At 39.3% G+C, this 72,089-nt stretch overlaps 1 protein-coding gene across 1 annotated transcript; it reads right to left on the reverse strand.

Annotated features, from left to right (window-relative positions):
* Positions 1 to 43,838: 43,838 nt before the first annotated feature.
* Positions 43,839 to 48,638, reverse strand: LOC107761993 (glucosamine inositolphosphorylceramide transferase 1). Its single transcript, XM_016580293.2, has 4 exons — positions 47,846 to 48,638; positions 47,479 to 47,601; positions 45,873 to 46,040; positions 43,839 to 45,733 (listed from the first exon to the last, which is right to left on the reverse strand). The coding sequence occupies exons 1-4, from the start codon at positions 48,200 to 48,202 to the stop codon at positions 44,051 to 44,053; spliced, it is 2,331 nt and encodes a 776-aa protein (XP_016435779.1). The 5' UTR covers positions 48,203 to 48,638; the 3' UTR covers positions 43,839 to 44,050.
* Positions 48,639 to 72,089: the final 23,451 nt, after the last annotated feature.

Raw genomic sequence — 72,089 nt, forward strand, 5'->3', positions numbered from 1 at the left:
CATCCCTAAGTGTAGCCATATGCCCCGGAGAGAAGAATTTGGCAATGAATTTTTTCGCCAACTCATCCCATGTATGGATGGAATAATTGGCCAATCTCTCTAACTAGTCCAATGCCTTTCCCCATAGAAAAAGGGGAAATAGCCTCAACCGCAGCGCATCCTCGAAAATATTGATTTGTTTACTCCCCCAACAAGTATCCACGAACCCTTTGAGATGCTTGTAAGCACCCCGTTGCTCAAGCAGTGTAAGCATCATATTGGTGGTTTGGAAGTTGCCCGCCCTAATGCGGGGTGGAACTATGGCACTTGCATAACCCTTGTTCGACATCACCCGATGTGCAGCCGCTCTTAGTGGAGGTAGGGGAGGGTTGGGAATGTTGTCATGAGGCGGTCGACCTTGCCCATTTGCTTGAGGTTCGGGATGAAGCTCATCAACTTGATCATCGTCCACTTCCTCTCCCAATGGCAAATTCCCAAGAGGCTCATTGTTGAGAGCCATTCTTGTAAGGAAAAGAAGACAAATCGTACACAAACCTAGATATATAGCTAAATCCGTTTTTCTCCCCGACAATGGTGGCAAAAATTGATGTCGCCCAAACTGACACCACTAATTTAGGTTGTGAGGCGGTCGATGCAGTAATAAAAACCCAACACGAGTCGGGGTCGATTCCACAGGAGCTTGATGTGGGATTAGGTATATACCTAGTGTGAATGTATGACGTGCTTAAGATTACACATCCACATTTTTAATTGTTGTTTTTACTTCTACTTTTTCGCTAATGCTTGTAATTGTAAAGCTAAGAGACAATGTTTTGGATTTTGGTTGTTTTTCAAGTTATAAAAGATCTAGGGTTGCGACTTCCACCTGGTTGGTTACCTAACGGATTTAGAGCTTTAGGGCATATTTGGTTGATCGGGATACAATATAGCAATCACACTTAATTACTCACTCTATACCTCTCGATAGTTTGAGTGATTTTGCCCAATTTGGGTATCTCACGAAATAAGTGATAAATGCTCTAGTCGGGTCTTACTATCTCTAGATTCGACCCTTTAATTAGGGCTATCAATTTCTTGAGTTCACCCCAAATTCTCGTTAGTCAAGTTTTCCTAGACTTAGTCTCACTTTATCAAGTAAAAACTAAGTATATTAGGCATGAATCAACGTTTGCAACCATCAATTCTCAAATTCAAGCAAGAACTAGTCTAAATATCATATACCTAATCATAAATAAGCCCTAAATCAATCATCCATTAAGTACTCATACTAGGATTGAGTCACAACCCTAGCTAAGGGTTTATCTACTCATGAAAAATGAAGAAATTAAAGAAGAAACTAAGATAAAATGCATAAAAATATATTTAGGAAGAAAGAAAATCTAATATTTAAATGCTAAACTAGCACAAAGTTACCCAATACAGTAAATAAAAATAGCTCTAAGTGTTTAGGTGCACCCAACTTAACCTAAAAATGACAAAAATATCTATTTATACCTAGTTAAAAATATCTGACAAAATTGCCCCTGCGAAGGTTGTTCGGCCGCACAATTATGTGTGCAGTCCGCACTTTGAGATTGACTGGCCAGGTTGACTTTCTGCGGTCGCATAAAAGTGAGATGCGGCCGCACTTCCTCTAATTGTGCGGACCGCACATTCTTGAGTGCGGCCACACTCTTGTTCTTGGACTGGATCTGGGCTTCATTATGCGGACCGCATATTTATGAGTGCGGCCGCACAGTAATAGTGTGGTCCGCACATCTTTAAGCTCCCAAGCCAAAGTCTCTGAATCTAGTCTTCTGCGGCCGCACAATAGTTGTGCGGTCCGCACTCTGTGAAGAAATTCTATCAGTGCATCTTCGAATTTTGCGGCTGCACACAGTATTGTGCGGTCCGCACTGTAGCCGCTTTACCTTGTTTTGGTTCTTGTCCAATTTTACTCCTTTTTGAGTTGATCTTCACTTCTTTAGCTCGTTTCCCAATATTCTTGCAAGAAAGCACATTTTATTAGTTCTCGGGAATACCTTTAAGCATTTTTGAGCTAAAACGTAAGTAAAAGAGAGCAATCTCTCGATTGACCCAATTTCTTGTTAGCCAAGTTTTCCTAGACTAAGTCTCTCTTTCTCAAGTAGAGACTAAGTCAAATAGGCATGAACTAATATTTGCAACCATTAATTCCACAAATTAAATCATGAACAAGGCTAAATAATAAACACCCAACCACAAACAAGCATTAAGTTAAACACACAAAAGGTTTACACACTAGGGTTGGGTTACAACCCTAATAAAAATCTAGCTACTCATGCTTGAAATTGAAGAAATAGAAGAAGAAATTCTAATTAAACTCATATTATAAAATTAAAATGATAAAATCTATGTTACATTATCCCAAAATATGAAAAACTACTAAAAGAAGCAAAAAGAAACAGCTAATGTAGCTGCTGATGTCAAAAGTTAACCTAATTTCGTGAAAGTCTTCTATTTATACAAAGCTGACAATTTTGGATATAAATGCCCCTCGGGAGGTTCTGCGGCCGCACAATTGCATGTGCGGTCCACATATTTTGTTCAACTTGATAGGACTTGGAGGTCTGCGGCCGCGAGGCATTCTTTCTGCGGTCCGCAGATTTGTAACTGCGGTCGCACTTTGGTTCTGTGGTCCGCACTTTTACTTTTGCGGCTGCAAGGCACTTCTTCTGTGGTCACACAATTCTTGTGCGGTCCACACTATTAAGGGACTTGGAACATGGGAATTTGCACATTCTCTAAACTTTGTTCCTAGCCCAGCTTTTGCGGCTGCACAATTCATGTGCGGTCCGCACTTTGCACAAAAGTCTGCTAGACTTTCCTTCATCATTTGCGGTCGCAGATGAAATTTTATGGTCCGCACTTTGTGAGCTTCTGTGCCTTTTATTGCCTTGAGTGTAGATTACTCCTTTTTGAGTTAGATTTCATCTCGGGAGTCCATCTTCCAATATTCCTGCAGTTTAGCACATTTCATCAGTTTCGGGAACATAATTCAATGCTTTTAGACTAAAATAAAATCCAAAAGGTGCTAATAAGTAGTCAAAATCCCCACATATCAAGGCCCCAAGCTGATCATTTTCGACCCTGATTTTTGATTGATACCGGTTATGTACATCGGCCCAAGTGACAACCGGATATTCCACCAAGTTTTGTTTCAACTGTTGTGAAGCCAACGAGCTTCGAACGTTGAGTCCTTGGGTGAAAGCTTGAACGACCCAATCATCAATGATCGGTGGCAGGTCCATCCGTTCCATTTAAAATCGGGACACGGACTCTCTGAGCATCTCATCATCCTTCTATTTTCCTTTGAAAAGGTTTGACTTCCTGGTCTGGACCTTGATAGCCCCGGCGTGTGCTTTCATGAAAGAATCTGCAAGCATAGCAAATGAGTCAATAGAATTAGGAGGTAATGTGCTCGTTTGGGTCGGTCGTTCCATTGTACTTAGGGATCTCGGGCATGCGAAACTTCTTAGGGATCGGCTTTGGAGCAGCGCTCGGAGGAAAAGGTTTTTGCATGAACTTCTTGGAATCTAGGCCTTTCAATATCGGTGGTGCGCCTGGGATTTGGTCTACCCTAGAATTATAGGTTTCTACCTTTTTGTCATTAGCTTCAATTTTCTTCTCCCCTGATTCAACCCGTTTTTTCAGTTCCTCGAGCATCTTTATGATCTCGGGGTTAGTCCCTGATTCATTTTCATTCGACCTCTCTGCGATCGGTTCATTCCTGCGGGCGACTTCCCGGGACGGATCGGGTTCAACTCTGCTAGGTGCGCGACTTCAGTTCTGTAACTGAGCTATCGCCGCCTGTTGAGCCTGTAACATTTCGAAGATCATCCGTAAATTGATCCCGTCTCCTCCAATGTTTTGTGTATTTTGAGCTACTGATCGGGCTCCACCACAGACGCTATTCTCGGGGTCGGTAGGCAGATTTGTGTTGATAGACGCATGCGAGTTAGCGTCAATCGGGTCCGCGACCGGAATTTCGATAGGATCAACGGGCGGTACCTCGTCACTAGGCACTATGTTGTTATTTTCGCCGTGATGGTCGGACTCATTGTCAACGTGTAGTGGTGCTGACTAAGAGTTTGAAATTTTGAGCTTTAACCTGAAATTAGAGACAGTTCAAAGAACAAGTGTAAAGTAGTGTATGTTATGGAGATTTGTATCAAATAACCACTATTATCCTTAGCCCCACGGTGGGTTCCAAGCTGTTTACCCTCAAGATTGGATAACAATTGAATTTGTAAGTGGTTTTAAGGATACGTGGATTAACTTGACACAAAATGATAAATTAGAGTGCAATTTAAATAAATAACGATAAAGTAAATGCAAACCACATGAATTGGACAATTTCAGCCTTGGAAGGTTAGCCACCCTCGAGCCGAATGCACTTCGATCGGTATCAAGACTCAGAAGAATAAGAGCTTAAAGAGAATAATAATAATGTATTGCTTTGGAATGCGTGTTACAATGTGTTAAATGAATTATCAGATCTCCCTTTATATAGTAGAGGAGTCCTACTTTAGGTACAATTCTATAAAAGGTAAAAAATCTCTTGATTTACCGATTGCCAGTTCCTCATTGATACGTGTCGAGAATCCCGCCGTAATATCCGACCGATCACGGATATTTCGGTCTTCTGTTATGCTAACAATGTATCTTCGAACTCGTTCGGGGCTGGGATCGATTTCGGGATCACGACCCCGATACTCTCGAAGGCAAGCGCTCCAACCCCGGGTTCTAGCCCGGTGGGACTTGGGGTCGATCTTTAGTCCTAATTTGCCATGTTCCAAACTTGACCTACTATGTCGTAGGCGAGCTCGATTTCGACCGTATACAATGACAAACAATTAGGATCTATATAATTATGGAGTTCCCCTTTAGCCTTCTTCTTGCATAGTTAAAGATATGATGTAATGCAAAAACGCCTCCATAAATGAATTTTCAAATGTGACATTATCAACTATAATTTTTGTTCAATAAAGATATTTTCAAAATAAGTAAAGTTTAATAATCAATTTAGTATAATAATTTTAATATACAGTGAAAAATACATAAATAAATTAATACTCATAGCAACAATTCTTTCATCAAATATATATGTTAGAGAATTGACTAATTCATTGTATTTTTTCCCTTCAAATTGAACTGCTAAAGCATCAATGGTGAATGCAGTTCATCATATTTCTTGAATTTTGTATGCAATATTTTTTTTTATTGCAAAAATTTTAACAACGGCCTTAATATAACCTCAATATAATAGAAAAAAATCTTAAATCTTACAGGCAAGAAAGACGAGATTCAAGTATTGATTTAGATGAAAAATATTATACTTCACCTTTGAAATGATAGATAGAGAAAAAAAATCTTTATTTTAAAAAAAAAAACTCTCACCAAAAAAAATATTACATAAGGTGGTTTACTTTCCCATTCAAAATGTGAGGGGTATTAATTCTCAACCCTTAAAGATTAAGGGAGTAAAGTGAATTACTGTTTAAACTTTGGTGCAAATTCCCTTCCTGGGAAATCAAAAAGGGTAAAATTTTAGTGCGTCACCATGTAACTGGTACTTCACTGATATGGATATATTGACCCATTTCAACAAAATTAAACCTTTAACCATTGCATAAGAATAATTGGGGGAGGGGGGGGGGGTATCAGTGTTTGGGTTGAACATATTGATTAGGGAATACGGTTTGTACTTCTCTTTTCTTTCATCTTGTATACGAATTTAACTTTTATATTCACAGGTAAAAAGAAATTCACTTTATCAAATCAGGTAAGATGGCTATATTTAACGGTCCATAGTAATTTGGCACACTAACAAATCTTAATATGCTAATTACAAGTGTACATTAATTATGAACAACACCCTGTATCAAATTATCAAGAAACAAAAAGCAACAAACACCATTGTTTACCCTTAAAATTGGATAATAATTAAATTTGTAAGTAGTTTTAAGGATATATGATTTCACTTGGCACAAACTGAGAAATATGAAAATTGAAGTTAGAAATTAACTGTAAAATAAAGCAAACCGATATATCATACTACTTTGGCACTTGAGCTAGGTTGCCCTCACACCAACTAAGTGTATTATTGAAGAGTAAGAACTGAATTACTGAATAAGAGAGTTTAAGAGAGAAAACATAATATATTGCTTTGTTATGCGTGAATTTATCCTTACAAAATGATTGGAAACCCCTTTATATAGTAGAGGAGTTCTACATATGGTACAATTATAATATAGAAGAAAATCTCCTGATTCGCTAATCAACCGGTCTTGACTTGATACATGACGAGATATCCGCCACAATCCTCGCCCAGTCACGGATTCCTCGGCTTTTTGTTATTCGACTTAGCAGGCTTCCTTTGATCTCGCTAGATCTCCATCCTTCTCGGTCTCGACCTTAGCTAGTCTCGATCGATCCCTGAATCATGAGCTAGGCAATATTTATTCATGTAACGATCCAATATAATTTGGGATTGAACCTCGGTCTGCCACCCCGGTCTCGATTAACCATACAAAATCCGGCAAGCCCGATTTTGACCGTATACAAATAGTCCCCTTGTTTTTTGGAGAGTAATGACAAGAAACAATTTGAGCCTTCGATCATGACGTAATCGTCGTGACATAAAGAGCAGAAGTGATCGAAACATCTCGTCGGTACAGTTTCCCGGGTATTTAATGCGCGTCAATCGATGGTCGGCCACTACCAGTTTTGAACCGTCATTGTAAAACCGATAAATAGCCCCCTTCTTCATTATTTCAAACTTACTTTCAAATATTTTCATTCCATTCTCCATAGTTCTTTGCCTTCTTCAAAGCTTCCTATCTTCAGATCTTTGAGTTTCTTTTCTTGTTCTTCCTAAAACACCAAATACTTCAGTCTCCATTCTTCTTTGCCCACAAAAACTAAATGGCCAAAACATCTAAAACTGTTCCACAGAAAGAGGTTGTTTCCTCATCTCGGCCGGCCGGCGAGAAACCAGTGGTGGAGCCACGCCCTGAAGAACTTATTCCCGGGGGTTGTGTCATAGATTTTGACTTTAAGGTCGAGAAACCCTCATCGGTTCCTGGTCGATGCGAGCCGATATCGAGATATATATGCTCGATACCCAAAAGCCTCCTTGACCAGGTGAAGAAAGATTGCAACTGGGGAAACAAAGAGGTTGTGATACCGGCACCAGAAAAAGCGATCACCACCCACGTGGAAGGGTTCCTGAGTGTTTACACTTATCCTTTCATGTTGGGTCCCCTCGATCCGGTCATCGTAGACTTCTGCAAGAAATACCAGGTGACCCTCGACCAAATTCATCCTTCTTTTTGGAGGATCATGATACTGCTCCGTTTCTTTGTGATCAAAATTGACGGGCTTCCCTTCACCCTTGACCACCTCATAAGATTATATAGCCCTCGACTCTATCGAGGTGGGCTGATAAAGCTTCAACGCCGGGCCACCAAGGCGCTCATCTCGAGTATAGATAAAGACAAAGATCGGGGCTGGATAGGCCAGTTCGTTCAGGTGAAGACCACGAACCTAATCCCGGCTGAGAGCATGCCATTTTCTAAGAAATAGAATATGAAACGTAAGTATGATTCCGTTTTTAATTTCTATTCGTTATTTTTACTTCATCATCCTTTCTTATTAGTGTTTTTCTCGATGCAGCCGTTTCTTGGATGTCGGGTACGGTTCCCCACCTCGAGAACTGGGTTAGGAGCCTGGTTTCGATGTCAACACATGCCGAGCACGCATGGCGCAATTTGTCAAAGGGTCGGTGGGAGGCTCGTACTCATGGTAAGCCTTTTTCCCGACTTACCAATTTGTCTATCATTCAAACATCTTTTCAAACATGAATTTACTTACTTTCTCCTTTTGTAGGTCTCGGAAAGGACGCGACTATGAGACCCCCATCCGATGATGAAGAAGTTTCATCACCTATCTCGAAACCGGCGAAGGGGAATAAGAGGAAAAGGGCCTCGAACTCCAAGGGTCAAAAACTCAAGAAGAGAACAACCAGTAAACCCAAGGGGAACACAATCCCACTGATTATGGAGTCAGTCCAAAGGTTAAGGGAAGAAGAAGAAGAGGAAGAGAAAGGAAATGATTCTGGACAGATGGCCCGTGTGCGAGCTAGCACCGAGATTCGGAGAACTCCGGAACCGGTGGGAGTTGATACTACTCCGTCTAGGCTCGATGAGGTCGAGAAGGAGACTTCGGCCCAAGTCCCCGATCCGAGAGGAACCGAAGATGCTTTATCTCGGGGCAAAGAGATTGTTGAAGAGGCGGTGGATACCGATGTAGAAATCAGGCTTGAGGCTCCCCAAGACAGAGGCAGTGCCCCAAAAGACCCACTTGGGGAAATAGAGATCGGGGATTCCCCTCGTTTCCTTCATTTTCCGAGTCGATGATACGCGATGCTCAGGACGTGGAGACTTGTCATAGGGAGGGATCCCACAGAGAGGAAGATCCTTTGCATGGTTATTTTGTTGGGGTAGAAGATGTCACCGGTCTGAGTGGCTTGGAGGCTCCGAAGAAGAGCTCGGGCGAGGCTTCCTCAAGTTTTAAACTGACCAATCAGTTTCTGGCCCCTAGTGTCGATCCCGAACGTAAGCGAACAATCGTTATCACGGTCTCGGAGGATACCCGGGTCCTTGATGCCCCCATAGGGGTGGTTAGATACCTCCGATGTTTGGTCACGAAAGAAGACCGAGCCCAGATGGACGAGGTGGGAGCGCCTTGTCTTTTCAACGAAGTCCAACATGTCATGAATCGGGTAAGTTCATATTTTCTTTGTCAATTTTCATACTTGTACTTTTCTCCCCTTGTACAATTCCTTCTTTCTATTTTTGTAGGCTTTTGTGCTTCATCACGAGGCTTTCTTCTGATCCCGAGGGGAGCTGAGCCGGTATGATGCCAAAATCTGAGGGCTTACTGAGGAGAGAAATGCCTTCAAGCTTCTCAGTGAGCAGAGAGAAGGGGAAGCAAAAGGACTTCAGGCTGAGCTAGAAGTAGCTCAGAAAGAACAAGCTGATCTGGCCGAGCAGGTAAAAAGAATCTTTGAAGTTAATGATACTGACTCGGGCATGGTGGCTAACAGTTCGGTCCCACAGGTCCAGCGAAAGCTCGATGTGATCGGGCAGCTTCGTGAGGAAGTGGATGCAGTGAAAGCGGAGGCCAAGGTGTGGAAGAAGAACATGGACCGCCTTGCCTCAGAAAAGCATGTTGCCCGAGCTCAACTGGCCTCGACTGAGACCCAACTCCGAAGCGTGAAAGAGAAGGCCTTGGTGCAAGCCAAGAAAATTGAGGAGTTCCAGTCTCATTTGGGTTCAGCAACTTCCGATCGAGAGAGTCTGGCCACAAAACTTGCAGCGGCCAAATCGGAGGTCAAAATGGCCAAGGCTAATGCTGATGCAATGGTGGCCGCCTACCGGTCCGACGCTGAAGCTGCTCAGGTTCGAGAAAAGGAGGTTGTCGAAGCTGCTCAGGCTCGAGCAAACTGGGTTGCCGAGCATGCTAAATGTCAGTCTCGAAGGGAGACTCTCGAGGAGATCTATGCTCGTGGCTTTGATCTTACAACCGAGATCAAGAATGCTAAGGAGCTTGAAGCTGAAGCCAGAGTGTTGGCCTTTCCTGATGATGATGATTATGGGAGTATGAGTGGATCCGAAAGTGAAGAAGGCCACGTGGGCGAAGATGTTGCTCCCGGAGAAGACTAAGTCCTTTAGGATTAGTATTTTTTGTGTTTCTTTTAAGACCGTTTTGGTCTTTTGCAGAAATATTTGATCGGGCCATGCTGCCCTTGTAAATGATTTTTGACATATATATATATATATATATATGTATATATATAAAAACTTTCTTCCTTTCTACCTTATAAAATTAGGAAGTTGTATTCTACGGTCCGAGGTTTAGATAATTTGATTAAAACCGAACTAGTATATCCCTTAGGCTTTACGATCGAGTGAGTGCTTGATCGAACTCTAAGTAAGGTAACTCTTAGGTGTTTTATTTGAGCGAGGATAATCTCTCGAACTCAAAGAAAAAAAATAGCCCTTAGGCTTTTGTAAAAATATTATTTATGGCTTTCTTCCCTTTTCGGCTTGAAAAAGTTTTTTATCATTTGTATTTGCAAAACTTGTAATACCTTAGCATGCAATAAGGAATTGTTCGAGAGTTCGAATAATTTCGTTCTCATTAGAGTTTTCGAGGCTTGACATTATCGAAGCCTTTTATGATTTTCCTGGGGGTAGCCTTTTTAACCGGTTTATGAAAGAATTCGAAGGCCTGTTTTGTTACAGAATTCGGACGTCTTCGACCCGTGTTAATTCGGCCGTAGCCTCTTTAGTTCGGAATTTGCCCATTGGGCTTATTTTCCCGTTTTACTTCGAGCTTTCCCGAAGTGTCAATCCCCGAGTGGGGTGGCTGTGGCCTACAAAAATCGAGGGTTGCCTAAAAGGTCTTATGATCTCAGAGTTTTAATAATTTGATCTCGTTTATTTTTCGGATGGAAGTCCCCGAGAGTGGGGGTAATTATCCAAACTTTGGTTATGGTCGGCACTTAAGCCTGTTTACATAATAGATCGAGAGTATGAAATTGGTTATGGCCGGCCCTTAAGGCATGAGATATCGGTAAAGAAAAATACTTCTCTTTATAAATGATTATACATGCATACATATTCTGTGCCAGGGCTCGAGCAAACTACGCGGGCACGGTTCGTTTGACCGTTTGGCCCTTACAAACTTTTCCCATCGAGACCCTGCTGCCATGTAGTAACTTCCTCACATCAAAGTTGACATTTGAGGGCAATGCTCCCTAGTATTCGAGGTTGATTGTAAAGAAGCCTCGGATACTGTTGAATTGTACTAAGTTAGCACGATCAACGGTTGCCTTATTAAAAACCTCACCGGAAAATCCATTTGGGACAAAACCGGTCTAAGGGAAAAAGAGTGCAACGCGTGCTTTCAGACCTAAAGGCTTCGTGTCGAAGAATCGATCGATGTTTCTGGTTGAACACCTACAAAGGTTAGTTTAAAATATAAATGAAAATGGGAGGGGTTGTACCTTAGCAGTAGTATCGTTTTAGGTGCGATACTTTCCAATTGCTCGGCAGTTGTTCGTCATTCATCGTGCCGAGCTTGTAGGATCCTTTTCCAATGATTTCGAGAACCTGGTACGGTCCTTCATAGTTCGGACCCAGTTTCCCTTTATTCGGATTTCGGGTGTTGAGGGTGACTTTTCTTAGCACCAAGTCCCCGACGTTAAAATGTTGAAGATTGGCTCTTCGATTGTAGTATCTTTCGATCCGCTATTTTTTGGCGGCCAATCGGACGAGAGCGGCTTTGCTTCTTTCGTCCAACACTTCTAGGCTTGTATTCATGGTCTCGTTATTCAACTCCTCTGTTGCATATCAAAATCTGATGCTAGGTTCTTCGACCTCGATCGGGATCAGAGCTTCGGCGCCATAAACTAACAAGTACGGTGTTGCTCTGCTACTGGATTTCGATGTTGTGCGGTGTGCCCATAGAACCTCGGGCAGTATTTCTCTCCATTTTCCTTTGGTGTCGGTCAATCTCTTCTTAAGATTTTGGATGATGGTTTTGTTGGTCGATTCGACTTGTCCGTTCCCGCTAGGATGATAAGGTGTTGATATGATCCTTTTGATCTTGTGATCCTCGAAAAATTTAGTTACTTTGCTGCCGATGAGTTGTTTTCCATTATCATATACAACCTCGGAGGGCATCCCAAATCGACATATGATGTGGTCCCAAATGAAGTCTATGACTTCCTTTTCTCTGATTTTCTCGAAAGCCTGTGCTTCAACCCATTTAGAGAAATAATCAGTCATAAACAAAATAAACTAAACCTTACCTAGGGCCGGTGGGAGAGGGACAACAATGTCCATTCCCCATTTCATGAAGGGCCATGGAGATAGGACCGAGTGGAGTAGTTCCCCGGGTTGATGAATCATGGGCGCATGCCTTTGGCATTTGTCGTATTTTCGAACTAACTCCCTTTCATCCTTTCCCATATCGGTCCAATAGTACCCTGCTCTGATTACTTTGTGGACTAGAGAATCAGCACCGAAATAATTTCCACAAATTCCCTCGTGAATTTCCCGTAGGATGTAGTCGGTATCTCCCGGTCCCAAATATATTGCCAACTGTCCATCGAATGTCCTTCTAAACAATGTTCCATCTTCGGACAAAGTGAACTGTGTTGCCTTTGTGCGCAGAGCTCTCAACTCCTTTGGATCTGACGGAAGCTTCTAGTTCTTTAAGTACTCTATATATTTGTTTCTCCAATCCCAGGTTAAACTTGTGGAGTTTATCTCGGCGTGACCTTCTTCGATTACCGATCTCATGTGTTGTACGACAGTCCTCGAGTTGAGTTCGTCGTCTTCGACCGATGAACCTAAGTCTGCAAGAGTGTCGACCTCGCTGTTCTGTTCTCGAGGTACATATTGCAAGGTCCATTCCTTAAATAGATGTAGAGTCACCTATAGTTTATTAAATCTGCATTCGGTCTTCTCGGACTTCAAAAGTCCCGTTAACTTGGTTTACCACGAGAAGGGAATCACACTTAGCCTCTATGACCTCCGCTCCCAAGCTTCTAGCTAGTTCGAGACCTGCAATCATGGCCTCATACTCGGCCTTATTGTTAGTCAATTTTTTAGTTCTAATAGACTGTCTAACTACATTACATGTGGTTGATTTAGTACGATGCCTAGTCCGTACCCCTTCGCATTCGAAGCACCGTCCGTAAAGAGGGTCCAGACTCCCGAAGACGTACCCAATTTTATCAGTAGTTCTTTTTCAACCTCGGGTACGAGTGCCGGCGTAAAGTCAGCCACGAAGTCCGCCAAGATTTGAGACTTGATGGCGGTTCGGGGTCGATACTCAATATCGTACCCACTAATTTCTATGGCCCACTTGGCCAATTGACCTGAAAGCTTGGGTTTGTGCAAAATATTTCGAAGAGAATAAGTTGTTACAACACATATTGGATGACATTGGAAATATGGTTTTAGTTTCATAGAGACACTTATTAAAGCAAGCGCTAATTTTTCTAAGTATGGATATCTAGTTTCGGCCTCACCTAAGGTACAACGAACATAATAGACAGGGAATTGCGTACCTTGTTCTTATCGAACCAGGACTCCACTTACCGCTATCTCCGAGACTGCCAAGTACAGGTAAAGATATTCATCCACTTTCGGGGTGTAAAGCAGCGGCGAGCTCGATAAATACCACTTTAGTTCCTCCAAGGCCTGCTGGCATTCCAGAGTGCATGCAAAATTGCTCTTCTTCTTAAGCAGCGAGATGAATCGGTGGCTCCTCTTTGAGGATCTCGAAATGAATCGTCCTAGGGCAGCTATCCACCTCGTCAGCCTCTGCACGACCTTTACATTATCCACTACCGTGATATCCTCGATAGCATTGATTTTATTGGTGTTGATCTCAATTCCCCGATTGGACACCATGAAACTTGTTGGAGCCAACCCCGAATGCACACTTTTCGGGGATGAGCTTCATATTGTACTTCCTCAGTATATCGAAAGTCTCTTGCAAATGCTTTAAATGGTCTTCTGCTCGCAGGGACTTAATTAACATGTCATCAATATAAACTTCCACTGATTTTCCTATTTGTTCTTCGAACATTCGGTTTACTAGGCGTTGATAAGTTGCACCAGCATATTTTAGACCGAATGGCATTACATTATAACAGTAGGTGTCACGACCCAAAATACGTTAAAGGTCGTGATGGCACCGGACACCACTGTAAGGCAAGCCAACACTAAATAGTTAATTAAGTTCTCATTTTAATATTTTTAAAATCGTAAATTTACTTCAATTTATCTAGTAAAAGATGAATTTACAGAATAAATAACAATATTATCCAATTTCAATACTGAACATCCCATAATCATCCCAAAATCCGGTGTCACAAGTGCATAAGCCTTTTCTAGAAATTTAAAATAAAATACAATAACTGTTCGAAATACAAATTTGGACAGGAAAGAAAACACAATACTCTGAAGGAGACTCTGTTGGTCACGGTGCATCGTATAGAATGTAGCTCTCCTAAGTCCCCGCCATAAATGCGCCTCTGCGCCCACAAGGCCGCTAAACATATGTGTACCTGGACAAAAATATGCAGTAAGTGTATTATGATTACGTAAATCAATGCATACCCAGTAAGTATCCCGCCTAACCCCGAAGAAGTAGTGACGAGGGGTCGACTTTTACACTTACTATGGGCTATAAATAGGATATCAATGATATAATTAAGTATGGATTACATGAACGGTTGCAAGCTTAATATGTTGAAGTAAGTAAGCAATTCTTTTATAATAAAGAAGTCTCCAAAATTATTTTCATCTTTTAACAATTTATATCTCCGGCCAGTGAGGCCATATCAATTGTCATAAATTTCAGGGCAAGCAATACAAGCATGCGCAAACCATGTCGAGGTCGTACGACCCGATCCAATATAATATTTAAATTGTGCACTGCCAGAGAGTCGAATGGCGCGAACCATAGATGCATCTATTTAATCTGCCGAGGCGTTCGGCCCGTTCCACAAAAGATAACACATTCAAATAATCAATCAAGAATTCATCAAGGGGTAATTATCCAAGGAAAAAGAAATTTCTCTTTTAAAAGTCAAGGAAACGATGTCTAGCCTTTTAGAAATTTATTAACAAAGTTTGATATGATTTAAGCATTTTAAATTGACAATAAGATCTGCAAATATTACAGGTAAAGCATGCTTTTGGGTCCTAGACTACCCGAACTTAAGCCTAATAGTAGCTATGCACGGACTCTCATCACCTCGTGCGTACGTAGCCCCCACAAATAGGATCACACATTGATTTATTTCATCTATGGGTAAATTCCCTCTTACAAGGTTATAAAGGAGACTTACCTCGCTCCGAAGCTCCATAACCGGCTTCCGAGCCCTTCAAACAACTTGAATCGATGCACAACGCTCCAAAACTAGCAAATAATTATGCAAACCCATTAATAGATACTCAAATACTCAATATAATCAAATTTATAACAATTTCTAACCCCAATCGAAAAGTCGATAAAAATCACCCTTGGTCCCACGTGCCCGGATTCCAAAAAATTTCGAAGATAAACTTTATCCATAATCTCACGAACCCAAATATAGGATTTATTCCCAATTCCATGCCCAAATTCGTGGTAAAAATCCAAAATACCAAATTATAGGCTTTTTACCAAAAATCGGACAATTTATACTAATTTTCATGTTCAAATCCATATATACTCATGTATTTAACTCGAAAGTGTGAAGAAAGCACTTACCCCATTATGATTTATGAAGATGGCACTCCAATGTGCTCAAAGATCGGCTCCCATGGGCGAAAATGAAATGAGATAGAGCCAAACCCTCGCTTTAAAGGAGACACTGCACAACCCCGACTTCCGCACTTGCGGCCTCTTCGTCGCATCAGCGGTCTCGCAGGTGCGGCCATAACCTCGCACCTGCGCATTCCCTATGCCTAGCTAGACTCCCCACCTGCGCCTTTCCTTCCGCATCTGCGCCTTCGCATGTGCGGACATACCCTTGCATCTGCGCTCCCACTAAGTAGACAACCGAAAAGTTGTTATGAACCTTCCTCAGAAAATAGAAAACAAAACACACGAAAATAGATATAGGGGACGGTACTCAATATCACATTGTTGCGGCTTGCAACCCGATCCAAACAACATGTATGTGGCGGCGTGCCACCCGATCCACACATAAAATCTATATAAGGAGATATTTAGCGAGCTAGAATGCTCATTATTACAAAATACCTGAATATCGGCAACGAGCACGCTAAGTGCATAATACCATCCCTGGGGAGACAGATAGTGCCATACGCTGCAAAAGTCAAGCACAACTAAGGTGCGATATATGATCTGAATCTCTAGAGCCATCCTGCTCACATAACATCATCGCTACGCGGAACCTCAACACATAGGAAATTTATCAAGTCGTTTCACAACTCTCACATCACAAATATAGTATTACATGAAATATCTAATGACGAAATAACATCCAACGTCCGAATACTCCTTCATAAGGAGCGCTAAGCTGAAATGAACACATCCGGCCCGATATAGAGCCCACATTCATATCTACATCCATCCACGGACCTCAAGCCAATTCGGATCGCACCGTATTAGTCTAATAATCTTTCAAGGGTTCATAATAACCTTTTTTCCACATAACACACAAGAACAACCATCATATCCAGAACAAACCTACATAGTCCACAATCAAATGAACCGAGCGCCCTCCAAGCATAAATTCTCACATGAACAATAGTACCACAATCTCCTACTTGGTTCCAACCTTCGATCAATCACGTGACTATATGTCACACTTATACCATCTTCCCGTGGGACGTTCTTCCACGACCTTCCGCACCAGATAACAAGTCTGCACATCCGTACCACCGGCCGCACAAATGTTGTAAAGAAAATCAAAAATCCAAAATCACTACTCAAAGCCTTTTACATGGGGCATCGATCTCAGGTGACGCTAAAGACAATACTAGCTGACTCTAACCATATGAGTCCTTTCTCGCTCATCCGAGCTTGTGATATCCTTGCCAACACCAAATGGCAACCTTGCTCCTCAAATTCAAATTCCCATGCCACTCAGTGTACCTAACATGCCAGCACGCGACAGTACAAGAATTTCATCATAACTCCTGAACCACTAATAGATTAAATACTTCATCATATAGAAACCTTCTACTTAACTCATTTCAAGAGAACCATTGCAACACGTGACTGAATTCTCCTAACCGTAGAACACACAAACCTCAAGTAGTGGTCTAAACCATCATAACTCTTCCGAGATCCATCTACACATAACAGGCCATAATACTCGAATGTCTCCAAATAAAATCAATTATGGGGGCCGTCAAGCCTCGCACGTACCGTCACAAATCACCTGTATAACTCAACACACTGAAGGAGCTGATCATCGCCATCATTATGCCGATTCAACCATTGCTAACCGACCCGACTCTTTCTAATTTACCCTGGACTTCCCTTAGGAATAATAATAGCTCCATTCGAAACATAGCGAACTCAATCCACACTCACCCTGAGTGATCCTATTTCACAAGACCACATTGCCTCAAAACCCACGAACCATTTCATACCTTCCTTATGCGCATAATTGCGTCTTCAACTGATACACCCATTCTGATTCTTCGATAAATCCAAAGTTACGTGCCCCCTTCCTCTCATGATACCCCATAGACCAAAGATACACGGAACACTCCGAGCTCCTTTTATCATAATCCGCTGTAAAAGCTCGATATTCAACCATATTATGGACTCTAAATTCTAAGGCACCACACTTTAACCTTTGAGCTCACTAGGACCGTTGTTGAGAGTCACCCACTCTGTCTTGGTCCCGGATATAATCGACTTCAAGGCTCCGCTAGCACATGACCACCTTCTAAAAGAAGCACCCGACCGAATCACCTTCTTTGTACTCACTTCCACTTGAAGCATAATTTATGAGTCCTCCCAAATCCTGAACATGAATCAATAATGCCAATTATAGAACACATTCCTCAAATCCTTTGCTCGAATTACCATTGATATTATCTTCTCGTAGCCACAATAACCCATCAATATGCCGATAACTAGAAACTTCACAGATAGACAACCATGCAAATCCAAATTCGTAGACGGTGGGACTCTCACACTTAGCTTGAAGCTACTATTGCATAACTCTGGAGCCCACCAAGATTCTTTCTTCACCGTCGACCTGATCTCGAATAATTAACCCGCCAAATTCCTCTAAATCCTTATATTAACCTTTAATGAACACTCCGAACCACTAGCCATATTTACATACTCGACCTCTTACTGGATAGTCAGTAAAATCCTTCGTAGAAGCTCCATCCACACCACGCAACCGCTAACCTGCTCATAGGAGATATCCCACATGTGAAAATTCCATGTTGACATCCTCCCACAACGCTACACCGAATACTATTACCATGAAATCAATAAACCATCCTGAGCTCGTGCTCATTCACCAGTTATACAAGCCCGTTCACTCCCCATTGGCATCAACTAAATGTGCGACAATATATTCTAATCCAAAGTCATGTTGTATCCTTTTTCATATTAAGCTACCCCCTCCTGTCACACCCAATATTCCTTAATATAGTAGCCAATATTCCAAATTAAGTCTGTAGACCTAGTCACTGTCCACCATGAATCCCAATCACTCCAAACTTTCCCCAAGGCGTGTAGCTATCCTACCACAGAACTCGTCTGATACTCTGCCACTCTCCCACTTTGGTCAAACCCTCTCCTTTAAGCAACTACTCGACTCATGTTTCTCACACTTGGCCTTCTAGAAGTTTAACCATCGCAACACACCTCCCACATGTCCTTCCTCATCCTTCGCTGCCCAGTTGTTTCCTTAAATCAATATCTATCTCTGTAGAACTTGAACCAATAGATCGCCACCAACTTTAAACCTCCCCGAAGATCATCTTCCTTGAGCCCTCAACACCCGAAACACCGATTCAATCCTGAACCACCGCACACTGCGATCTCTGACAGCCGCTTCCCTGGCACTATTTCACAATACCCTGCCCCAAAGGCAAATTGATGAAGACCATAACACCGGCGAACTTAACACATTCAATCAAGGGCGACGACACCATATTATTGATGAAAATTCTACCACGCTCGAAAATACCAAATCTCGTTATTCCATCAACCCAAATCAAAACATTCCTAGTTCGATTGCCTTTCCTTCGCCGGAAATAAAATACTGGATCTCTGAATCATGCGCTGAGTAAACCTCATTCCAAGTCATTCACTGCTTCGACGCATAGACAAGCATCCTTCCATTACACAAACACGGTGTGATAGCAACGCACAAATCGTCATACCATTTGGCGCATAGCCCCAAAACCATCAGAAATACAGCTACTGAGCTGAGATACAGAACATCCTTCCAAAAGGCGATGACGTTAGCCCCAATCGAATACGCAGGGAGAAACGTCCTGCTCTACATCATTAGTGCCGTTAAAATTCCTCGATTCTAATTTATAATAATCGCTTCGCATCGTGTAAGATTGAATAGTAAGGAAATAAAGGCATAAGCCTCAAAGGAATCGAATCGCACGATGAGGAATCAAGAAGGGAAGTGCTCCTAACAGCCCTGTAGCCTCTCAAAGATAAGTACAGACGTCTTCGTACCGATCCGCAAGACTCTACTAGACTCGCTCATGACTCGTGAGACCTAAGTGAACCTAGTGCTCTGATACCATGTTGTCACGACCCAAAATCCGTTAAAGGTCGTGATGGCACGGACACCATTGTGAGGAAAGCCAACACTAAATAGTAAATTAAGTTTTCATTTTAATATTTTTGAAATCATAAATTTACTTCAATTTATCTAGTAAAAGATGAATTTACAGAATAAATAACAATGTTATCCAGTTTCAATACTAAACATCCCATAATCATCCTAGAACCCGGTGTCACAAGTGCATGAGTCTTTTCTAGAAATTTAAAGTAAAATACAATAACTATCCACAATACAAATTTGGATAGGAAATAAAACACAATACTCTGAAGGAGACTCTGCTGGCTGCAGTGCGTCGTATAGAATGTAGCTCACCTAAGTCCCCGTCATAATCGCGCCTTTGCACCCACAAGGCCGCTAAACATATGTGTACCTGAACAAAAATGTGCAGTAAGTGTAGTATGAGTACGTAAATCAATGCGTACCCAGTAAGTATCCCGCCTAACCCCGAAGAAGTAGTAGCGAGGGGTCGACTTCGACACTTACTATGGGCTATAAATAGGATATCAATGATATAATTAAGTATGAATTATTTGAACGGTTGCAAGCTCAATATGTTGAAGTAAGTAAGCAATTCTTTTATAATTAAGAAGTCTCTAAAATTATTTTTATCTTTTAACAATTTATATCTCCGGCCAGTGAGGCAATATCAATTGTCATAAATTTGAGGGCAAGTAAAACAAGCATGTGCAAATCATGTCGAGGTCGTACGACCCGATCCAACATAATATTTAAATTGTGTACTGCCAGAGGGTCGAATGGCGCGAACCATAGATGCATCCATTTAATCTGCCGAGGTGTTCGGCCCGTTCCACAAAAGATAACACATTCAAATAATCAATCAAGAATTCATCAAGGGGCAATTATCCAAGGAAAAAGAAATTTCTCTTTTAAAAGTCAAGGAAACGATGTCTAGGCTTTTAGAAATTTATTAACAAAGTTCGATATGATTTAAGCATTTTAAATTGACAACAAGATCTGCAAATATTACAGGTAAAGCATGTTTTTGGGTCTTAGACTACCCTAACTTAAGCCTAATAGAAGCTACGCATGGACTCTCGTCACCTTGTGGGTATGTAGCCCCCACAAATAGGAGCATACATTGATTTATTTCACCTATGGGGTAAATTCCCTTTTACAAGGTTAGAAAGGAGACTTACCTCGCTCCGAAGTTCCATAACCGGCTTCCGAACCCTTCAAACAACTTGAATAGATGCACAACACTCCAAAACTAGCTAATAATTATGCAAACCCATTAGTATATACTCAAATACTCAATATAATCCAATTTATAACAATTTCTAACCCCGATTGAAAAGTTGATAAAAATCACACCCGGGCCCACGTGCCCGGATTCCAAAACTTTTTGAAGATAAACTTTACCCATAACCTCACGAATCCAAATATATGATTTATTCCCAATCCCGTGCTCAAATTCATGGTCAAAATCAAAAATACTAAATTCTAGGTTTTCTACCAAAACCCCCACAATTTATACTAATTTTCATGTTCAAATCCATATAAACTCATGTATTTAACTCGACATTGTGAAGAAAGCATTTACCCCATTATGATTGATGAAGATGGAACTCCAATGTGCTCCAAAATCGGCTCTCATGGGCGAAAATGAAATGAGATGGAACCAAACCCTCGCTTTAAAGGAGATACTGCCCCAGCCCCGACTTCCACATCTACGGCTTCTTCATTGCATTGTGGTCTCGCAGGTGCGGCCATAACCTCGCACCTGCGCATTCCCTCTGCCTAGCTCGATTTCGCACCTGCGCCTTTCCTTCTGCATCTCTGCCTTCGCATGTGCGGATATACCCTCGCACCTGTGCTCCTAGATTCTTCTCTCACTCACGCACCTACGACGCACCTCCGCATCTGCGACCTCACAGGTGCGGACAACCCTTCGCACCTAACCACACCTGCAACCACTGGCTCGCACCTGTGACCTCACACCTACGGCCCTTATTGCGCAGGTGTGATCACACCAGATATAACCTGCCTCATCTTTTCTTCCAAGTCCAAACTCGATCCGTTAACCATCCAGAATCCACTCAAGGCCCTCGGAACCTCAACCAATTATACCAACACGTCCCAAAACACATTACAAACTTAGTCGAGCCTTCAAATCATATCAAACAACGTCGAATTCATGAATTGCATCCCATTCCAAGCTTAATGAACTTTAGAATTTTAAACTTCTACATTCGATGCCGAAACCTATCAAATTATATCCGATTGACCTCAGATTTTACACACAAGTCATATTTGACATTACGGACCTACTCCAACTTCCGAAATAGGATTCCGACACCGATATCAAAAAGTCCACTTCCGGTCAAACTTCTCAAAAACTTTCAAATTCCCAGCTTTAGCCAAATGACTCCAAAATGACCTACGGGCCTCCGAATCCACTCCCGGACGCACTCCCAATACCAGAATAACCATACGGAGCTATTCCTAGACTCAGAATTCCAAACGGATATGGATAACATTGAAATGCACTTCAACTTAAATTTATAAAATTCTTCCATAATGCCAACTTCCACAATAGGTGCCGAAACGCTCCCAGATCATCCAAAATCCGATCTGGATATACGCCCAAGTCCGAATTCATCATACAAACCTGTTAGAACCTTCAAATCCTGATTCCGATATCGTTTACTCAAAAATCCAACCTTAGTCAATTCTTCCAGCTTAAAGCTTTCGAAATGAGAATTTTCTTTTCAAATCAACTCTGAACTTCCAAAATTTCAATTCCGACCACGCGTACCAGTCATAATACCTGAAATGAAGTTGCTCATGGCCTCAAACTGCTGAAGGACGCGCTAGAGCTCAAAATGACCGGTCGGATTGTTACAGTAGGTATCGTACTTAGTGATAAATGAGGTCTTTTCCTGATCCTCCGGGTTCATCTATATTTGGTTGTACCCGAAGTAGGCATCGAGAAAATTGAGAGTCTCGTGACAAGTTGTGGCATCGATCATACGATCGATATTAGGCAAAGAAAAAGAATCCTTAGGGCATGCTTTATTCAGGTCCTTATAATCTACACACATTCTAAGTTTGTTTCCCTTCTTAGGGACTACCACTACGTTTTCTAACCATTCGGGATACTTTAACTCCCAAATGGATCCTATTTTGAGAAGTTTGGTTCCCTCGTCCTTGATGAAGGCATGTTTGACCTCGGACTAGGGCCTTCTTTTTTGCTTCACCGGGCAGAATTTAGGGTCCAGGCTTAGTTTATGAGTGATAATTTCTGGTGGGATCCCTGTCATATCGAGGTGGGACCAAGCAAAGCAATCCATGTTAGCTTTAAGGAAATGAATAAGTTTTTTCCTGAGTTCGGGGGTTAGCCCCGTGCCTAGGTATACCTTTCGTTCGGACTGATACTTGGCCAGTGAGACTTGTTCTAGCTCTTCAACCGTTGATTTGGTGGTGTCGGAGTCAACGGGAATTATGAAGGATCGATGGATCCAGTAGTCGTCATCCTCGTCGATCCCTTGCTTTTGCAATTGGGTTGAGGCCGGTGTCTGTGTAGTTATTATTTGGCCTCCTGCTTTCCCTTCGAATATGATCCCTTCGTTGATGAGAGTGTCGATACCGGTGTCACTTCATCGACTGCAAATATCTCCTTGGCGACGGGTTGTTCCCCGTACACTATTTTGACTCCCTCCTATGTCGAGAACTTCAGAACTTGGTGAAGGGTCGAGGGTACTGCCCTCATGTTATGGATCCAAGGTCTTTCGAGTAGGGCGTTGTACCTCATGCCACCCTCGATCACATGAAACTTTGTTTCTTGGATGGTCCAGCCACGTTCACTAGCGAAGTAATTTCACCTTTTGGTGGTTTCGCTTGCCATATTAAAGCCGTTAAGTACTCGGGCTGCAGGCATAATTTGATCTTGTAGGCCGAGCTGTTATATGACCATCGATCGAATAATGTTGGCTGAGCTACCTGGATCAATCAAAAAACGTTTAACTTGAATTTCATTCATAAGGACAGATATTAACAGTGCATCATTGTGGGGTTGTAAGATCCTCTCTGCATCCTCGTCATTGAAAGACAAGGTCCCTTCTGGTGGTAGTCTCGAGTCTGCTTTTCCCTCGTGATTGACACCTTGGTGTGTTTGAATACGGGCCCCTGAGGAATATCGACCCCTCCAACAATCATGTGGATCACGTGTTGCGGCTCTTCTTGCTCATTCTGTCCGTTTGAATCTCTGTTCTTGAAGTGGTTTTTAGCCCGATTGCTTAAGAATTCTCGAAGATGCCCTTCGTTGAACAAACGGGATACCTCCTCCCTCAGCTGTCTGCAATCTTCTGTTCTATGACCATGGGTGCCATGATATTTGCACATTTGACTAGGATTTCTCTGGGCCGGATCAGTCTGTAGAGGTCGGGGCCACCTGGTGTCTTTGATGCACCCAATGGCCGATACAATAGCTGATGCATCAATGTTGAAGTTGTATTCCGATAGTCGTGGTGCTTCTTTGGGTTCGACATTTCTGTCGAAACCGCTCTTATTCATGTGCCCTTGAGAGCTCTGTCCTCGATCATTTCTTCTATCAATTCGAACGGGGTTGCATCCAGGCCCGTTGTTTCTCCGATCTTCATTGTATGGCTGATATCGATCTCTGTTTGATCGTGGTTTCCGGTCAATATCCCTTTTAACTCTGTCGATGGTCCTGTTTGGATAAACGTACCTGGAAGGATCCCCTAATTGGTTATCCTCGACCCTAATCTTTGACTGGTACCGATTATGCACACCGGCCCAGGTTACAGTTGGATATTCGATCAAGTTCTGCTTTAACTGTTGTGAGGCTACCAAACTTTGTATGTTTAGGCTTTGAGTGAAAGCCTGAACGGCCCAATCGTCAGTGACCGGGGGCAGATCCATACGCTCCATTTGGAACCGAGATACGAACTCTCTGAGCATCTCGTTGTCTTTCTGTTTTACTTTGAAGAGGTCCGACTTTCTAGTCTCGACCTTTATCGCTCTGGCGTGTGCTTTGATGAAGGAATATGCGAGCATAGCAAAATAATAAATGGAGTTAGGTGGAAAATTATGGTACCATATCATCACCCCCTTTGATAAAGTTTCTCCAAATTTCTTCAGCAATACAAACTCATTCTCATCGTCCTCTAGATCGTTCCCCTTTATTGCGCATGTGTAAGAAGTGATATGCTCGTTGGGATCAGTAGTTCCATTATACTTGGGAATTTCTGGAATGCTGAATTTCTTCGGAATGGGCTTCGGAGCCGCGCTCGGGGGGAAGGGATTTTGTACGAACTTCTTTGAATCCAAACCCTTCAAAATCGGTGGTGCCCCCGGAATTTGATCAACTCGGGAGTTATATGTTTTCATTTTTTTGTCATTCTCTTCAATCTTCTTCTCCCCCGATTCAATTCGCTTTGTCAACTCCTCGAACATTTTCAAGATAGAGGGGTCGGTCCCTGACTCATTCACATTTGACCACCCCGGCACTGGTTCGACCCTGTGAATAACTTCATGTGATGGCTCGGGTTCGACCCTACTCGGTGCGTGGTTCTAATTTTGAAGTTGTGCTATTGCAACTTGTTGAGCCTGCAATATTTCAAATATTATTCGAAGGCTTATTCCGCCTTCTTCGCCGCCCTGTGCGTTCTAACCGGCTGATCGAACGTCTCTGCGGACGCTATTTTCGGGGTCGACGCCCAGATTTGCATTCAGGGCAACATGGGAACTGACGTCGATGAGGTTTGCAACTGGTACTCCCTCGAGGTCAATTGGAAGCACTCAAATACAAACTTGAAATTCTATTTAACTCAAACTGGAAAACAAGGGCGGATCCACCTCCCGACCTACGGGTTCTCGTGAACCTAGTAGATTTTGTCCAAATAATGTAAATATGTTCGAAAAATTTACTAAATATAAATGTTTGAATATAAATTCAGTAACTATTGAAAATTTACTCGAGATCGTTGCAGAAACCCATAAGCATTAAATTTTGGATCTGCTTCTGCCGGAAAAGCAAAGACCTCTTGGAGACAAGACAAAGGGTTCTACACTCGCTCAAAATGCATTTACGCCAGATAAATGCTTCATTGACATTGATTTTACATAATCATGTAACAGTAGCAATTTTTAGGCTAAAATGAAGTTAGTTACTCATCCATATCACATGCATCCTTCCCATACACTTTTATAAAATATATTTGCATACATCCATATATAGATTGGTTTATTTTTTTATTTTATTTTTTTGCTTTATTAAGCATTCTGTATCTGAAAGTTACTGGTCCGAGTGTCCGACAAATTATGGTTTGCGTTAGGTAGATTCACTAACGGGTAAAGAAATTTTCTATTCTCAAGACTCGAACTCATGAGGTACATAGCCCAAAAATGGTTGACCCCATTCGTCGAAAACTTACACTGTATGTATAGGTAAAATATTAGATTTTAATGGTATATAATATATATTGAATATTTTTTATCGTAAATTTTTTACTTATTTCAAGTTTGAACACGTTAAATCAAATTAATGGTTTTGCCACTGCTCATTATCTCTCAAGGATTTTACCAATTCCGCCGCACTCTTTGATATCCCATTTTTGGTTCTCTTCTTTTCTTGGTGGATTGTTGGTAGTGGACATGTACAGTTTAGTTTCTGGAGTTCGATCGATAATTCGAGGGCATTTGTCTTTAGATATGAGATAAAATTAAACCTCTTCATATTCCTAGACAAAGTCATCGCCTTTAGCTTTTTGGAGGCAAGTGTCTAAATTATGATCCCAAGGTGATATCAGCTATGTTGTTTCATTCTCCAAATCCTTCTGACCTTCTCACAACTTCTTTTAAGAACAAAAAATAACTGAGCTAACATAATATATATCGTAACAAACATGCAATAAATTTGGCATTTACAAAGGTAATACTCCAAAAATAATAGTAGTAGTTTGGTGCAAAAATCGGATAAGAGTAACGACCACACTAATGTGGCCCAACTGTGGCCACACGGGTGAAATTACATCAACAACCTCCTAATTATTTAGTCCTACAATTTTCCCTCCAAAACAAAAAATTAAATATGGAGAGGCAATTCCTATTCCCAAGTATTGAGCTGCGTGAAATCATTCATGTTCACATACCAAGAAAGCTGAAAAGTCTTTACATCATATTGTATCTCCATTGTATTTTATGTGTATAGCAAATTACTGTATTTCCTTAAAACAAATATGGTATACGATTTAGTAGGAGGAAGAAAATTTGAATTCACCAGATTTAGTAGTATCAATACTTCCTCCTTATCAATAATACAAGGAAAAATAAGTATAACAATAATACAAGAAAAAATAACAGACAATATTATAAGAAAATCATATTAATCCATAAATATTTTAATGACAAGGGTAGAACACAGTCACTACATGACCTTAATGAAAAAATCGAAAAAACTAAGACTTAGATGTTCCTACCACTTCAACAGTGAATATCAATATAACTATGAATCGCAACGATATAATTAACATTAGTGTAGTATATGAATACAACCTTAGTCAATTGACTTATATTGTTATTATGAATAACTAATGGCCGATATGTATGACCTTAATGAATGAAATTATATATTGGCTATTACATAAACGATCAATATAACTATGAATCGCAATGATGCAATTAACATAGATTATATGACTACAACCTTAGTCAATGGATTTATATGGTTACTATTAATATTTACTTATTATTATGGTTTGAATTAAATAATTTAACAATTGATATCAAAATGAACATTACACAGGGACTATGAATAACTAGTGGCCGATACGTATGACCTTAATGAATGAAATTATATATTGGCTATTACATAAACGATCAATATAACTATGAATCGCAACGATGTAATTAACATTAGCGTAATATATGACTACAACCTTAGTCAATGGATTTATATTGTTGCTATGAATAACTATTGGCCAATACGTATGACCTTAATGAATGAAATTATATATTAGGTATTACATAAACGATCAATATAACTATGAATCGGAACGATATAATTAACATAGGTTATACGACTATAACCTTAGTCAAAGGATTTATATGGTTACTATTAATATCTACTTATTATTATGGTTTGAATTAAATAATTTAACAATTGAGGTCAAAATGAACATTACACTTGGATTATAAATAACTAGTGGCTAATACGTATCACCTTAATGAATAAAATTATATATTAGCTATTATATAAACGGTCAATATAACTATGAAGCGCAACGATATAATTAACATAGGTTATATGACTACAACCTTAGTCAATGGATTTATATGGTTACTATTAATATCTACTTATTATTATGGTTTGAATTAAATAATTTAACAATTGATGTCAAAATGAACATTACACAGGGACTATGAATAACTAGTGGCCGATACGTATGACTTTAATGAATGAAATTATATATTGGCTATTACATAAATGATCAATATAACTATGAATCGCAACGATGTAATTAATATTAGTGTAGTATATGACTACAACCTTAGTCACTAGACTTATATTGTTGCTGTGAATAACTAATGGCTGATACGTATGACATTAATGAATAAAATTATATATTGGCTATTACATAAACGATCAATATAACTATGAATCGCAACGATGTAATTAACATAGGTTATATGATTACAACCTTATTCAATGAATTTATATGGTTATTATTAATATCTACTTATTATTATGGTTTGAATTAAATAATTTAACAATTGAGGTCAAAATGAACATTACACGGGAACTATGAATAACTAGTGACCGATACGTATGACCTTAGTGAATGAAATTATATATTGGCTATTACATAAACGATCAATATAACTATGAATCGCAACGATGTAATTAACATTAGCGTAGTATATGACTACAACCTTAGTCAATGGACTTATATTGTTGCTATGAATAACTATTGGCTGATACGTATGACCTTAATGAATGACCTTAATGAATGAAATTATATAAACGTTCAATATAACTATGAATCACAACGATGTAATTAACATAGGTTATATGACTACAAACTTAGTCAATGGACTTATATGGTTACTATTAATATCTACTTATTATTATGGTTTGAATTAAATAATTTAACAATTGAGGTCAAAATGAACATTACACAGGGACACTTAATTCATTAATATTTCATAATTAAATTGCTAATTAGGTACCAAATCTAACAATTGATGTCAAAATTAACATTACAAGGGGACTAAATATGCAAAATACACATTTTAATTAGGTTCCAAATCTGCATTTTACTAAACTTTATGGTTAAATATGCCTTTTTGAATGGTTGGCCGTGTATATATACACATTCACCCACACAACCCTAAAGACATAAACACACACTCTTACACAAACCCTAGAAAATCAACTATGGACTCCTCCCCCAGCAGTGCCAAACGATCCCTATCTTACTCCTCTTCTGATGATAACGAGGAAGAGCATAATCTAACATTTGAAGTGCTTATGAGTTTGGGCTAAATGAGTTTATTACTATTATTTTTGATGCCTTAACTCTAGATAAATATATGCATCGGTATATTTTTTATGCATCCGGCAGTGAGGCTTTGTGTTTTATAGTTTAGGGTTAAAAGTTATTACTAATGATTTTTTTTTCTGTTTGAAGCATATTCCAAAACGAATCTACGAGCATCTTCCTAAAACAAATAATACTGTGCTTCTTCAATATGGTGGCAAAGAGTGATTTGTAGGATTGACCATTGGTGAACGAAGAAGGCTTAAAGAAGACTAAAAAAAATTATGGCGGAGAATGATATCAAGCGAGATTGGGTCGTTAAATTTGAGTTGGTTGAAATTGCACCATTGTTTGTTGTCTTCAAAGTGCAAGTGAAAGGACAAGGAACTTCTGAAGATCCGGTTGAAATTAATTAGTTTTTAGGTTATGTTTGTATTGGTTTTTCCTTTTTCAGTTTTTATTTTTAAGTTCATCCAGTTATGGTATGTGTACTTTTATTTTCTATTAAACTATGAATAATATCAATTTTATATCTACATCTAGCTCTCGTGTTTTTTTTAATAGTTATATCTTCTTCTTTTTTCATTTTTTATATCATTTCAAAAGACTAAAACAGTCTTGAATTCGAAAGAGTTATGAAGAGTAAATAAGAGGTGTAAATGTTTCATTGAGAAATTAAATGATTGACATGTGAATAGTTTTGTTAGTAAATAGGATTCAATATCTACACGGGGATTCAAAAATTGTAGTTATCAATACAACTTTGGTAATCAAAATAGTTAATACAATTCAACTAACACCATTAGTTTCGACAACAACTTTATTCAAACCAAACCAGATAGTCGCACCAGTAATAAGTTGTTCGTTCACTGATAGGATTCTTTAGGCTAACTAAAATGGAGGATTCTTTAGGCTAACTAGAATGTGAGTATTTTCAGTGGAATTATTAGGCTAATTAAGAATCTTTTTTTCAAATACTGGAAGAACATATTTTTTTAACAAAGAAATATGATATCGATCCTACTTGTGTGAGTTCATGCACTTAGCCACTTTGTGATAATAATAACAATGTCATATGTAGTATATGGAAATATATAAACTCAAATATGTTAAACAACTCATATTATGATTTTTTTCTAGATTTTCTCCACTAATTAGAAAACTTATATTATAATATCTTTATTGAAATATTTTCTTCGATTCTAAATAAGTACCCGTATAAATGAATATCTTGTGTCCAGTCAAATACGAAATGATACGCAGAGGGATAGATGTAGTATTCTTGTCATGACCCAAAATTTAACCCGTCGTGATGGCGCCTATCGTGGTACTAGGCAAACCGACCTTTCCAAAATACTTTCAAAATTTAACAGAAATAAATTAAGACATTTAAAATAACCAAAATTTCTCATAAATACGGGGTAAAACCCAATTAAACATAAGTGCGGAAAAATAGCGCGACATCGGGGTATCACTAAGTCATGAGCAACTAGACTCTCAATCTAAAAAATAATGTCTACAATAGTCTGCGTCTAGATATCAATACAGAGAAAGATAGATAATAAGGAAGGAGCACAAGGTCCGCGAACGCCGGCAGCTACCTCATAAATCTCCGAAAGATCAATTACGGACGAACTCAATGACCTTCGCGTCCAGTCACACCTGAATCTGCACACAAAGTGCAGGGAGTAACGTGAGTACTTCCAACTCAGTAAGTAACAAAATTAAATAAGTAACTCAGAAGCAGTGACGAGCTACCCAAATGCAGTTCATTTCAGTAATTTCAGCAAGAAAAGTAGGCATACTTTCAATTCGGTGTTTTAAATAAAATCATTATGAGCTCAGGTACAACAATATAAGCCCTCCAGAAAATTTGACAACAACAACAATTAGCAATGAAGTGCAACAGCAAAATAAGAGCAAGTACAGCCTCACAGGGCTATTGTCACTCATCTATCTCAACAACTCAATCAATCGGCTCTCAGCCTTCATACTCACAATCAAAGGTACCTGCGCTCACAAGGGGTTTACAGACTCCGGAGGGGCTCCTACAGCCCAAGCGCTATATATTGCTGCGGCGTGTAGCCCGACCCAATATTGCTGCGGCGTGCAGCCCGATCCATATATTATTGCGGCGTGCAGCCCGATCCATATATTGTTGCGGTGTGCAGCCCGATCCAATATATCTCACATAACTCTCAACCCGGCACTCAGGCCCTATCTCAGTCACTAACCTCTCCAGCCACTCAGGCTCACAGAATATCATAATAACCAGCCCAAACAGGGAATACAACAAGTATCAACAAGAAATGAGAGTAAACAGAGATATAACACACAATAAGACTGTGACTGAGTACAGCACAGCAATTAGCAGTCAATTCAATAAGTATACGACCGATGCAAGTCCCAATAGTGATATCATATGGCCTAAGCATGGTTTGTAACATGAAAGGCAGTCAATTGCTCAAAAATAAGTAATAACAGTGGTTATTCGACTTTATAGTCTCACGAGACAGACCAAGTCACAATCCCTCACGGTGCACGCTCACACGCCCATCACCTAGCACGTGCGTCACCTCCAAATATCACATTATACAAATTCTCGGGATTTCATACCCTCAAAACTAGATTTAAAACTATTACTTACCTCGATCCGAGCAAAATCCTACTCTGCGATGCCTTTGCCTCTCAAATCGGCCTCCAAACGTCCCGAATCTAGCCACAAGTAATACAACACAATTAATAAGGTCTAAAGGGATCAATTTCACAAGAAAACTACTAAAATATAGCCCAAAATCCGAAATCGGCTCAAACCAGTCCCCGGCCCCATGTCTCAAAATCCAACAAAAGTCACAAAACCCGTAAGTCCATTCACTCATAAGTCTAACCATACGAAATTTATCAAAAACTGACATCGTCTGGTCCCTCAAATGCCAAAATTACACTCTCCAAAATCCCATGCCCTAACCCCCAATTAGATGAAAAATCAACGGAAAAATACCATAGCTAAGGGTATTAGAGCTCAAGAAACTTACCTAACTGAAAAACCCTTGAATCCTCTTCAAAATCGCTCCAAAAGCTCCAAGATCCGATTGAAAATGGTGGAAATGAGCAAATATTCGCGAAGTCTTCTATTTATAGATTCTGCCCATGCTTTTCGCACCTGCGGCTCAAAAAGCGCACTTGCGGTCTCGCTTTTGCCCAACAACCTTCGCATCTATGGAAAATAACTTAAGTCCCCAATTCCGCACATGCGCTCCCTATCCGCTTCTGCGACCTCGCAGGTGCGGAAAAGACCTCGCACCTGCGGCCACTGCCTGACCTCCTCTCTTCCGCTTCTGCGGGCAACTACCCGCTTCTGCAGGCTCGTAGATGCGCACACCCACTCGCACCTGTGGTTCTCCCCAGTCCAACACACTCCCGCGCCTGCGTCCGTGCCACCACACCTGCGGCGATACCCTCGCAGGTACGATTACACCAGCAACATGCCAACTTCAGCAATTCTCCAAACTTCAAACTTGATCCGTTAACCACCCCAGGCCCCATGGGCCTCAACAAAACATACCAATAAGTCATATAACCTCATACGGCCTAAATCGAACCTTCGAATCACTCAAGACAATATCAAAATACCAAATTACCCTCGGATTTAAGCCTAAGAACTTCTAAACTTTCGAATTCCACAACCGATGTCGAAACTTACCAAACCACGTCCGAATGACCTCAAATTTTACACACACGTCACAAATGACACCACAAACCTACTCCAATTTTCGGAAATCCATTCCGACCCTGATATCAAATTTTTCACTGCCGACCAAAATCGCCAAATTTTCAACTTTCGCTAATTCAAGCTAAATTCCACTACGCACCTCCAAATCATATTCCGAACACGCTTTTAAGTCCAAAATCCCCTAACGGAGCTAACGGAACCATCAAAATTCAAATCTGAAATCGTTTACACATAAGTCAACATCCAATTGACTTTTCCAACTTAAGCTTCTAATAAGGAGACTAAGTGTCTCAATTCACTCCGAAACCACTTCGGACCCAAACCAACTAACCCGACATATCATAATATAACTTTTGAAGACAGAAGAAGCAGAAATGGGGGAAACGAGACTATAACTCTCGAAACGACTGGTCGGGTCGTTACATCCCCCTCTTAAACAAATGTTCGTCCTCGAACGGGTCTAGAAACATACCTAGAGTCTTAAATAGGTGTGGATATCTGCTCTACATCTCCTGCTCGGTCTCCCAGGTGGCCTCCTCCATAGGCTGACCTCTCCACTGTACCTTAACTGAAGCTATTTCCTTTGACTTCAACTTCCGAACCTGCCAACCCAAAATGGCCACTGGCTCCACATCATAAGTCATATCACCATCCAACTGAACCGTGATGAAATACAGAACATGGGACGGATCTCCAATATACTTTCGGAGCATAGACACGTGCAACACTGGATGCACACTCGACAAGTTGGGTGGTAAGGCAAGCTTGTAAGCCACCTTCCCTATCTTCTGAAGCACCTCAAAGGCCCAATGAACCGGGGGCTCAACTTGACCCTCTTCCCAAACCTCATAACACCCTTCATGGGTGATACCTTCAACAAAACCTTCTCCCCAACCATGAAAGACACATCACGGACCTTCCTTTCCGCATAGTTCTTCTGCCTAGACTGCGCCGTGCGAAGACGCTCCTGAATCAATTTCACCTTGTCTAATGCATACTGGACCAAGTCTGTACCCAAGAGCCTAGCCTTACCCGGCTCAAACTATCCTACTGGAGATCTACACCTCCTCCCATATAAAGCCTCGTACAGAGCCATCTGAATGCTCGACTGATAACTGTTGTTATATGCAAAATCCGCGAGTGGCAGAAACTGGTCCCATGAACCCCCAAAGTCACTCACACAAGCGCGCAACATATCCTCCAATATCTGAATAGTGCGCTCGGATTGTCTGTCCGTCTGAGGGTGAAAAGTTGTGCTCAACTCAACCCGAGTACCCAACTCTCGCTGCACAACCCTCCAAAACTGCAATGTAAACTGAGTGCCCCTATCTAAAATGATGGAAAGTAGGACACCATGCAGGCGAACAATCTCTTGGATGTAAATCTTAGCCAACCACTCTGTAGTGTAAGTAGTGCCAACTGGAATGAAGTGCGCGGACTTGGGCAGCCGATCCACAATAACCCAAATAGCATAGAACTTCCTAGAAGTCAGTGGGAGCCCAACTACGAAGTCCATGGTGAGCTCCCACTTCCACTCTGGGATCTCTAACCTCTTAAATAAGCCACCCGGTCTCTGATGTTCATACTTAACCTGCTGACAGTTGAGACATCGAGCCACAAACCCAACTATATCCTTCTTTATCTGCCTCCACCAATAGTGTTGTCTCAAATCCTGGTACATCTTTGCGGCACCCGGATGGATGGAATACCGCGAGCTGTGGGCCTCCTTAAGAATCAACTCCCAGAGTCCATCTACATTAGACACACATATCCGGCCATGCATCCTCAACACGCCGTCATCACCAATAGTCAAATCCCCAACATCACCTCGCTGAACCCTATCCTAAAGAACGAGCAGGTGGGGGTCATCATACTGACGCTCCCTGATACGGTCATAAAGAGAAGACCTGGAGACCACATAAGCCAATACCCGACTCGGCTCCGAAATATCCAATCTGACAAACTGGCCAGCTAAGGCCTGGACATCCAATGCCAAAGGCCTCTCTACTGCTGGCTAGAAGATATGCTAAACTCCCCGCCAGACAACTCAAAGCATCGGCCACTACATTGTCCTTCCTCGGATGGTATAAAATAGTGATATTATAGTCCTTGAGAAGCTCCAACCATCTCCGCTGGCGCAAATTAAGATCCTTCTACTTTAACAGATGCTGCAAACTCCGGTGATCAGTATAGATCTCACAATGAACCCCGTACAAATAGTGCTGCCAAATCTTCAAGGCGTGAACAATAGCTGCTAACTCAAGATCATGAACATGATAGTTCTTCTCATGAGTCTTCAACTGGCGCGAGGCATAGGCAATCACCCTACCCTCCTGCATCAGAACACTTCCAATACCTATCCTCGAGGCATCACAATGCACGGTGTAAGAACCTGAAGCTGATGGCAGAACTAACACTGGAGTTGTGGTCAAGGCAGTCTTGAGCCTCTGAAAGGTCTCCTCACACTCACCCGACCACCTGAATGGAGCACCCTTTTGGGTCAATTTGGTCAAGGGCGATGCAATAGATGAAAATCCCTCCACAAAGTGACGGTAATAGCCTGCCAAACCAAGAAATCTCCTAATCTCCGTGGCTGAGGACGGTCTAGGACAACTCTGCAACGCCTCTATCTATACGCTGTTCATCAAATTCATAAACGCTGATGGGGCATTGGTTAGCCCAAAAGACATCACTAAGAACTCATAATGGCCATATCGGGTCCTGAAAGCTGTCTTAAGAATATTCGAATCTCGAATCTTCAGCTGGTGATACCCAGACCTCAAATCAATCTTAGAGAATACCCTCGCTCCTTGAAACTGGTCAAACAAGTCATCAATACGAGGCAAAGGATACTTGTTCTTGACTGTGACCTTGTTCAACTACTTGTAATCAATGCACATCCTCATGGAACCATCCTTCTTCTTCACAAATAGAACTGGTGCACCCTAAGGTGACACACTAGGCCGAATAAATCCCTTATCAAGGAGTTCCTGAAGCTATTCTTTCAAATCCGTCGGTGCCATACGATACGGTGTGATAGAAATGGGCTGAGTGCCCAGCACCAAATCAATACCGAAGTCAATATCCCTGTCAGGTTGCATGCCCAATAGGTCTGCAGGAAACACATCCGAAAAATCACGTACCACCGGAACAAAATCAATGGCAGGAGTCTCTGCACTAAAATCCCTCACAAAAGCCAAATAGGATAGACAACCCTTCTCAACCATCCGCTGAGCCCTCAAATATGAGATCACCCTACTAGGTACATAGTCTATAGAACCGCTCTACTCAGCCCTCGGCAAATCTGGCATCGCCAACGTCACGGTCTTAGGGTGACAATCTAGAACAACATGACATGGAGACAACTAATTCATACCTAATATCACATCAAAATTGACCATACTGAGCAGCAAAAGATCCACTCAGGTCTCTAGACCCCCAATGGTCACCACACATGACCGATATGCGCGGTCCACAATAATCGTATCACCCACAGGAGTAGATACATGAACAAATAAAACTAAAGACTCACGGGGCATATCTAGAAAATGAGAGAAATACGAGGAAACATATGAATAAGTGGAACCAGGGTCAAATAATACAGAGGCTTCTCTGTGGCAAATTGACACAATACCTGTAATCACAACATCTAAAGCAATAGCATTTGGTCTGGCAGGAAGAGCATAGAAACGGGCCTGGCCACCCCCTGATCAGCCTCCCTCTCTTGGGCGACCCCTAGCTTACTGGGCTTCACCCCTAGCTGACTGGGCGGGTGGTGGAGGAACTAATGCTGATGACATGGACTAGTTCCTCTGCGGAGCTCCCCACACTCATAGCAATGCCTTGGTGCTGGTGCTGGGGACTGAAGGGACCCCCGAGCACCCGGATAACTAGCAGAAGGACCCGGCAAAGACGAACTCTGACCTGATAGAGCACGAGAAGAACTCTACGCTAAAAGGGCACCAAGAGATGAACGACCTTGCTGATAATTATGAGAACCATGGCCAGATGATGCACCACGGTGAATTGGGCGAGCCACCTGAGCATGTCTGAATGGACAGCCTCTACCGTGCTGGAACTGACCCCTAGAAGGAGTATCACTAAATCCACCCTATCCACGAGGCTTCTTAGCCTCCCTCTCAACCCTCTTCTGACTGCAAACTATCTCAATCTGTCGAGCAATGTCGACAACCTCATCAAAAGTAGCACCAGACATACTCTCTCTAGTCATAAGCAATCGCAACTGATAAGTGAGGCCATCTATAAACCTCCTGATCCTCTCCTTGTCTGTGGGAACTAACCAGATAGAATGACGGGACAGATCCAAGAATCGCATCTCATACTGTGTCACAGACATATCACCCTAACGAAGCTGCTCAAACTGTCTGCGCATCTCCTCTCTGCGGGACTGAGGTACGAACTTCTCTAGAAACACAATGGAGAACTGCTGCCAAGTAAAGGGCACTGCGCCGACCGGCCTACGCCTCTCGTAAGCCTCCCACCAACTGAATGCAGCCCCAAAAAACTGAAAGGTAGTGAATGAGACCCCAGTGGTCTCCAGGATACCTGTTGTACGGAGTATCCTCTGACACCTGTCCAAGAAACCCTGTGCATCCTATCCCTCTGCACTACTGAAAGATGGAGGCTGGAGTCTCCCAAACCTCTCCAATCTACGCTCATCATCCTCAGACATAGCAGGAACCACATAATCCTGAGCAGTTGCAACCGGCTGGGATGGTGGTGCCCCCGGTGTCTGGAATCCCTGTACCACCTGCTCTGGTGTGCGAGCAACGGGAGTCTGAGCACCTCCCACGGCCTGAGAAGTAGCTGCTGCGGCCTGAACAGAGACCGCCTGAGCAAGACTGTACACGCGGTCAGAATCTGAGCTAAGGCCTCCTGAAGGCCTGGAAACACAATAGGCACAGGTGGTGCCTGAGCTAGTGCATCAACAACTGGAATCTGGTCCTGATCTGGGGCAACTGGTGGATCTGCAAGTACTTCCCCAGTTGTTGTGCGGGCTGCACCTCTGCCCCTACCACAGCCTCTACCGCGGGCTCGGCCTCTTGCGGCCCTGGCTGGTGGTTGGGCCTCCTAACCGGTAGTATACGAGTCCTCACCATCTGTGAGAGAATGAAACAACAGATGTTTAGTTACTAGAATCAACAGATTCGCATGACAAGAATTCAAGAATGTGGAGTTTCCTAAGGGTTCTGCAACCTCTCGAAGATAAGTACAGATGCATCAGTACCGATTCGTAAGAATCTACTAAACCCGCTCATGACTCGTGAGACCTATGTAACCTAGGCTCTGATACCAACTTGTCACGAACCAAAACCTAACCCGTCGTGATGGCACCTATCGTGGTACTAGGTAAGCCGACCTTTCCAAAACACTTTCAAAATTTAACATAAATGAATTAAGACATTTAAAATGACCGGAATTTCTCATAAATACGGGGTAAAACCCAATTAAACATAAGTGCGAAAAAATAGCCCGACATCGGGGTGTCACTAAGTCATAAGCAACTAGACTCTCAATCTAAAAGATAGTGTCTACAATAGTCTGCGTCCAGATACCAATACAGAGAAAGATAATAAGGAAGGAGCACAAGGTCTGCGAATGCCGGCAGCTACCTCATAAATCTCTGGAAGATCAACTGCGCACGAACTCAATGACCTCCGCATCCGGTCACACCTGAATCTGCACACAAGGTGCAGGGAGTAACGTGAGTACTTCCAACTTAGTTAGTAACAAAATTAAATAAGGAACTCAGAAGCAGTGACGAGCTACCCAAATGCAGTTTATTTCAGTAATTTCAGCAAGAAAAGTAAGCATGCTTTCAATTCAGTGTTTTAAATCAAAATATTTCGAGCTCAGGTACAACAATATAAGCGCTCCACAAAATTTCCCAACAACAACAATTAGCAACGAAGTGTAACCGCAAAATAAGAGCAAGTACAACCTCACATGGCTATTGTCACTCATCTATCTCAACAACTCAATCACTCGGCTCTCAGCCTCCATACTCACAATCAAAGGTACTTGCACTCACTGGGGTGTATAGACTCTGGAGGGGTTCCTACAGCCCAAGCGCTATATATTGTTGCAGTGTGCAGCCCGACCCAATACTGTTGCGGTGTGCAGCCCAGTCCATATATTGTTGCGGCGTGCAGCCCGGTCCATATATTATTGCGGCGTGCATCTCGATCCAAGTACTGCTGTGGCGTACAACTTGATCCGATATATGGCCTGAAGGTTTGTTGCGGCATGCAACCTGATCCAATATTGTTGCGGCGTGCAGCCCAATCCAATATATCTTACATAGCTCTCAACCCGACACTCAGGCCCTATCTAAGTCACTAACCTCTCCATCCCCTCGGGCTCACAAAATATCATAATAACCAGCCCAAACATGGAATACATCAAGTATTAACAAGAAATGAGAGGAAACAGAGATATAACACATAATAAAAATGTGACTGAATACAAGACAACAATTAGCAGTCAATTCAACAAGTATACGACCGATACGGGTCCCAATAGTGATATCATATGGCCTAAGTATGGTTTCTAACATGAAAGGCAGTCAATTGCACAAAGACAAGGAAAAACAAGTAATAACAATGGCTATTCGACTTTACAGTCTCACGGGAGGGACCAAGTCACATCCCTAACGGTGCACGCTTGCACGCCCCGTCATCTAGAATGTGCGTCACCTCCAAATATCACATTATACAAATTCTCGGGGTTTCATACCCTCAAAACCAGATTTAAGACTTTTACTTACCTCGATCCAAGCAAAATCCTACTTTGCGATGCCTTTGCCTCTAAAGGGTTCAATTCCACAAGAAAACTACTAAAATATAGTCCAAAATCCGAAATCGGCTCAAACCGGCCCCCGTGCCCACTTCTTGAAATCCGACAAAAGTCACAAAACTTGGAAGCCCATTCACTCACGAGTCTAACCGTATGAAATTTATCAAAAACCGATATCGTTTGGTCCCTCAAATCCCCAAATTACACTCTCCAAAATCCCAAACCCTAACCCCCAATTTTCACTTCAAAACCCCACTAATTAGATGAGAAATCAACGGGAAAACACCATAGCTAAGGGTATTAGAGCTCAAGCAACTTACCTCGCTGAAAAACCCTTGAATTCCCTTCAAATCACTCCAAAAGCTCCAAGGTCCGACTTAAAAATGGTGGAAATGAGCAATAATTCGCGAAGTCTTCTATTTATAGATTCTACCCAGGCTTTTCTGCGGCTCAGAATACGCACCTGCGGTCTCGCTTTTGCGCAACAACCTCCGCATCTGCAAAAAATCCCTTAAGTCCCCAATTCCACACATGCTCTCCCTATCTGCTTCTGCGACCTCGTTGGTGCGGAAAAGACCTTGCACCTGCGGCCACTGCCTGACCTCATCTTTTTCGCTTCTGCGGGCTACTACCCCCTTCTGCGGGCGCGAAGATGTGCACACCTACTCGCACCTGCGGTTCTCCCCAGTTCAACACACTCCCGCACCTGCATCCGTCCCACCGCACATGCGTCCGTCCCACCGCACCTGCGGTGAAACCCTCGCAGGTGCGATTGCACCAGCAACAGGCCAACTTCAGCAATTCTCCAAACTTCAAACTTGATCCGTTAACCACCCGAGACCCTCGAGGCCTCAACAAAATATGCCAACAAGTCATATAACCTCATACGAACTTAAGCGAACCTTCGAATCACTCAAAACAGCATCAAAATACCAAATTACTCTCGGATTCAAGCCTAAGAACTTCTAAACTTCTGAATTCCACAACCGATGTCGAAACTTACCAAACCACGTCCGAATGACCTCAAATTTTACACACATGTCATAAATGATACCACGAACCTACTCCAATTTCCGGAAATCCATTCCGACCCCGATATCAAATTTTCTACTCCCGACCAAAATCACCAAATTTCCAACTTTCGCCAATTCAAGCTAAATTCCACTGCGGACCTCCAAATTACATTCCAAACACGCTCCTAAGTCCAAAATACCCTAACGGAGCTAACGGAATCATCAAAATTTAAATCCGAGATCGTTTACACATAAGTCAATATCCGATTGACTTTTCCAACTTAAACTTCTAATAAGGAGACTAAGTGTCTCAATTCATTCTGAAACTACTCCGGACCCGAACCAACTAACCCGACATATCATAATATAACTGAAGAACACAAAAGAAATAAAAATGGGGAAAACGGGGCTATAACTCTCGAAACGACCGGTCGGGTCGTTACAATTCTAATGACAGGTTCAGTTGAATCTATAACTTCGAGTCAGACTATAAATTTATGTATAAAAATTAGTGTGGTAGAAATACCTATTCACTTACACTTAAAAGAACATAGGTGAGTAAGAGATGAAAAAACAATCAAGTATTAGGTTTGTTTAAGTATTAGGGCTTTGAAGAGGGATAAAATATACCTTAGGGTTTTGCTTTCGGCCATCTAGGGTTGTTTAAATATTAGGACTTTGAAGACCTTATTATACGAAAGATATACAAAATATACAATTAAATATATATATATTGATGAATAAATTCGAAATGTATACACGTATACTACAAAAAAAGATGAAAAAAATACATTTATGGGAAAGAGGATTTGCATGCTTGATATTTTTCATGTATTGGGAAGGCAACCATTCAATGGATGAGAGAGAATCAAGGAGAGAAATTCAAAACCTAACGCGAAGGGTATTTTTGGTATAAAATTAGTGCAGAAACCCTAATTTGGTTGTGATTTTACATTAATAATCCCATTTGGACCATTGTGGCCAAAAAGAGTGTGGCAGAAAGGAATTTTCCATAACATTATTGCATTATAGCCACTCGCAGAAAAATTCTAACATTAGGGGTGTCATTCGACACTATTTAGCAAAACCATTTATATATATAATAATAATAATAATAATAATAATAATAATAATAATAATAATAATAATAATAATAATAACAACAACAACAACAACAACAAACTCAGTATAATCTCATAAGTGGAGTCTGAGGAGAGTAGTGCGTACGTAGACCTCATCACATAAATGGAATCTGGGGAGTGTAGTGTGTACGTAGACCTCACCCTAGCTTCGAGGTATAATATATATTTCCTTATATATATGTATGTGTAAAATATAATACTAATATTATTCTAAAAGCAACATGTAAATGTTATACAAAATAAATACACCATATTGGATACTCAAAACATTAGATTTGATACTCAAAATCTAAAAAACCAACGTGGGTCAAAAGGAAAGACAAGCAAAAGAAAATGGACTTAAGGAAGGCCAAAGTCCAGACTATGTGGGTCATGATATAATGAACTTTGATGAGAGTTTCAGGAAAAGAAAGATTTGCAAGCAAAGCATGGGTACTCAAAAGTTTAGATTTGATACCAATATAGTACGAAATCGTGTTTTTAAAAAGCACTTTACCATAATATGAGATTTTTAAATGCAAATTTAGATTTAATCGAGCTCCAACATAAATACCGAACATCTTGAAAAATCAAAACAATATATACCCTTATCTATCTATGTACATTATTTATAACTTGGACCTAAAAGGAGTCAGAGTATTATGTCAATTGTCAAATGTGCTGTCAAAAGGTGAGTATAGGTGTGGCTCGTGGAGCACCACAAACATATTTTAGGTCCCATTTGTCTATATATATGTTTAGAGCCTACATTTTCACTAGCTACATTCCCTATGCTTCTTTAGATATTCACTCAATCAATTCACATGCACAACAACGTGGATGGGAAACATTAAGCTTTTGGAGATTACCCAAACCACGTAGTGAAAAGCATCCTTCCCCTCTTTGTCCGTGTTTTTTTTAAAACGTGTATTTTGATCAATCTCGACTATTTTATTGAATAACTACAAACTATCTTATAATAGTATAATCTTGTCGTGCTACGACCATAGAAGTACTGAAACAAGAAAAAAAAAAAGTATATACTTGGACGATCTATTAAATATTTCAAATTTTGCTTTTCTAGAGAGACGAGAGGTTTAGTTTAATTAACCTGAATGAGGCAGTTATGAAAATCTTAATCAGACTCTACACTACTATGCACTTTAAGTCAATCTTGATTAAGATGGATATCTACGCTATCGTACCTCCTCCTTGTGTCAGTTAATGCTTAGGTGCATATTTTGTTACTACTCTAATTTAAACTTTGATCTTCTCTCCATGTCATTTAATGCCCGTGCTCGAATATAGGCCGACCTAAATTTTGGTAGTAAACAGTTCGACATTTTGTTGGACAATAATTTTTTTTTACTGGTCAATATATGATGCCTATTAAGTTGACCAGACTATCTAGATTCTAGTACTATACTATGAACGTTCCTCAAAGGAGAGAAAGAAAAAGGGAAAATCTCACGTGGTATTATTTAAGGATACTGTAATGCCCTTATGTACCTTAAGCATTGTCAATGTCTTTTTTGTTTTTTCCCTGAGATTAAGAATAGTAAAACTTATTTGTCAAATAACTTTTTTATATGTGATTTTTAATTAGAGCACCGCTAGCAAAAGTTTTTTGTTTTGCCCCTGGAGGACAAGATGCGAGAAATGAGGTTAAGATGATACAGACATGTGAATAGGAAAGATGTAAATGCCCTTATGAGGAGGTGTGAGAGATTGGTCTTGATAGGCACGAGGAAGATATAAGTAGGCCTAAGAGGTATTATGGTGAGGGGATTAGTCGGGAGATACGCAACTTCAACTTACTGAGGATATGAGGGTGTGGAAGTCGAAAATTAGCATAGAAGATTAATAGGTTGAGTGTATTTCCTTGCCATACTAGTTGCATTAGTGGTCAGGATTAGGGTAAAAAATTAATAGGTTGAGTGTATTTCCTTGCTATTCTAGTTGCATTAGTATTAGTCTTGTATTTTCTTGTTCGTAGATTTTTATTTCTACCTATTATTATTTCGCTTCAGTTATCTTGCTACTGCTTTTTTTATTTATTTTTGAATTTTATTTATTTTTGAACCGAGGGTCTTCAAAAACAGTCTATCTCTACAGGATGGGGTAAAGTCTAGGTACACACTACCTTTAAGTATTCAAGAGAAACTGTGTTGCCTTGAAATCATATCACAAATAGATGTTGGTGAAAGTACATCTTGAAATCTGATAGAAAGGATATCACAGAACTATATCAATTTATGTATCTAAACTAATGTACATTTGCCTTACAAAAGTTGAAGTCCCTCCCAAAGCAGAATTTACAACAGGAGGTAAACAAAGCTTGACCAAAATCATAAAACCAAAATTATACCAAGAGGAAAGAAAGATCAAAAAGAAAAAAAAAATGAAAAGCACTAACTTCAACTATGATGCTAGAAATTTGCTCCTTGCTATACATCCCAACCATCTTTTCGATGGTGAAATTCTGATTTTCTACTTGATATGCTTCCATACATTTCAGAAAATTTTTGGAGGCAACTGCTTCTTAGCCCATAGTGAGTCTGCGTATTCCGGCTAATTGCAACACCAGAAAATTTTGAAGTATCGATTGCCCATGCAGGTTTAACGTATTCAACTGTACTAGACGAGCTCGCGTTTGCATATAAGTAGTTTAGCAAAACATCCTCACAGTTAAAAAGCTTGTCCACCACTTCTCTACCTGCAGCAGCTTCATCGCTCCAGTACTTCTCGAAAGCCATTTTGCTGTCGACAAAGGCTGCTCCTGTTAGAATCATATTATAACCATTGTGCTCGCGAGCATGATTCTCAGCCCTATATTTCAATGGGTTTCCATCTGCAAGCCGGGGATAAAACCCTACTATGCGCTCAGGATGCTCACGCCATACCTTAAATCCACGTTCAACATCATCACAAGGCATCATAATGTCATCATCAAGTTCAAGAACCGCACGTGTCTTTATCAAAGGATCTACCTTAAATCGATTGTTCAGCGAGTTTTGTTCCTCTACTCTTATCCTAACTGGCACTGCTGAATCAAGCTCACTCAATTCTGGAGGTTGGCCTTTATTCCACACTACAACAATATCACGAACTGAAGAACACCTCGAGTAATGCTTGACATACATTTTCAAGTTCCAGAGCCGAGCATCATAGGTCATTGTTAATAAAGTGAACTGAGAGTACTGACCGTTCAACGGGTAAGCTTCCTGTGCACCGCTGCCTCCATAGAAGTACTTAACTCCGGTGCACATTAACACCACAGTCACTAGAAATACTAAAGCAAGAACAAACCCTCCACTGCATGTTTTTGGATTTATTCTGGCACGGAGAGACGAGCTTGCTCTGTTCAAGCGGCTACAGACTAGTCTCATTCTAGAAGATAACAAGCTTGATCTTTCCCAATCGAATGCGGCATCACTCCTCTTTCCAACATTGTGAGGGCACCAACTTAAGGGTACTAATCCTTTCACTGCTCCTAGTAACATACCAAAGAGTATAACCAGAACTACAACACCTAAAGCTGATGCAAAACCTAAAATAAACCGTCGATTTACATCTCCTGAAGGGACTCGGTCCCCGTCCATAACTGCAACCCACTCCCCGGAGCTTAGTTGTTGCACGTCAAGTTGATGACTGCGGGCCCCATTCCAGGCATTCCGTCCCTTCATCGACTCTTTAAGACCCAGAGGGACTTCAACTTCTTTGTACTCAGTAGGAGTCAGAACCTCTATTTTGAAGAGACGCAGGCGTCGCCCATATGTCTCACCACAGTCTTGACCAGCACGATAAAGATGTCCATCGTATAAAAATGGTCTACCTCCATTTCGGGCTCCCTTGCTCTTGTCTGTGTTATAGATAGGATTCTTTTTGTGTGGTTTCCAAGGACCAAGAGGTGAGCTACTATACCAAATCTCCAACTGACCGTTCTTCTTGGCACCAATTCCACTATGATCTGAACCGAAAAGCCAGTACTTCCCATCATGTTGAGTTATAAAAGAATCAACAAGCGGCTTTTTCATTATGATCTTTTCCAGTTTCCATTCTGTAGGAAACTTTACAGCTCGATAAAGACGAAGATCCCCTTTTGCGCTGCCCTCAGGCATCATATAGATCTGCACAAAATAAAAAGTTGATGGAAATATTAATCACGACGTTAAGAAAAGTAGACGTCAATGATAGCGCAAGTGTAATGTTGTTGTTTCAGATAAAGTTACATGACATATAAATAGTTAAGGAAGTAAAAAAGCTTACATTGCCATTGTAGTCAAAGACATAAGGATAGGAGAGATGCCAGTCTTCATCCAGAGCAACACCCAACTGTTCCCACGTTGCTCCCTTATCAGTACTTCTTGCAACTCCAATATCGCCTTGCATTGTGATTGAATTCTTTGATTCAAAGAACAAGTAAAGGATGTCTCCCTGAATAAATGTAACAAAAAGGAAAAATAACAATCAAGATCCTGCATGGCCTAAAAGAGAGGAATCTAAAGATCGTAGCACAACCAGACACCCCAGTGAAAATTGTTCAAAAATAAAATATCATGTAGCACTACAATTAGACAAGTCATATATATGGTATTACTTTCAGAAGAGAATCCTAAATCTATGAAAACAGTTTATTGACAGTAAGAGAAACTCAAGAATCCTGGTTTTAATTGTAAATAATTGAAGCAAACTTATTCTGTTTGAGTATGTAACGCTTTGAATCTTATTCTTATACAACTCAATTTTTTCCGTGGCATTTAAAACTCGAGTGAGGAGTCAGTCAACAAATTTCCTGATAAAAAGAGAACTTCTGGGTACAATGACCATTTCTAATTCTACATAGTTGTACCAGACCATGGATTTTTATTAATTACATGTAACATCATTGGCTTTGGCTATATTCCTAGTAAGCACTTGAAACCGATTCCCCCTTATCCTTCAGAGGATTTAATCCAATTTCTCCAGTAAAATGAAAAGAGAAGAGCAAAGTTCCCCTAATTATCCTCTTTCTATCCCAAGTTTTTGCACATTATTAACTCAAGACGGGCTATGGCAGAACGGAGCAGAAAAATAAACATAACCAAGGAAAGCAACATAAAAAAGAGCCAAAAGGATAATGTCAAAGAACTAAACTACAACCTTTTCCATCCCTATCTACTTTATAACTCAACTCCTCCTTCATTGCAGGATTACTCACCAAAAGGATGTGTTAATGACAAATCCTGCGACCTCATCAGCCAATTTAAATAATTGCAACAGCACCACAACAGCTTACTAATCTATCTGTTTCAGAAAGGTAATTACGCTGACATGGTTCGGTTCCATTAACGTCACATCTAATCTCTAAAAGATGATGATAATAGAGGATTAAAGTTAAACAACTTGTCCACAAAAGTCTCATCAATTAAACTTCAAACAAGCCATCATACTTTCACCAACCTGATTACATGCATATTGAAAAACTAAAGATGCTTCCTGTTATTTGCATACATCACAAATATAACAAAGCCAATCTATCATAGAGCAACAAAACTTAGCAAACATTACTAATTACTAATAGTAAGTTACTGCTCCTTCTTTCCACTTTTATGTTTACTTTTTGGTACTTTCAAAAAGAATGACTTCTTTTTAAATTAGAAAATATTTTAACTTAACTTCCAATTATATCCTAAACGAGAAGCTTTTAACACAAAGGCACCCTGAAATGTTTAACACCATAAGTTTCAAAAGAATCATAGCCACACAAATGTTATGGCATGCTTATGACCGCAAATTTTAAAAGTTTTCATTTCTTTTTTAAACTCCGTGCGCGATTAAATAGATTCCAGAATCAAGACACAAAAGCTAAATTAGAAAAAGGAAAAAAGATTACCTGAACATAAAGAAAAGGGTCAGCAACAAAATTACTGGGAAAACTAGCCCCAGAAGCTGAAGCACAGGTGACAACTGGATTTGCCACTGGCCATGATGCACTTTTGTTCCTCCAAACATTTGCCTGCCAAAACATTTCCACAACATAAAGTTCAACAAATCATGAAATCCCCACAAAACTTAGCAACTTTAGTCCATTAAAAAAAATTAAATCTTTGAGCCAAACCCCCCATAAAACCAAGAATTCTCAATTTAAAATGTTTAAAACTAAAATTCCCAAAACCCCAAACCAGAAAAGATCAAAAATTTTACCATTAAAACCAAGAAATGAGCAAAAGAAAACAAAAAAAAAGGGAAAAATTTCTTACCTCTTCAATGGGTTTAAGGTTAAAAGGAGAGTCACCATAGTAAACACCAATAGACCAAGAACCCTCATTGTCCTCATGACATCCCAAAGAAGAAAGTGTTGTATGTACATTAGGGGGTAGTAAAAGCCTACAGTAAATCCCAGCAATTGAAGCAAGACAAACAAATGACACCAAAAAGAAGACAAAAGCTGAAGAGTTAGCACAAGGATCACTGCTGCTGCTGTTACTACTTCCATTAATATTACTCTTAGTGGTGTTGCTGTTATTGTTCTTATTGTTGCACCACTGCCACCACCTACCACCGCCTCCACCACCGTGTACGTTGGTCCCGGAAACCGCAATTGGGAGAGACCCCATTAACCAAAATGGAAAAAAGTTTCAATCTTGCTGAACTTTATTGCAAAAAAATTCAATCTTGGTGAATTTTATTGCCAAAAAAAATCAATTTTGGTGAAGTATTTTTGTATGTATGTAATTTTCTATCTTCTTTTCTTGTTGTTTCTTCTTTGCTGAAGCCTTTGGTTTTGTGATGAATTTTGTAACTTCTCTCTACTATGTATGTATTCTTGAATTTTTGTTGTTTTTGCTAAGGGAATTTTGAAAGTAGAAAAAGGTGACAGAGAGGTGGAGAAAATAGAAAAACACAAATGTTGATTAAGCAAAGCAACTTCTTGCTCTGTTTGTCTAATTGAGTTGTCTATGTTGGTGTGCTGGCTTTGGCATTGATGTTAATATATAGAGAGTCTTGGTTTCAAATTTCTACATTTGTTTTGTTCTTTTTCCTCTTTATTTTATTTTTCACAACATGTGGATAACTGATTAATATTTATAGTCAAAGTTACTTAATCAGATAGTTAGGATGGCCCTTAATTAAAGGCGTATAATCGAATAGTTGATGCTTTAGTTATATTAAGATTAGTTATGTTAAGATTAATTATGTTAATATTATTTATTATTGACTGTTTAGTACTTCATGTTGTATTAATTCTGAAATTGTCAATTTTATTATTTTATCATGACTCATGAGATCACTATTCTACTATCTTGCAAGTATAACTTATCCCAATACCATTTTTATTCCTGAGATAAGGATTAATACCCAAACGAGGGATAAGGCGATAATAAATTTTTATCTCAAAATTATTTTTGTTTATTCGTCGTACCAAACGACTTCTTCTAGTCAAAGGTGCTTAGTCGGATTGTTAGAACCTTTTCGCCCTTAATTAAAAGCGCATAATTAGAAAAAAAGATTTTTTGATAATAAAAGATTTAGTATAAAAAATAAATTTGAATTAGTCGAGTCAGTAAATATAAAAAAATAAATTATATAATTTTGATTATTCTTTCTTATGTTATGGGGATATTTGTCAAATGAAAAAAAAAATGTATACTGTATTGGTGGGCTGTTGACAGATTAGAGTAGTCTTTGGTCTTTGGGAACTCCTTCATAAGTAGGCCTCCTTTGACAATTAGCATTAAATTATTCATCTCAATTAACACTTGCATTAATCACTTCTAGAAGAAATAATAAATATATAAGCCTTCTTGTTCCTTTAGTGATGAGTTGTTGAGAAGAATAATCAGATTATACTCTCTCTTTTGCTATTTGCTAATTAATTCTAATTGTACAATGTGTCTGACGGTATTTTCTATGTTTAAATTGTAGTACTATAATTGTGCTGGTAACAAATTTGACCTTTAAATATAGAAATATTGTTACAGGCTACATATTTGCACTTTCTCCAAAACCGTTTTTTCTTGAAAAATATATATATTTATACACGTATGTCATGTGCATTTGAGATTTAATTGTAGGAAATTTTACCTTATTTATTATAAACTAAAATTATTTTAAAAAATTATTTTCTATTAGTTACCTTTTATATTTTATAGCAAAATAAGTATTTTATGATATATATTACAATTGAGACATGAAATATGCTATTTATGTTTTTCCTCTCTTAGAGAGCTGGACATACCTATTTTTAAGGAATTGTCGTTACTGTATTCATGAATACATGGCGCGAATACATGTGAATACATGCGCGTACAACTGTATTCATGAAAAGAGCAGCGCGAATACATGCGTGTACAACTGGATTGCCCTGATTTTAGAGGCTTTTTGTGGCTGTATTCATGAATACATGGCGTGAATACATGCGCGTACAGCTGGACAGCCCTGATTTTAGGTGTTTTTTACTGCTGTAGTCATGAATACAGCAGCGCGAGTACATGTGAATACATATGCGTACAACTGGACTGCCCTGATTTTAGGCGCATTTTACTATTGTATTCATGAATACATGACGCGAATACATACGAATACATGCGCGTGCAGCTGGTCTGCCCTGATTTTAGGCGCTTTTTGCTGATGTATTCATGAATACAGCATCACGAATACATGTGAATACACTACCGTAACTACTGAATAGTAGCTATATGAAGTAATTATGTAAATGGTAGCTATAGAAAATTAATAGCCACTAAACAATAGTGATTTCTAAAAATTGCTCTTGATTGCACTGAATGGGTAAGAACAATTTTTTTTTTTTAGAACAAATATTTCTTGTTATCTGAATTTGTGTGAATTAGTTCCGGGTTACATATTCCACTTTTCAGTAGAACTTTAATGTAATTCGTACTTTGAAATTACATCAACTCAATAAATATATAATAAATTAATATATTTTGATGTAAACACCAAATACTACAAAATACTAGTTTTTACCGTCTTATGATTACGATAATATCAAGAATTTGTTTTGTTGGAATTGTGTTGACAACGTGTGCCATATACAATCCTATAAAATCTTCCCCTCAAATGGATCTTTCTTTTTCTTCTTAACATCGGCACATAATTATGGTTTTCATGTCTTTATTTTTAGAATATTTTTTAAATATTGCTATTTTGATCAGTTTGTGCATACGTCAATTATTTCGTGCATATATCTTCACCACCACAAGTGTTATAACTCAACTCATTTAAACTTAGATATGAAATAAGAAAACTCTTAGATACACCTTATTCCTTTTAAGAATGAGTTGTTTTGAACGGATTTTGAGCACCTCAATTATTTTATAAGTAACTATTAAATTTTTAGGCAATCTAATGCGTGAGGTATCTCGCGTTCATAGAAAGCATTGCACCTTCTTGGGGTGTGATGCAGACAGTCTACCCTAATGCAAGTATTAGTGATTGATTTCATGTCTCGAACCGTAACCTATAGGTTACATAGAGACAACTTTACCGTTACTCTAATGTTCTCCTTCTAAATCTATATTAGATAGATATTAGATTTTTATCTTCCACTAATACAAAAACTATCCATCAAAAAAAAAATATTATTTTATTTCATCGGATTTGAACGTTAGTCTCAAGGATTATCCACTACCATAAGACGACACATATGAGTGACGAGTTTGATGACATTTATGACAAGTTCTAATTTCTAATTCCAATCTCACTATGACGACAACACAACTTCTCTCTTGGCCAGAGGTGACATTAATTTTTTTCCCTTAAAGAAAATTTAATTAATACTCTTTACACTCCGAAGTTTCTAGAAATTGTCTCTAGAAATAACGTGATTTACAAGAAATTAGTAGAAAAATGTCTACCGTTAATTTACTTTGAATTTAATGTTGCTACCCTAGACTAGCAATGTAGTTCAATGACGTGCTCAAGACTCCAACTTTGACTAAAAAGAAAGAAGAGGAAATTAAAAATAAAAACACGTTCTGGATTATCTTCATTAAATGATTCTAGCTTACAGTTTGGTATTGATTATACAATAAAAATCATTTAATGGTAATCGAGAAAAAAATCTTCATATATGGGAAATTATAACTTGTTGCATGGACTATTTTTTTTAAAAACAATGTTGGAGAACATTATATTGGTAAAGGGAAAAAAGATCAAACTTGCTTCTATATTATTCGAATATTTTGTCAATTATAATTTTAGTCCATTTATACAATAACATTAGATTTTATTTTGTATTTTAACTTGTCATTAATAGAGTTTCAACGTGAAATTGATATCTAAATTCTGCGAAAATAAAAGTCTAAATTTCCCTCTTAATTTTTGACTAGTATAATTTAAAATTACTCTCACGTATTAATTTTCTTTAAGTGTCAAGAACAAATATGAAATTTTGTTTCTAACCGCAAAATAGAAAATTTAATCGTAGGATTTAGACTGTATGGAAGTTTCTGAAAGAAAAGTTTGCACAAGTATAGTGACGTGCTAAAAAAAGAAATAAAGGAAAAAAACTACCTTTCAATTTCTTACATTTTCTTTTACATATATTCAATTCAATATATATTGTATTGTCACCTCAGAAATCAGCAAAAAAAATAATAAAAAGTTCAATAATCTCAACTTAAAAAGTGGAAAGAAAAAGCTAAAACATTTTGCAAAAATAAAGAAAAAATCAAAAGTCAGAATTGGATTGCCAATGACGGAACAAAAACAGAAATAGAGAATTTACCGGAAAAATATTTAAAATTGCAAATAGAATTTTCGATAAGGACTAGAACGGAAGTTTCGAAAGCAATGCGAGTTGGGACCCATTCGCAGTTATGGAAAGTGCACCACACGCTCTTGTCAACGGCGGCTATGGAGCGGGTGGAAATCACGCGTCCCTCGTATTTCACGTGCAACCAAAAGTGGGGACCACCGCGGCTGCTGCCGCTGGATTTTTGTTTCACATATGGCCACTCATTTTTGACAAGCTTTGATTTTCAAATAGCTGCCGCGGGGAAAGAATTGGTCTTTGCTTTTGAAGTTGGACTTCATATGAAATTTCCTAGGTAACAACTAACGTATTTGAAGGTTTCCTTTTGTTTTTATTTAGGAATTTACACTCAATCCTTTTCATTTGTCCTTTTATAAAGAAAATTGTTTAATTCTTTTAATAACTGTGGTATCCGGGGTTAGTTTACACGCATCTTGACTAATTTTACGGGGTATTATTACCTTCCATCAGCAACAGATACTGAACTAACTCTATCTACCAAGACTCAGACAAGTTGAATAAAATCGTCTAGTATTTTTTGCTTTTATTGGGATTCGAACATGAGATCTCATGATTTTCAATCTATTTTTTTAACCATTAGGTCATACCCTTGGGTGCGTAAAATATTTATTCATTTAGAAAATTAAAAGGTGTATTCATTTTTGTGAAGAAAAAGTCCAATGCAATCACTGAACTTTGTAAAATTAGTTATGCATACCTTCCCTTAAAAGTTTGTTTCAAATCTTGTCACTGACATATTTTAATTAGTCACCTCCATTTTTATAACTAATCAGCTGGTATGCAGCAAATTTTGGCAAAGTTAGAGAACTTCCATTCTATATTTGCAAACGCTGTTCTTATCACATGAGTGGAACTGACACAACATTTCAAAAACTTCCAACACTTTTATTTAGACTATGTATAGAAAACAAAAGTATTTCTTAATTATTGTGATTTATCGTACATTCGGTATATTAGCTGACAGAGCACATGTATAAATCGCGAGTTTTCATTATTAAGTATGTAATTTTTTAGATGTATATATTTGATTCTTCAAACGACTGTTAGAAAAAATAGGTAACTAACAGAGAATTAAAGAATTTGAGGCGTGAAAGATCAATATCTTTCATTCAAGAGTTATTGCATGTATATACTTTAGAGATTTCAAGCAAAACTCTATTTGTCAAACCGAAAGTATCACACACACAACATTATAAAGTAGCGAAACAATCCAGTATTATGCTTTAGCACTTATATGGCCATATGCTAATCCAAATTCATGCATATTTACAAGATCAACTCCTTAAATCTTGTTAGAAGCGGCACCACCTCAATATTCATATAGGTGAAAATAGACTTTATGTCTCTGTTACTACAGACATTTGCTAATTCCATTAAGAATTAATTCACCCTCTTTCTTGTAATAGTATGCACTTGGAAGTTTGTCATTTTGCCCTGTTATTATAGACATTTAACAACTCCTAAGCTCCTCACATAACAGTAAATTGTACATAGGAATCTAGGCTCTAATTGAGAAGATTCGTGCTTAATCAACACAAGCAACTTGCTATTATCCATTGAACTTATATTGTTAGATTGTATACTAACTCAAAGTTGGGTTTCCATCACTTGTGTTTAATTTAAGAGTTTTAGCCCCATTCCTTCCCTAGTTTGTTGTACTGCATCTCTATTTAATGTCTTTATAAGTGGATCCGCCAAATTCTTGTTTGATCTCACATACACTATAGCTATAGTTCCATTTGTAACTAATTCTCTTATATAAGCATGCCTTAAGCTTATATGTCTTGATTTTCCATTATATATTTTATTGTGAGCTACACACATAGTAGTCCCACTATCACAAAATATTAAAATGGCTGGCATAGGTTGTGGCCACAACTTTATATCTAGTAATATATTTCTTAGCCATTTCATTTCTTTTCCAGCAGCTGCTAATGCAATAAATTCAGATTCCATAGTAGAATGAGAAATGCAAGTTTGTTTCTTGGATGCCCAACTAATGGCGCCACCCCCAAGGTAAAATCCAACCTGAAGTAGCCTTACTATCATGTATATTTGTAATCCAATTCGCATCAGAATATCCTTCTAATACGGTTGGAAAACCATTATAACAAATGCCCAATTGTTTTGTTCTCTTTAAATATCCAAGTTTTCTAATTATAGCTTTCCAGTGAGTATTACTTGGATTGCATGTAAACCTTGAAAGTTTACAAACGGCAAATGCTATATCAAGCTTAGTGCAGTGCATGACATACATCAAATTGCCAATTGTACTTGCATACTCTAATTGAGCCACTGTTCTTCCAGTATTTTCAATTAGTTTGATACTTGAATCATATGGAGTTTTAGACTCCACTATGCCCAGATGACTGAACTTGGTAAGAATCTTATCAATGTAATGAGTTTGTGATAAAGTCACTCTCTTATCACTTCTTTGAACCTTGATACCTAAGATAGTATCTACTTCATTCAAATCTTTTATTTTAAAGACTGAAGTTAGATACTTCTTAGTTTCAGAAATTCCAAGCATGTTCGTACCAAAAATCAACATGTCGTCGACATAAAGACAAATAAGAACTCCATAATCTACTGTAAACTTAGAGTAAATACATTTGTCTGCCTGATTATGTACGAAACCATTTGATAATATTATACTATCAAACTTTTCAAGCCACTGTTTTGGTGCTTGTTTCACGCCATAGAGAGACTTTATAAGCTTACAAACTTTATGTTCATTACCAGGAAGAACAAATCCTTCAGGTTGTTTCATATAAATTTCTTCACTTAAATTTCCATTTAAGAAAGCAGTTTTAACATTCATTTGATGTACATATAGATCATATATAGATGCCAATGGCAAAAGTACTCTAATAGATGTTATTCTTGCAACTGGAGCATATGTATCAAAGTAGTCAACGCCTTCCTTTTGCGTGAAGCCTTTTGTATCTAGTATTGCTTTGAAGGTTTGTATAGAACCGTCTGTATTATATTTTCTCCTGAATACCCATTTACAACCTATAGGTTTAGATCCAGCAGGCAAATCAACTAAAATCCAAGTGTTGTTGGACATTATTGAGTCCATTTCATCATTGATCGCCTCTTTCCAAAAAGCAACATCCCTTGAAGACATGGCTTTTTTGTATGTTCTAGGATCTTCTTCTATACTAAACAAAATAGGTATATGATTACAGACTTTAGTTCTATCTCCCTCCACTAGAAAAACTATAGATTTTGAAGATATAAAATCCGGATCAAGAGTTTTTTCTTTTCTAACTCTTTGGCTTCTTCTAGGCTCTAATTGAATATTGTCACTTTTCCTTTTATTTAAAAATATTTCAGAATGTGGCATCTTTTGTGTATCATGACTACTTTGACCTTGTGCAATCAATTGCTCATCAATAATATTATTAATGAATCTATTTTCTAAAAATTCAACATGAATATATTCTATAACAACATTAGATTCTAGATCAAGCAATCTATATGCTTTTGAATTTTGTGCATATCCAACAAAAATACTTTTTATTCCTCTGGGTCCCAATTTTGTTCTTTGGTGATCATGAACTCTATAAAAGGATATACACCCCCAAACTTTAAAATAATATATTTTAGGTTTTCTACCATTCCAAAGTTCGTAAGGTGAAATATGAACACTTTTTGAAGGCACTCTATTTAATATATGACTAGCAGTAAGTAGTGCTTCACCCCACAGATTGTGCAGTAAATGTGCATTTAATAACATAGAATTAACCATGTCTACTAAAGTCTTATTTTTCCTTTTCGCCAATCCATTTTGTTGTGGTGTATAAGGTGCACTCATTTGATGTATTATTCCATGCTCTTCACAGAAATTACTAAATTAAGTAGGAAAGTTTTCTCCTCCTCTATCACTTCGAATAATTTTTATTTTCCTACTCTTTTGATTTTTCACAACTGACTTATATTCCTTAAACTTTTGAAATGCTTCATCTTTTGTTCTAAGTAGATAAACATGTGTGAATCTAGAGAAATTATCTATAAAAGTGTAACGACCCGGCCAATCGTTTCGAGAGTTATAACCCTGTTTTCCCCATTCCTACTTCTTTTTGTGTTATTCAGCTATATTATATTATATCAGGTTAGTTGGTTCAAGTCCGGAAGGAACTCGGAGTGAAATGAGACACTTAGTCTCATAATTAAAAATTTAAGTTAGAAAAGTGGACCGGATATGGACTTATGTGTAAACGACCTCGGATTTAAATTTTGATGATTCCAATAGCTTCGTATGGTAATTTTGGGCTTAGGAGTGTGTCCGGAATATTATTTAGAAGTCCGTAGAGGAATTAGGCTTGAAATACCGAAAGTTTTATTATTGAGAAGTTTGACCGGGGGGTTGACTTTTTGATATCGGGGTCGGAATTCGATTCTGAAAATTGAAATACCTCTGTTATGTCATTTAGGACTTGTGTGTAAAATTTAAGGTCAATCGGACGTGATTTGATAGGTTCCGGAATTATTTGTAGAAATTAAAAATTTCAAAGTTCATTAAGCTTGAATTGGGGCGTAATTCATGGTTTTAGCGTTGTTTGAGGTGATTTGAGGATTCGACTAAGTTCGTATGATATTTTAGGACTTGTTGGTATATTTGGTTGAGGTCTCGAAGGCCTCGGGTGAGTTTCTGATGGTTAACAGATCAAAAATTGAACTACAACAGCTGCTGCAATTTCCTTATGTTGGAAATTTCTTCTGTCAGAAATCGAGCCCAGAAATTGAGCTCAGATCGAGCCTAGGGTCGAGGTTGACGGTCGAAGGCCGGGTCGAAGACATGATCGAAGGCCTAGGATCGAGAACCATGATCGAAGGCCTAGGATCGAGAACCAGGATCGAAGGCCTAGGATCGAGGGCCATGATCGAGGGCCAAGATCGAGGCAGAACCGAGGTTGTCTGGGCAGAATTATAAAAATAGGGACTTCGTCCCATTTGCCATTTTTGACAAATTGGAGCTTGAAGAGAGGCTATTTTTGTTATATTTTCAAGGAAAACTTGAGGTAAGTCCCTTGTGATTATTTCTACTCCATAATATTGAATTATCATCGAATAATCCGACTAGATTACATGATTTTGAGGTGTAAATCGGAGATTGGAACTTAGAAATTTGGAAATAAGATTTGTAGATTTGAGGGTCAAGTTGAGGTCGGATTTTGGTAAAATTAGTATGGGTAGACTCATGTTTGAATGGGCTTTCGGATTTTATAACTTTTGTCGGGTTCCGAGACGTAGGCCCCATAGGCGATTTTTAGCCAATTTTGGGTTTTGGTCTAATTTTATAGTTTTTCTTGTGGAATTCATTCCATTAGCGCGTATTGATCGTATTGTACTGATTATGAATAGATTCGGAGAATTTGGAGGCCGAGTCCAGAGGTAAGATCATTGCGGGTTAGAGATTTGACCGGTTTGAGGTAAGTAACGATTGTAAATCTAGTCCTAAGGGTATGAAACCCCGGATTTCGTATCATTCTACTATTTTGAAGTGACGCACATGCTAGGTGACAGGCGTGTGGGCGTGCACTATTAGGGATTTGCGACTTGGTCCATCCCGTAGCAACTGTAAAGTTGCATACTTTGTTGAAACCATTGATACTTATATGTTTTAGAAAGGATTTTTTGTAAATTGGGCTGAATGCCATGTTTGGGCCTTGCGCCAATGCTGTTTGGACCCTTAGGGGCTGTTTCTTACCATCCTCTCACTGTTTTCGATTGAAAATCTATACTCAGTCATGTTTATACTTGATTACCGCATAACTCAGTTTTATGACTCTATTTTGATGCATATAAATGTTTTGGGCCGAATGCCCTGTTTTACTGAAATGCCCGAGTGGCCTGATTTGTGAGGATGAGTGTTGATCGGGGCTGCCCGCCTGCAGCATACTTTATGACTGAGTGAGGTCGAGGGCCTGATTTGTGAGGATGAGTGTGGATCGGGGCTGCCCGCCTGCAACATGCTTTATTATTATCGCACGTGAGTTGTCCGTGCTGATTATAACACTTGGGCCGAAGGAGCCCCTCCAGAGTCTGTACACACCCCCAGTGAGCGCATGTACCTACTGAGTGCGAGTGCCGAGTACCGAGTGCTTTGTGACTGGGAGGCATGAGTGATTGTGAGGTATGCCCGAGTGGCAAGAGTGATTGTGAGGTATGCCCGAGTGGCTAGAGTGATTGTGAGGTATGCCCGAGTGGCACGAGTGACTGTGAGGTTTGCCCGAGGGGCTGTATATGAGTGATGTTTTGCCCGAGGGACTGTTTATGATTTCATCATTTTTGCTAACCTTTGCATTGAGCCTTTGTTTGAAAAACTGTTGGAAAAATATCTTTAAATGATTTTTACTGGAACCAGGTTTAAACTAGATGATTTGATTCAAACACTGATTTTAAAGCATGTTGTACTTTACTGAGATTTTCTGATATGAACGTTATATGCTTTATTGCTCATCACTACTGCTCAGTCTTTATTTATTGTTGTTACTTACTGAGTTGGCGTACTCACGTTACTCCCTGCACCTTGTGTGCAGATTCAAGTGTAGCTGGACACGGTAGCGGGTATTGAGTGTTCTGGTTGCAGATTTTCTTGGAGATAGCAAGGTAGCTGTTTGGCGATCGCAGCCCCCGCTCTTCTCCCTCCTATCTTCCTCTAATTGTATTTAGTCATTTTCCGGATTGAGTTAGCCTTGATATTGTTAGACAGATTGTAGTAAATGCTCATGACTAGTGACACCCCGATGTCGGGCTTTTCTTTTCCGCACTTCTGTTTTTTTTTAATTTGAACTCTTTAAATGGAGGTTTTATGTTAAATTACCTTGAAATTATCTTTGAAATAAAAATATCAGTTTTGTTTTGGAAATGAGTCGGCTTGCCTAGTTTCACGATAGGCGCCATCACGACAGAGGTTAGTTCGGGTCGTGACAGATTGGTATCAGAGCCTAGGTTACATAGGTCTCACGAGTCATGAGCGGGTTTAGTAGAGTCTTGCGGATCGGTACGGAGACGTCTGTACTTATCTTCGAGAGGCTGCAGAACCTTTAGGAAACTTCACATTCTTGTATTCTATTGTGCGAAAACGATTCAGCTTGAGACATAACTCTTTGAATTCCTTTCACGCATCTCGTATGCGCACATGAGCACTCCGTATCAGTTGTGCATTGCCGGCTTGTGATTCTATGAACAAGGTTGAGATGTGTATTCTGTGTTATGGTGGCGGGCCAGTCTGGAGGACTTGAGACCATGGTTAGACCGCAGCTTAGGCTCGGTAGCTTCAGTTGTAACCTATGCATTTGGACTCATATGTCTGATAATGTCTCTACGAGTTGAATTGTGGCTCGATGAGCAGTGGAATGGCTTTGTGGTGAGTATGACATAACTGCTGGAAGTGTTAAGACTATGTGAATGTGACGAGAAGTGTTTTCTTTGAATGTAAAGAAAGGCCATTGGGTGCTTGGATTTTCATTTTGATGCGACGTACCGTCTCGAGTGTGAATATTTTGAAGGATCTTTGTGGTGAAGGATCTTTCACGTTGTTAAATTTTGGGGCACATTAAATTCTCATGTCTGTCAATGAGTTTGAACTCAAGAAGAGTAAGTGGTTGTGTAGTAATGGTGGTTGCAAATGGGTATTTTGATGTTGATGGCTCAGGAAAGATAATCTTTGAAGAGACTTAGAGTCGGTAACATTTTATTGGTTCAGGTGCGACAGAAATACATTTTAATTTGATACAGCAGTTGGGTAGCAAAGTATGAGGGAAGACATGGCGGGAAGTGTTCGCGGTGGTTGAAGTACTAGCAGGTCAAGTAGGAGAAGTAGAGGTTGAGAAGTTTCTTAAAGGAGATGGTTTAACCGAAGTAAGAGTGGCAGATTAGCATATGAATTCACTAGTAGGGTAGTCGTGCACCTTGAGAAAGTATAGAATGGTTTGGAATCATGTTAGTATATGAATCGTCCTGCAGACTCTATTTGGAGTGATGGTTAGTGTACAAAGGAAAAATTGAATATGGCAGAAAGAAGTGTGTTTGAAATGAATAGAGGCGTGAAGATCTGATTATCATGTGAGGTGCAATATGACTTGAGTTCGGAAGGTATTGCTGACGTACAGTTGATGTCAATAGGGAAAGTGTAGACTTATATAAATGGTGGGCGAGCATGAACTCAGGGGAATTTACGAATTTCGCCGTTGTTTCACTCAGTGCAGTGTCATTGGAGGATGTCGGTAAGGAATTCCATATGTGGGTTATCTCCTGTGTGCAGCTAGCGGTGGCGTGATGTTGATGAAGTTTTGCGAGGAATATTACTTGCTACTCGGTAGGAGGTCGCGTGTGTAATTTTGGCTGGAGATTCAGAATGTTCATGAAAGGCTTAATAAAAGACTTCGAGAAGTCAGGCAGGTTAACGGTGCGAGACCTTGGTAATTGAGAAGGATAAATCCTTACGGGTTCTAATTTTATATAATTGCAGCTTAAGGCTAAGTGGGGGAGTCTGCTATCGACGAGTTGATTGCACGGTTATGGGTCGTATTAGTTTTGGTTCGGGGTATACCGGTGAATCAGTTATGACTTGCAGAGGTCGAGATCGAGGATGACTCGGGTAAAGGAATTTCTGGACACAAGTTGTATTACACTCTATGGTTATAGGAGGACCATAAAAATAATTGGGTGTTTATTCACAGAGAATGTAGTGTACATGGAGCGGGAATTTGCTCGGTTACGTAGGAGTGGGGGTTACTCTTTATTCCCTTGGGTGTTGATGTGCTAATGGGGCACATGTCGTTTCGGTCTGTTTGGTCGATTAATTCGAGAATGGTTATAATGGATTCAAGATTTACAAATATGGCTAGAAAACTAGGAGTCGCATTGAACGATATTGAGACTCGTTGCATCTCATATCATTGTAATTATGCATTTCAGTATCAAGAAGGTGAAGGAAATGGTTTTAGGTTCCTATAAAGTCTCTTCGGAGTAAAAAAAAAAAGGGTATTCGACGGCTTATAAGCCTTAGGGCGGTGTGATTCTATGCTAGAGTTCGCGGGGCAAGTTTTAGTTAAGGATAGTAGTGTTCTAATAAGAAAATAAAAAAGCAATTTGAAGGCAATTTAGGAAGGACTTGGGGAAATATGATAGCTTGGTAGTAGGTTGGGTTAGCACAGTAATGGGTATGATCGGTTCTTTGGGTACTTATGATGTGGCTAGTATCTACACGTGTTTCATGGAAATGCTCTCGAATTTGGCAACCTGTGTGGCTTGGTGGAGTTAGAGGAATTCAGTTCAGATAGCTTGGTTATGTGTGAATATTTTTCAAAGTGTTCAGGATGGGTTCTACCATGGTTTAAACCGGATAATTTCTACCGATGTACGGAGCATGTTGTGTGTTATGATTTTCTCCTAGAAAGATGCAAGAAAGAGGTTTTTGACTAATAAGGTATGTAATTGCTAGTGACATAGAGTTGATAATGGAATTCTTATACTTGTCACATGATGGCATAATAGATGTGGTGTGTTGTGCGGGAATAGGATTTATATGTACCAGGTCACAGTTCAGTTTTGAAGGGAAGGACATAAATTCTTAGGCAACATGAACGGTTTCCGATGACTAGGTAAATGATATTACTATCTGGTATAGCTTGATGAGAGTATATATTTCAGAAGGGGCAGTGTGTTTTGATTTATGGGTACTTCGCTGGTATTGCGGCACTCTCCTGGTTGATCGATTGTTGATATTTAAATTTTTGCCAGGAGGCACGGAAGAAGTTTCAAAGTATTTCTCGTGGGAGGATTGTGTATGAGAGAGGTGTTAGGAATTCGGACGGTGGAGGTGGAATCAAATAGGGTGATTCATGTGATCTATGGAATTGAAGATTGGGAGTTCTCAAGAGCAGATTGTTTCATGGTGATGGACCGTGAAGTTGTGGCCGGAGCTAGCCAGATGATAGAAGGTGTTATGATTCCGTCATTGTGGACTTTCGAAGGTTATTTATCTATTGGTGGCTGACCAAAGTTGATTCGGGGACCATTGGTAGGCCCAATTAGGATGTGTATTCTACACCGAGCCGGATTGATTGGCTCCATACTGCTATTGTTGAAGGATGTGCCATTCGGTTGATGTGAATCTTATTCGTGCTCTGAAATGATCGGTGAGTTACTCTTCTATGCTACGAGGAGTTGGGATTCGTGGTTATATGCACATATGGTGCGGTTCTATTGTGGCCTTATAGCGGAATTTGAGCGAGAATAGTATTGGATATTGCTTAGTTGATGACGTATTGGTCGTGTTCTTTCGGGTTTTATGTGGCATGGTGTCGTTTGTTTCTCTGTGGTTATGGTAATGCACTTTGGGTACTTGATGTCGAATTGCGCATGGTTATTGATGTTTTTGCAGGGTGACTTGAGGTATTTTATATGGACCAGTATTTGGATAGGGTCGCGTATTGCAGCAGAGTTATGTGGAAATATGATCCCTTGTGTAAGATTCGTATGTTATGGTTCTGCGGTGTGTGATGGGTTCTTAACATTGTGTCGGGGTGGTACTCGTCGAGCTTGCGGAACGGTTCTCCTGTTTTGGTCATTATTACGATTGGGTATATTTGGAATGTTGCTATCTGGTGCACGGATTGCAGGGGTTGTGGCTTTAAATTGTATTGATGTGTCATGTCACTAGAGTGGTTGTGTTGGAGGAGACGAGGTCATTGGGCCTAGAATGGATGCTATCAGATTTGATTGTAGTATAATTAGGAGGATAATATCGGAAGTCGGCTTTGATATTAGCTATAGTTCTTGTAGAAGGAACGAGAGCTCCATGGCCTGATGGTCTAATGAATGGTTATGAATTCGGTATGTTTCTTTCATCATCGGCATTGTACGAAGGTTTTAGAATGAGGGTTTGTTTGATATGAGGTTTATTACTGGCACTGGATTGATTTGAGTCGATACTGTGATTTGAAATCATTGCTTCGAGCATTCGAGCTATGCGGTATTTGAATTTGAGTATTTGAGTTATGGTTACAGCTTTTGGTACAAATTGTTTAGACTTATACGGTATGTAGATGCAAACTTCTCATCTTATAGGAAATTTCGGATATTGGAAATTTGATTCTAACGCTTGTGGGCTAGGTTGAATTGAGAAATTTCAGTTATGATGTGCTATCGGACATGTATGGGATATGGTGACGTGGGATCACCCCCGGGTATGTGCATGTGAAAGCTACACAGCGATTTGATGGCTTTCGGAACAATTCTAGGCACGTTCGAGGACGAACGTATGTTTAAGAGGGGGAGGATGTAACGACCCGGCCGGTCATTTCGAGAGTTATAACCCAGTTTTCCCCATTCCTATTTCTTTTTGTGTTATTCAACTATATTATATTATATCGGGTTAGTTGGTTCGAGTCCGGAAGGAACTAGGAGTGAAATGAGACACTTAGTCTCATAATTAAAAATTTTAAGTTAGAAAAGTGGACCGGATATGGACTTATGTGTAAAAGACCTCAGATTTGAATTTTGATAATTCCAATAGCTCTGTATGGTGATTTTGGGCTTAGGAGCGTGTCCGAAATATTATTTGGAAGTCCGTAGAGGAATTATGCTTGAAATGCCAAAAGTTTTATTTTTGAGAAGTTTGGCCAGGGGGTTGACTTTTTGATATCGGGGTCGGAATCCGATTCTGAAAATTGGAATACCTCTGTTATGTCATTTAGGACTTGTGTGCAAAATTTGAGGTCAATCGAACGTGATTTGATAGGTTCCGGAATTGTTTGTAGAAATTAGAAATTTCAAAGTTTATTAGGCTTGAATTGGGGCGTAATTCATGGTTTTAGCGTTGTTTGAGGTGATTTGAGGATTCGACTAAGTTCATATGATGTTTTAGGACTTGTTGGTATATTTGGTTGAGGTCCCGAAGGCCTCGGGTGAGTTTCGAAAGGTTAACGGATCAAAAATTGAACTGCAACAGCTGCTGCAATTTCCTTATGTTGGAAATTTCTTCTGTCAGAAATCGAGCTCAGATCGAGCCCAGGGTCGAGGGTCACGGTCGAAGGCCGGGTCGAAGACATGATCGAAGGCCTAGGATCGAGAACAATGATCGAAGGCCTAGGATCGAGAACCATGATCGAAGGTCTAGGATCGAGAACCATGATCGAAGGCCTAGGATCGAGAACCAGGATCGAGGACCAAGATCGAGGGCCAAGATCGAGGGCCAAAATCGAAGGCCAAGATCGAGGCAGAACCGAGGTTGTCTGGGCAGAATTATAAAAACTGGGACTTCGTCCCATTTGCCATTTTTGACAAATTGGAGCTTGAGGAGAGGCGATTTTTATTATATTTTCAAGGAAAACTTGAGGTAAGTCCCTTGTGATTATTTCTACTCCATAATATTGAATTATCATCGAATAATCCGACTAGATTACATGATTTTGAGGTGTAAATCGGAGATTGGAACTTAGAAATTTGGAAATAAGATTTGTAGATTTGAGGGTCAAGTTGAGGTCGGATTTTGATAAAATTGGTATGGGTAGACTCGTGGTTGAATGGGCTTTCGAATTTTGTAAATTTTACCGGGTTCCGAGACGTGGGCCCCATAGGCTATTTTTGAGCCAATTTTGGGTTTTGGCCTAATTTTGTAGTTTTTCTTGTGAAATTCATTCCATTATCGCGTATTGATGGTATTGTACTGATTGTGAATAGATTCGCTGCATTTGGAGGCCGAGTCCAGAGGCAAGATCATTGCAGTTTAGAGATTTGACCGGTTTGAGGTAAGTAACGATTGTAAATCTAGTTCTGAGGGTATAAAACCCCGGATTTCATATCATTCTACTATTTTGAAGTGACGCACATGCTAGGTGATAGGCGTGTGGGCGTGCACAATTGGGGATTTGCGACTTGGTCCATCCCGTAGCAACTGTAAAGTTGCATACTTTGTTGAAACCATTGATACTTATATGTTTTAGAAAGATTTTTTTGTAAATTGGGTTGAATGTCATGTTTGGGCCTTGCGCCAATGCTGTTTGGACCCTTAGGGGTTGTTTCTTATCATCCTCTCACTGTTTTCGATTGAAAATCTATACTCAGTCATGTTTATACTTGATTATCACATAACTCAGTTTTAAGACTCTATTTTGATGCATATAAATATTTTGGGCCGAATGCCCTGTTTTACTGAAATGCCCGAGTGGCCTGATTTGTGAGGATGAGTGTGGATCGGGGCTACCCGCCTGCAGCATACTTTATGACTGAGTGAGGCCGAGGGCCTGATTTGTGAGGATGAATATGGATCAGGGTTTCCCGCCTGCAGCATACTTTATTATTATCACACGTGAGTTGTCCGTGCATATTATAGAGCTTGGGCTGAAGGAGCCCCTCCGGAGACTGTACACACCCCAGTGAGCGCAGGTACCTACTGAGTGCGAGTGCCGAGTGCCGAGTGCTGAGTGGCTGGGAGGCAAGAGTGATTGTGAGGTATGCCCGAGTGGCAAGAGTGATTGTGAGATATGCCCAAGTGGCATGAGTGACTGTGAGGTTTGCCCGAGGGGCTGTATATGAGTGATGTTTTGCCCGAGGGGCTGTTTATAATTTCATCATTTTTGCTCACCTTTGTATTGAACCTTTGTTTGAAAAACTGTTGGAAAAATGTCTTTACATGATTTTTACTGGAACCGGGTTTAAACTAGATGATTTGATTCAAACACTGATTTTAAAACATGTTGTACTTAATTTCCTGATATGAACGTTATATGCTTTATTGCTCGTCACTACTGCTCAGTCTTTATTTATTGTTGTTACTTACTGAGTTAGCGTACTCACGTTACTCCCTGCACATTGTGTGTAGATTCAGGTGTAGCTGGATACGGTAGCGGGTATTGAGTGTTCTGGTTGCAGATTTTCTTGGAGATAGCAAGGTAGCTGTTTGACGATCGCAACCCCTGCTCTTCTCCCTCCTATCATCCTCTAGTTGTATTTAGCCATTTTTCGGGCTGAGTTAGCCTTAATATTGTTAGACAGATTATAGTATATGCTCATGACTAGTGACACCCCGATGTCGGGCTTTTCTTTTTCGCAATTCTGTTTTTCTTTAATTTGAACTCTTTAAATGGAGGTTTTATGTTAAATAAACTTGAAATTATCTTTAAAATAAAAATATCGGTTTGTTTTGGAAATGAGTCGGCTTGCCTAGTTCCATGATAGGCGTCATCATGACAGAGGTTAGTTCGGGTCGTGACAAAAAGTGATGAAGTATCTTTTACCTCCTCTAGTTAATTCTCCGTTTAATTCACATAAGTCAGAATGCACTAAGTGTAATAATTATGTAAATCTTTCAACTTTACGAAATAGTTTCTTAGTTATTTTCGCTTGTAAACATATTTCACACTTTCTTCCATGTTCAGTTTTGCAAGTGATATAACCATTTTTGGACATAAAATTTAAGGAACCAAAATTTAAATGGCCTAATCTAGCATGCCATAAATAAGAATCAGATACAACAGTATAAGCAGAAGCATAATTTATTGCATTAACACTTAGTTTGAAGTTGCCATCACAATGGTACCCTTTTCCTACAAACAGACTACTCTTAGACACAATTACATGATCAGACTCAATTACAATTTTGAAACCTCTCTTAGAAAGTAAACTAGCAGAAATCAAGTTCTTCATAATTTCAGGAACATGGAACACGTTCAGAAGAGCTAGCTTCTGTCGAGATGTAAAGTTGATTTCAACTGCTCCTTTTCCTGCAACTTCGGTTGTAACATGGTTGCCAGTCAGCACCTTTTCAGAATCTTTAACTTCCGAATAAATCTTGAACATATTCTTGTCGTGACAGACATGAATTGTTGTACTAAAATCCAAACACCAGTCTTGATCCTTTGTGGTTGTTGCAGCCATGTTCAACTCTTTAACCATCTCAGTTGGTATAGCAGAAATCATAGCCACCAGCCCTTGTGAAGAACTTTCTACTATGTTTACCTTCTCTGAATTTCTTGAATTTCCATATTTTTCAACATTTCCTGAATAAAAATTTATTCCTGCTTTCTTAAATCTGCATCTCGAATCTTATGGCCTTTCTTTCCACAATGATAACAATTCATATTGTTTCTCTTTTTATTAGGAGACTTCTTTGAAAATTTCAGATTTTTATTTTCATTTTCCAACTTATTCTGACTAACAATATTAACTGTACAACTAGAGGCATGAACAATTTCATCATGAGCACGAGTTTCACTTTCAATTTGAAGATGAGTACGAAATTATTCTATAGTTAATTTGTCGGTAGAATCCAGTATTTTCTTTCTGTAGTTATTCCAGGAAGAAGGCAATTTTGAGAGAATCACACCTGTTTAAAGTGCATTAGGAATTTTCACTTCAAGATCACTTAGTTTTGTGACTAAGATTTATAACTCATGTATCTAATCCATTATAGGCTTTGTATCTGCCATCTTAAATTCGAAATACTGCAAAGATAAGAATTTATCGATACCTCTTTTCTCGTTTTCATATGCAGTCTGTAACGCCGTCCAGATTTTCCTTGAAAATTTTAGATTGGAGTACAAATCATACAATCGATCAGTCAAAGTATTCAGAATATGACCTCGGCAAAGCAGTTCATCTTCTTCTCGTTTCTTCCTCTCTGCTTGATCGCATCAGTATCCTCCAAGGGTATGTTCTGGTAGTGCAGCCAACAATGGATCAAGGACATAAAAGATTTTCAGCGCAGTGAGTAAGAATATCATCTTGTCCTTCCAACAAGTGAAGTTTGATCCATCAAAGCGATCCAATTTGATTAAGTCTTTTGGATTCTCAACATTAGCCAAATTTTTCTCCATAGCAGAAATAACTCTTGAAAATTGCTAGAAAAAATAGGTAAGTAACATAGAATTAAAGGCTTTGAGGCGTGAAAGATCACTATCTTTCAAGAGTTATTGCATGTATATACTTTAGGAATTACAAGCAATTCTCTATTAGGATACAATAAAGCCTGAAACATATGTGCATATTAAATTCGCTACTTCTGGATGTCTTTCGTATTTATTGTTAAGAAAAGGAGACTTTTTCTAAAGAGTTGCCCCTTTTCACGAATAGCCACAACTTTTCTATTAATTCAAAATATAAATTTTAAATTCAAATTTTAAATAACAAAAAGTTGTTCCAAAATAAAATACAAAAATAAGATCAAAGCCAACTAAATGGATTGTGACCATCGATGTGGGACTCCCACATATTTACAAAGCCATCGATGTGGGACTTCCACATATTTACAAGCTACTATAACAATGACTATGTCACGACCCCAATTCACCCTCCTAGGATGTCGTGCCGTCACCTAGTCTCTAAGACTAGGTAAGCCTAACAATTTATTGAATAACATAATAGAAATCTGAAATAAATAAAAACCTTGATTCAAATGATTACAACTCCCAAAACCCGGTAGAAATCAGTCACAAGCTTCTAAGAATTTATTCAGAGTATCTCTATGCATCAGAGTCTAAGGAGAATAAGGAGAATAACATAATAAGAATAGATGGTTACTCCGAGGTCTGCGGACGCTGGAAGATGTACCTTGAAGTATCCGCATACAGACTAGCTCACTGATACATAGTTGATAGCAAGTACCTGGATCTGCACAAAAAGATGAACATAAGCGTAGTATGAGTACACCACAATGGTACCCAGTAAGTGCCAAGCCTAACCCGGTAGAGTAGTGACGAGGTCATGTCATGCCCTATTGGAAAATAATAATGGCATGGTAAAATGTGTAACAATATAATAAAATAAAATGACAATGGAAATGAATCAACTAGTAGGTCACCATTTTAACTACACAGAATAAGGGCCAATAATACCTCATAGAAGGAAAACATGAATTTTCGTATTTAAGGAAAACAAAAAATAACCAAAAACAAGTGCAGCCATAGAGAAATATCAACAAGGGCACTCCCGAAGTACCGCCCCATAGTCCCAAATCATAAATAAATTCACAATAATTCTTTTCCTTATATCACCGCGGGAGTCTTCACGTTTAATTTTAAAAAATTATTTTTTCCGAAATAGCATCCCGCGTTTTAGCCACCCCCTATCACACCGCATGGCTTATACTAGTTTTCCTATTAGCCACGCGTATCAAGTCACCCTTATCTCACCGCATGCGTTTCAACACCCAGACCTTATACCACCACATGCATATCAATATCACAATATATCACAATTTGCACCTCAAGTACCCAAATATTTCAACTTACCAAAATAAATCAACAACAATATTATTTTCCACAATAAGGAGCTCACATCTCAATCACAATGAACACAAAATCTCACAAAATATTCGGGAGTGAATAGCTCAACAAAAATAATAATATTTCCTAAATTTAACACTTTGTCTCAATAACAAATTTTTAATGTCAAATACTTATTTTAATAATAATTCAATTAAGTAATTCAACCTTCAAATAATGAGAACAGAATAAAAGAAACAAAGCTTCAACTAAACAGGTAAAGAAATTAGCAGGAAAAGGTAAGGCAAATTTAAAATGTAAAAATAGACCAATGATGATGAATGTAACCGGATAAAATAATTTAATTAATATGTAATAGAGATATACACAATTTAAAACCAGAGTTTTCCACATTTTACCCGTGTACACACTCGTCACCTCGCGTACACGTCTTTCAACTCATCACAATTATCATATCAATACCAAATCCTAAGGAAAATTTCCCCCATACAAGGTTAGACAAGTCACTTACCTCAAATCTCGCTCAATCAGTCAAGTAGTTTGCCTTTCTCTCGATTTTCCAACTCCGATCGACTCGAATCTAGCCAAAATAATTTCATACTATAAATATAACTACAAGGAACTAATTTAAATAATGAAACTACGACTTTATCAAAGAATTGAAAAATCGGCCCAAAAAGTCGACCCGGGTCCATGTCTCGGAATCGGGTAAAAGTCACAAATTACGAAAACCCATTCGACCACGAGTCCAACCATACTAGTTTCACTCAAATCCGACTTCGAATCGACATCCAAATCTCAAAAAATCGTTTTATGAAATTTTTACAATTTTTCCCAAATTTTCATTTTAAAATACTAATTAAATGATGAAAGCAATGATATCTTCGTGTATATTGATCAAATCCGAGTTAGAATCACTTATCCCAATGAATTTCTTGAAAATCTCACGAAAAATCGCCACAAATCGAGCTCCCAAAGTCCAAAAATATAAAATGAGATGAAACCCTTATTTATATGGTACCAATCTGATCTCCCAATGTGCTGACCGCACATTATTTTGTGTGGTCCGCACATTTAAGGTCTCTGCGGCCGCAATCCAAATTGTGCGATCGCAGTTCGGCAGCATCTGCACTGCCAGGCTTTAGTAAATTTACCATAACTTTTTGTATAAATTTCCAAATGATTAATGGTTTATCTTTCTAAAAATAGACTCAAAGGGCTACAACTTCCATTTTTGAATCATCTCCAAATTCCTTGTACATTAAAATATATTAGCTTTCGAAATCAGACCATCGAATCTGCAGAATCTCCTTTCTGCGACCGCGGGAGGATTTTTGTGGTCTGCACATTTCAACTGCGATCCGCACATTTTTAACTGCGGTCCGCACATTTTTCACTGCCTCCGCACTTTGGAAGTTTGCGGTCATACATCCGCACTCCAAAAATATGCCCTCCGCACTTCAACTGCTCCAGGACATCATCAAAGTGCCGAAATGCCCAAACTCGTTCAAAACTCACCCGAAACATACCCGAGCCCCCGGGACCTCAACCAAATACACCAACAAGTCCTAAAATATCATACAACTTAGTCGAGCCCTTAAATCACATCAAACAACGCTAAGAATACAAATTGCGAATCGATTCGAGCCTAATGAACCTTAAACTTCAAACTTCTACATCCGACGCCGAAACCTATCAAATCAAGTCCAATTGACCTCAAATTTTGCACACAAGTCATAATTGACATTACGGACCTACTCCAACCTCCGGAATCGAAATTCGACCCCAATATCAAAAGTTCCACTCTCGGTCAAACTTTCCAAAAAATCATCAAATTCCCAACTTTCGCCAATTGACGTTAAAATGACCTACGGACCTCCAATTCAACATCCGAAATATAAGGATTCGGGCAATACTCTCAAAACGATCGGCCGGGTCGTTACAGACTAGTATCTTTCTGTTTTCGATTGAAGAAATATATAATAATGTTTAGAGTTTAAGTTTTATATATTGATATATTAATTAATTATAAATTATTTTAAAATAATATAAGCATTACTAGAAAACTTGATAAAAGTTGTATAACTTTTTATGATAAGTTAAATTACAATAATTATAAAAAAATATATTGTCGATATATATACCTTAAATTCTACTCAGTAGTGTTCATATCTAAACAAATAACACCAAAGGAAAAAGAAGTAACGTGCACATCTCATTCTCTTAAAGAAACCAAAAATGGAAAAAATAAGAAGGAAATAGAGAAATGCACTTTTGATCCTTCCACACACAGGTTTTGCACTTTGTCCATCTATTATATCTTCAACTTTCGAACTTCACAATGTGATCCTAACATTAGAAGAAACAATTGACAATTTGGCCTCAGTCTCTCAAATGGAAGGTGATATTAGAGCAAACAACATGCAATTATAGGAGTGGGGTTAATTAACAGCATTGTTCTCAAGA

The sequence above is a fragment of the Nicotiana tabacum genome, chromosome 13 (assembly GCF_000715075.1).
Source record: "Nicotiana tabacum cultivar K326 chromosome 13, ASM71507v2, whole genome shotgun sequence".
In the NCBI taxonomy this organism is placed as follows: Eukaryota; Viridiplantae; Streptophyta; class Magnoliopsida; order Solanales; family Solanaceae; genus Nicotiana; species Nicotiana tabacum.

Excerpts from the sequence above, each read along its gene's own strand:
- LOC107761993 (XM_016580293.2), bottom strand. The coding sequence starts at position 48,202 with ATGGGGTCTCTCCCAATTGCGGTTTCCGGGACCAACGTACACGGTGGT. Across the intron at positions 46,041-47,478 it reads ACCCTTTTCTTTATGTTCAG|GGAGACATCCTTTACTTGTT; the intron begins GTAATCTTTTTT and ends ACATTTATTCAG. Across the intron at positions 45,734-45,872 it reads TCTTTGACTACAATGGCAAT|ATCTATATGATGCCTGAGGG; the intron begins GTAAGCTTTTTT and ends TATTTTGTGCAG.